At 36.6% G+C, this 72,089-nt stretch overlaps 1 long non-coding RNA gene across 4 annotated transcripts; it reads right to left on the reverse strand.

Annotated features, from left to right (window-relative positions):
- Positions 1-21,816: 21,816 nt before the first annotated feature.
- On the reverse strand, positions 21,817-31,926 carry LOC128807694 (uncharacterized). 4 transcript variants are annotated; one of them, XR_008437250.1, is made up of 5 exons: positions 31,881-31,926; positions 31,187-31,253; positions 24,941-25,007; positions 22,883-22,935; positions 21,817-21,894 (listed from the first exon to the last, which is right to left on the reverse strand). It is a non-coding gene; the product is annotated as an uncharacterized LOC128807694 (long non-coding RNA). The 4 variants fall into 4 exon arrangements; XR_008437249.1 differs by having other exon boundaries at positions 21,834-21,894; positions 22,740-22,935; XR_008437248.1 differs by lacking the exon at positions 24,941-25,007.
- Positions 31,927-72,089: the final 40,163 nt, after the last annotated feature.

Below are 72,089 nucleotides of genomic sequence, written 5' to 3' on the forward strand. Positions count from 1 at the left end.
TATTCCCACTTGTCTGGTACTTGCATCTCATGCAAGTAGACATCTACAGAAGTCATCAACAGTTTGAAAATATCTAGAAACAGATGTTGACATGTGTGTACAAATATGAATGTTAAAATCTCAACAATAAGGTTTCAAAGAGCAGCAGTGGCAAAGTGTCATCTTAACATTTTTAGTTGCTGTCCTTGAATCACATTTTGGTACTGTGCTCTCACCAGAGTACTTTCCAGTTGATTGCTTTCCCCCTGCCCCAAACACAGCATTCCATAAGATGTACCACTGAGAAATGAAATGGCAATATAAACCCTAATATGCTCACTCTTGGATAGAGTAGTGCTCTGGGTATACAAACATATCTTTCTAGCACAGATTTGAGGCTAATTAAATATCAGTTGTGTTGTAAAACATTCAAGATCATTCTGCCTTTAAGTGTTATCAAGACTTTTTAAAGCTCTCAAAGTGGCACTAAAGAAAGGAACTTACATGTTTAAGTACTGATCTCTTTTTCTAACTGAGGTCTCCAGGTTATTTAAATTTTAGAAAGAAGGTATTCCTTTTTGGAACACCATTTACAGCTGTTCATCTTTAATTGGCATACACTACTAAGATAAAAGTAGTAGAGTGGTCAAAAAGCACCAAAAGAGAAGTAGTAGTTGCTGAAGCCTTGATAAATGTTGAAAGCAGCGGATTGTTAGGAATTCTTAAAAAGCTTGTAGATCTTCATACATGCTGTAAAAGGAAGTATTTTGCTAAGACTCCAATGAATCTTTTGCAAAACATGTGGAATGAATATTGCTTGATAGTAATGCACACACATCAATTCTTTAGCATGATTATTTTCATGGAAGATTAATAGTTATGGATAAATGTATACCCTTGATATTGCTCATCACTTGTGATTTGTTTAATAAAAACATAAATCATTGTGAGTATAACAAAACAAATATTTAACACTAATTTTAAAGGGGTATTTTTCTATTGTGATATTACTAATGGGAATAAAGCCTGGGAAAATTTGTGCACTTCATATGGCCTATGAGGGGCTTGAAAATGCTTAAGAATGTTAAATTTTTTTTAATATATGCCTATATGCTAAGAAAAAAAATGAAACAAAACAAAACAAAAAACAAAACAAAGATGGATTCAATTGTTGAGAAATATTATAATTCTTTTCTGATTATTTTTAGAAGTTTTTAGTATTAGGACTTTTATGAACATGTATCTTATAAAACAGTGCTTGGACATATCAAAACATTGATTTTAAAATAGAATTCAGATTACTACAAAGGCATTATTGTAGCAGAACTTCTGAGAGACAGAGGACACGATTTGTATGTTTAGAGTGAAGGTTGAGCTACCCCAGCCTAGGCCTCAGATATGGGCCTCAGTGAGGCCTTGAAGCCTATGACGCAGTTAGAATTAGTCTGTGGCGCAGTTAGAAATTGTGTTAAGGTGTAACCACAGTGTAATTGAGCTTTCTGGGTGTGAATTAGTATAGGTCTGCAGTGTGAAACTTTAACCACCTTAAGACAAAGACAAACAATGTTTGCTTGCCAATGAGAGTGTGCTCACAATTGTAAACTATATTGAAGTGTATATAAACTGCCATCTTATAAACAATAAAGGGAGAACGTATGATTAACCACATTGGTTTGGATCTGCATTTGTCCTGTCCAGCTTTCCCAATTTTATATGAAGTCCCTGCTTCAAATTATATGACAATTTTACACTCTGCTCTGTCTGCTCATCTCTTTATATTTATTCAGCAGAAGAAGACCTTGGATATAATTTTCCATCAAAAGTCACAGTGTTTGTGAGACCAGAAAGTCAGTCTTCTAAAACAATTATAAATCATCAGAACAATTAATATTTTACTGGAAATTACTATGAGAGAAGCAATACAATTCAATAGCACTTTCTTAATTGCTTTGCATCTTTTACATTTTGAATTATGCTAAGCTTCCAAAACAGTAGAATTGTCTTCTGTAAAAGAGTAACATTCTATTACATGTCATTATAATCAGTGCCCTTTCCTTCTTTAACATCCTATCTCTTATTAGGCTAAAACACTCTTCAGTTTTGGTGCTTCTTATAGTAACATTGCTTTATGAGGTTTATCAGGGTTCAAAATCATAAAGGAAATCAATCTCAAATACTAGACTGAGATTTTGTAAAAACTTAATAACTTTCCTTTGGTTTTCTGTTTAAACAAAAGTAGTCAAAAAAACCCTTGCCACCCCAAAATCCTGAAAAAATACAAAGTTGGGATATGTTTATTTCACTATTTCCACACTTTTAGGGAGGACCATAAGTGAAAAACTGTACAGTACTTTATTAATTTTTTGTAGTATTTATGTGTAAAACATACTATGATGTATTAATTTGAAGAAAATTGCCTGTTCCGTATATCTATGTTTTCATAGGTACATGGTATGTCATCACAACATGGTGTGCTTTGCGTGCCATAGGCAGGTTGAAGCCATAGATGGATAGAAAATTTGAGTCACACATTGCAAAATTATACATGTTTTAATTTCTCTCCAATAAGAAGGTAATTCTATTTAGCAGCACTATGAACTTCATACTGCATTAAATCAGGATTTATCACATTATTACATTTATCACATACAGCAAAACTGAAATCAAACTCAGGTAAAGAGAACCGTTTGCATGGATGAGGGTTTTTCTCAAGATGTAATGCCAGAGAGATCTTATTTACCCCATCATGGCTGGTATTAGTCCATGTCCAATGTTAAATGCATTCAGTGTTCTAGTCCCTTTAGCACCTCCTCATTGACTTGACTGATACACTAGACATATGTATGCACAAAAGGAAAGGTAAAGCTCTTCTTCAGACAATCAACTATATTACTCTGCTCTCATCTTACAGTAGCTATGCTACTTTGCAGTCCAAACACCCTCAGGAAGTTACCATTTTGCCTCCCAATAAATAAATGAGCATATTATTTTTAACTCATTCTCATAGTCAAATTCATTTCTGGCCATGAGGTCACTAATTCTGAAGTCACTGTGGACAGAGACAAATATTGCTGCAGCTACTTTTACAGCTGAAGAAACTGAGCTTAAGGCTCAGCTTAAGGTGAACAACCTGAATTGCAGAGATATTGCTACTCAGATTTTCCATTAACTAAAACCAATGGAAAATTTAAATTTAAGCAACTTCTGAAAGGCCATAAGTGAGTTGCCTAAGGCTACAGAAACAATCATTATTTCAGGTGGGTTTAGAGCATCTTTTCTCACAGAAAGATAAAACCTCTATATAGATGAATAATCTATGGCTCATGTTCAGTATTTCTATTGGGAAATCTTGTAGCACTGAACAAAGGGTGTGTGCAAGTCTCACATTTTATAAACAAGAAAACAGAAAATCAAGAAAGGGCCAGTCATATGTCTTAGTTTACACACTGTCAAGGGAAATAGTAAGGTGATGATATTCAGCATGTTTATGCAGGGGCTATCTTCATAATAGGAATTTCCTTCCCTCCTCATAGGGTTTGGAATGAATTAAAAATTACATGAAATCTTTATTAAATATTTCCTTGTAAATCTATCATGTTACTTTAAACATTTCCCTAATGCAGTCATAGCCTATTAGTAACCAACCACCCTCATTAATTCAATAGAAAAAGTGTTTTATCGTATTGACATTGTTTTTATTGAATTAGTGGAAATTATTAATGGTAGTGCAATTCAATGGAAGAAGCTACTCAAATGTTAGTCAGACATCCCAGACTTGCAAAGGAACTTACTGTTAAAATAATATTTGTCATTGACAATAAAACAGCCCGAATGTTGACAATTCTTGTAGTTGTCCATAGTCAAGATGTGGTACTTGTTATCTTTATATATTGCAACATATTTCATAATATACACAGGAAAAAAGTGCAACAAAACATAAAGAAGTTCACCCATTGAAAATGTTCTTTTGTCCGTGCAAATGTTTAAAGATTTTTGGTGTCTACTCAAGAATAGAAGCTATATCTTGAATAAGAGCAGTGGAGCAGTGAAGCAGCTTTATTGAGCCACAGAACTGTTTGTTCCATTTTCAAGGGAGGTGTGATAAACAGCTTGTAGATACATATTTGTTTAGCAGTTATGTTTGGGGACATTGAGAATTTTCCCTTCTATTCACCATTAGCTAGGTCACTGAAGCATAGGTATTTTTGTGTATCAAGGATTAGGCTCTTCAGCTGAAATGTGAGATTTTTTTCCCTCAAACATGTTACAAATGTGTCGGCAAATACAGTAATAATTTTTCCCATAGATATTACAGAGAATATAAAATTTTCTTGATCAGAAATTAATTACAGCTCATTTGAATCCTGACAACATACATTTAATTAAATCTTTCTCCCATTTCACCCTCTCCCCCTAAAAAAAAGACTAGATACAAAATCAAAAATTAGCTTTATGCTAATGTTAGGCTTTAATATATATTAATATATTTCAAAACACTTAGAAATAAATAAATAAATATGATAAGTTAAAAATAAAGCACAAAACCAAAATGAAATAGAAAAAGAAAAGTTAACAGCAAATGTAGGTAAAACAAGAACCACTGTCCTTTTCATTTTTCTTTGTTACTCACAATTTCTTTGCGGTCATAAAAGGACTGTTTATGCCCTATTTGATTCTCACTTTCCAGTGGCTTTTATAAAATAACATCAACGAGTGTTGCATCAAACGTTACTTATTTTTGTACCAGGGTGACTAGAAAGCAGTTCCCCTGATTTGCACTATTATGTTTTCAATGGAAAATTTTATATTTTTTGCCCGCATTTTACATCCTTATTTTGGCAACACATTACCCTCCCACCTTTTTAATATCTTTAGTGCCATAAGAGCACTCAGTATTTTCTTCAAAAGCTAGCAGAAATAAATTTGATGACAAGAACGGTAAAAGCAAGCACAATGTCTAGAAAACACCTGGTGCTTGCCTTTTGCTGTTCCCAGTTACAATCCTGGATCTGTTCACTGCTGTCTGCTTTCCAGCTCTTTTACGTGTCTAGGGAATTAGACTTGTCAGATTTGTCTGAATCAAGCCGCTACCACACTAGTCTCATCCCCTGGGCCTTGTAGGTTTCTCTGAAAAGGATCCGTTCTCCTCACACTTTGCGAGCTGAGCAACCCACATTTCTAATGAGCTGCGTGACTGGAAAATCCCAACTGACATTATCAAAAGAAGATGACTCTTATGTCTGTCTAGTGATGGGTAAGCTCATCTAGTTAGAATGGGACAGTATTAAACTACAAGGCACTTGGGGCTTCTCTAAAAGTGACTGTGATCCTGAGGGCTTCTTTTTTGCTGTGTATAGTCATTCAGATCCATACAAAGAGATTCCAAAATACGATCTTTCTGATCTGATAGTTTTTCCAAACTCCAGAGACATGATACATGCAATGTTGGAAGTGAACCCAAAACTTCACTTCTTCCTCAGTTTCCCAAGCTCTGACTACAGTGATACAGTGTACTTAAGTGGTAACACTACTAAAAGGCCCAGATTTTTCCCCATGTTGCATGTAACTTTGTTCATCTTGCTCTCATTCAGGTGTTGATGAACCAAAGTCACTAACTGCAGCAGAGATTAAGGGTAGAACTGGTTGTTGGCAATGGCTTACCAGAACATGACGAAGGGCCATTTCCTAATTCACTTGAGATTCCTTCCTGCCATTTCATCAGGGCAGTTATTCACAGCTTTTTGGTAATAACTTGCATAAGTTTTGAAATCTAATTATGAATTTAAAAATGGAGCAGCAAAAGTTATTACATCTGGAACTAGAATAGTTGAATCATAGTTGCAGAGAAACCAGATAGCCTTTGCACAAGCAATGCAAAGTCCAGCCAGTGGAATCACTGTAAACATTTTACCTCCTTAAAAAAAAAAAAAAATAGAGCTTCATGCTGCATAACAAATTTCCAGACTTATACAGAGGGAAACCAGATGGACCAAAAATATTTCCTGAGCCAAAATAGATTAATATAAAAGAAAAAAGATTGATAAAGGAGTGTGACTGTACATTAAAAAAAAAAAAAAAAATTAGAAGTGTAATTTTCTGATATTCCAATGTACAAAGAACTTTTAAATCAAGCAAATACATAATTACATGCACAAGACTTCACGCAGTGAGCTGAAAAGTTCAGTATCTTATATTTGTGGTTTTGGTAACCTAGAAATATGTTTTCTTGATACTGACCAGTGATTTTCATAGTTCATCCCAAATCAGATCAGTCTTTTCTGAAACACCAGATGGTATCAATTACATAGTTACAAAACTTTGATAGAACCTTTACAATGTATTACTAATTCCCTCTTGTAAAAAAGTCCCACATTTTGTGATGTGTAATTTCACTGCTTTAAGCAAATTGGTTAAAAATTCTGTGAGCTGAGAAGACTTTAAAATTTCAGAATTCTATTAAATGCTTCCTATGTTTGTTTGTTTTTTTAATGGCATCAAATCTTCTACAGAGATTTTTTTCCCAGTCAATTTTGACCTTTGAACTGTTCTGCACATTTATTATTGTGTAAACAAAAGGCTAGGCAAAGTGGAAGACAAACAGTCTTATGCTACTTGCTTCAAAAATCTGCACATCTCTTTTTGAACCTGTATAATGCACCACAGATAACTATGAGACATAATGAAGCACAATATTCTGCTACTGTATGCCTTAGCTGGTATATCTATCTTGGGACTTCATTAGTATGTGACTTATGCAGTCAGTGAATGTACACCTCATATTGTTATAACTCTGAAAAACTAGGTATGAGCTGAATATTCTTCTTTCTTTTCTCATACTTGTTGGTGGGAACAGAGATAAATTCAAATTGGTCCTTGTCAATAGGATTAAAAAAAACTTCTAAAAATAGTTTCCTATGAGAGGTGTACACATAAGGTAACTAATATGATGTGACTTACACCCACTCAGTGACAATTTTCATAACCCTTACTAGACAAAACTGCATGGACAAGAAGAATAAGTTACTATATCATTAGGAGAAATTACCATATGCGCTCATGACTAGAATAAGTTACCCCTTCCCAGTCCCTCCCTCAAATTTCAAAAATGGGAGAAACACAAACCATTAACTTGAAGAATAGACTAACAGAGTGAGAATTAGAGACTAACAGAGTGATTTAGGTCAGAAGACATTTCTGGAGGTCTCAAATCCAGCCTTTCCTCCCCTCTGCTCCCAAACTCAAAGGGCAACTTAGATTACATAGCCAGACTTTGCCCAGTCATTTGAGTGTGTATAAGAATGCAGAATATCTGTGTAACTATGTTTGGCCCTTGATGATGATCTTTTTTTTTTTTAATATTTACAGAATTTCTCTTTTTTTTGCAACTGGTGAACTTAGCTTTTTTTGTCCTTACTCTGTGCATATGCAAGACTCCTCATCTCCTCTACAGCTTTCCTTTAAGTGACCGTAGAGAGCACTATGTCCACCTTCATTCTTTTATTGTTCAGGTTTACCTAAATAAGTGGGCTTTAGCTTCTGCACTGTGCGTTCCATCCCCCAATTCCCTTGTGGTATGTGAGGAGTTCACTTCAGTAAGTACACTCTGTCTTGCATTGGGGAGCCCAAGACCAGACTACAAATACAGCTAGCAGAATACCTATTTCAGAAAAAAATATTCTGATTCTGAAGATTTTTCTTCAGTAAATGAATCCAGTCCTTTTGATGCTGTTAGTTACATCCTATTACCACCAAACACTTTCTATTTAGTCTGGAAAGAATCTTAGCCTTTGTCCATCCACATATGTCTAGACTGAAGACTCAAGTGTCACACAAGTCTTCGCAGATACACTTCAAGGAGGAAATTATATGTCAAAATTATAAATATTTAAAGACAGACTTAGTCTATGCCAGATATTGGATTGGAAAGGGAGTTCTGTTACCATTACTATATCCTTTCACATTTTTCTTGAAAGCCCACCTATATAAAACCCAAAGTGAAGCTAATATTACTCAATCACTTGAATGTATCAGTGCTGGACCTATTTATGGTTTACAGTCCTAAATAAAGTCTTTGTAGTTAGATGTTTTATTTGCTTTCCATTCCTTTATCAAATAATCTTTCAATTTTGGTTTTAAAAGCTAACTGTGACAGGGAGGTGGGGAGAAAAACCACATCAATAAACTCTAATTTCAGACTCCTTTTCAAAAGAAACAGTAGTCTCCTTACACTCCACTGCCTTTACAGCCCTTACTCAGAGAACTGAGATTTCAGTCTGTGTGATTTATAATTGGAAAGCAGAAACTATAACATTCACCTGCTGTTCATATCCACAAATGAAATGATACAAGGCAGTTTCATCACTCAACATAATAATTGGCATAAGACAGCTCTGGTATGCAGTATTCAGATCCCTAAGGTCCACTAACAAGTTGTTATAACTATATGCAGCTGTAGAGGAGAAAAAGCAAAAAACAGCACAACATTTTTCATATCACAGTTGTTGTGATTAATTCTTGTGGGGGAAGTAGAGAAGTCTGTGTTGGGTTTTATCTTGATCTTATAGATATTACTGCAAAGTGAAGCTGACCCTACTGATATCAAGGTCTCAAACTAGCCTGCAAATGATACTAGAGAAGAAAGAACTAGAGAGAAGCAACAAGCTTTACAAAAGAGAAGAGACAAAATGATTGCAGGTAATCTCAGAAACATCTACCCCTCTGGAGTGTAAATTACACTACTGAACTTTGGTACTGCACCTACAAAGATCTAGGCTTCTTTCTTTGTTTTTAACCTACAAATATTTTAAAATAACCCAAAATTAAGTCATTGCCAATTCAGTGTAGCACTTCAGCATGTGTATGACTTGAAACAGCACTGAAGTCCATTCATGCCATGAATGGTCCATTCAGTCCATTTATTATTCCCTGTACAAAAAAAATGGCCCAAACACTAAGGAAACAAAACTTCAAGATCGTGGCTCTTGTCACTCAAAATGTTGAAAATTCTCATAAAATTTCACTGACTATGCTACATTTCTGTGACTTATTGTTCTTTGATAGGGTTTGTGGCTAAGAATGCCATAAAATAGTGTGTGCAAAAAATAAAGTACAGAAAAATACTTAGTCCCTTCTGAGATTTTCTTTTCTCCCAGTGCTACTGAAAAATACAGGATTAAAATAATCACATTTCAAAAAATGCTGAAATAGGAAAGAGTGGAGATTTTTCTGAATAATGAGATCCCTGGGTGAACTGTTAAAAAAAAAAAAGGAAAATGTAATGGTACAGGCAAGAGATATCTATATTTCTTCTCTTAAGATGGATGGGAGATGATGTAATGCAACTTGATTCCTCATTACCATCAGTATAGCTCTTAAGTACACAGTTGTTTCTAGGCAGGTGGGAATTTTTATGGAATTGTCTGTGACTACTCACATATTAAATATGTGAGTAATCTGCTGGTTTAAAAACTGGTAGCAATATATGGGGATTTCTCACAGTCGTGTTTGCAAACGTCAGTTAACATACTGCCTCTTCTCAAAGTTCTACAAGAGGAAACTTTTTGCCATTGGTCTTCAATTCCATCAAATGGGAAGGAAACAATTTTCTGCTCAGAGATTTCTGTTATGAAAGATAAAATACAAAGACTTCTTGCATATCAAATAACCATTTCTAAATATAGTGTAATTTGTAAATGGCTATAACAAAAATGCAAGCAGAAAAGATAGACATAGCAGTGATTCATGTAAAAGTAAATAATCACAATTTGGGGGAAAAACACCAATAATATTAAATGGGGAATTTCAAAGGAAACCTCCCCTAGACCACAATGCTTTTATTTGTAGTATAATGATAGGAGGAACATGCAAATAGGTAAACTCATAGATGAAGAGGAAATTAAGCTGGGCAAGTACTGTGTTATGAAATGAATCTTAATATGTAAAGGTATATGCATTCTTGTAAGTCTATGTAATGGTCTCTGTTAAAAATTTCAACATTTTTGTAAATTAATGGCATCTTTACTTATGCCTAGATATTTCTTTTGCTAAATACAGGAAAGTGCTGTCATTTCTAATATCAATCTGTAGTAAGACTGGATAAGTCTTGACCTTTTTTAGTCAACCAGTATACCTAAGGAAAACATGAGAGTAGACATAATGATGAAAAGACTTCCCTTTGTTGGAAGGAAATGTTAGCAGCTGGTTTTATTTTCTGTGTATCTAAATTTAGTCTTGCCTAGTGACTTGTTTTTGTAAAGCAAAAAATTTTTCTTGACCTTTCAAACCACTGTGACAAATGCGCTTTGTAATCAGACGTGGGTCAGTGACACAACAACAGGAAAGTGACAATCATTTATAAATCTCTTTTTCTTTAACACTTAACATATTAGTTATTAAAACTAGTTATTAGTTATATAAAACTAGTCTGAAACCTTAAATATTTTGGGTCTTAAATATTAAGTCTTAAATATTTTAGTCTTAAATATTTTTAAAAGCAGATGAATAATCAGACCTAGCTGTCTCAGTTTAAGAGAAAAAAAAAAACACTAAAAGTAATAACAAGGATTAATTTTTTAAACAAAAATAGATACGTTCTGGGTGACAAATGATGTTCTTTTTTTGTCTTTGTCTTTCAGTCTACATTACTATATTATGTTCAAAATATCTATTTTAGAGCTCCTGAAAATAGTTTGTTCTGTAGAAAGTTGGCATTTGCAATCTTTATCATGATTTATAACCCAGCTTGATGATACTCATAATGCTGAAAGTTGTTTTTACACAGATTACTCTGACTAACCCTACCTACACTGGGACTCTATCACCTTAAACTCTGCTAGACTCTAGACCAGAATTGGATTGCTTACACCATCTAATGCTGCAGGTATCTAAAAGTACTAGATATCATCTCATATGTTCAAAAGCTTCTCGTGATACCTAATTTAATTTGCTTTACTATACCCAGAGAGACCCTAATCTGTGATGGTAATAGCCCACTTCTTATGTGGAGCTTCAGCCTTTAGCCTGGGTAACTGTCAATATCCAAAGAGATGCACCTGAGCTGACAATGCTCATCTTCAGTATCAGAAAGTTTTGATGCCTTTGGGTAACTACTATTTATAAACCGACACCATACCATCCCTGCAGCTTAGGGAATTGAGGCATTCTGCTTAAAGATCACTTTTTCTTCTGCCAGATTTTTAGATATCCCACCCAAAACCAAATGCTTAATTTTAATATTTCATATACTAAGGCACCTAAATTGATTATAACAAATCTAGGTCTCTCTTTTATCCTTTATCTCAGGATGGCAATAACTGTTGTGTCCAGTAGATGGAGAGGGCTCTGAATTACTGGATTTTAGGAGGTTACTTCCAAAGCTGTGATACCAAGGAATGTACAAACAACAATTATATACTATGACCTCCAGAGAAAGTCTCATTGAATGAGATTCCCTTGTGTGCTACAGCAAAGTTGCTGAATTCTTGCTTTCTTTTCTTTCATTCAGTGAAGTCATTCTTTTTTAATCCCACCCCTAAAAAGATATATTTACCACAACACCTTCAGCAAAGACTGCAGAAAACATGAAGAAGAACTGTTGGATTAAATCTGCTGTTTTTCTCTGGTATCATTGCAATTACAGACTCTCAAAGTGGGGACTGACCAAGGATAAAACTTGTCTGTATGTGTAGCACTCTAGGCACATGACAAAATCATGGCAAACAAAAGATGTTGCAGTTTTCATGTCCATATTCTGGTTACCATAAGTTCAAGGTCACCCAGTTTAGGCACTGTCTTCTGTTTTTATTCAGACTTGGATAAATGTATGTTTTGGAAGTGAGATAATTTTCCAGTGTTTCCTGCCTAGGAAACAATGATCCCTGAATCTCCAAAGCCACACATTTACTGCTAAGTATCTACTGTTATGAATTTTGTTTGTTGCTTGCCATCTCATCATCCCCTGAAGAGCATTACAGCAGAACTCTGTCTTTTCCAGAACATCAACCATCTATCCCCAACATCCTTTCTTAGCAACTTAAAAGAAGCTGGGGTTTATTCTAAGTTGAGAGAACAAATACCAAAAGGCAATAGGTTTTCCTTCCTGTTATATATACATTTTAATGGAATAAGTTATAATTTTTTTTACAGAGTGAGGAGATAAAGTAACTTTCTGTGTACAAAAGTACCACAAAAGCTTCACAATCTCAGTTGCCAAATACTTTTCAAGGCTGAAGGGAAATCATAGATTTTCTCTTAGAAATGGTCTTAGCTGCTGACCTAGTGCTTGCTCCCACTCTTATGAAAATCACTGGAAGTTTTACAGACCTGCATGCAGGGCAGGAATATGCTGCACTGTATTCTGCCCAGTAGCCGTACAGCCTAGAATATGCAAATAGATGAGGAATTTGAAAAACTAATTTTTATTTTTCTTATTTTTTTAAATTTTGTTGTCTGACTTCAGCTTTTTAACATGGAGATCAAGATTTTCAACACAAAAATCTAACAAAAACCTGACATATTTCCAATTTCCCCACAATTTTCAATTGCTGTCTCCCTAAAAGCATAGATTAAATGGTTTTAGTCCTGGTCTATGGTGCATTTGCCCACAGAGATCTTTGTCCCTTCAAAGGCTGAGCATAAAAGCTGAAGTCATTCCTAGTGTTGAGTCAGTGATTTCAATAGAGTTGCTCTAAGAATACATTTGACCCACCATCTCATAACTGCAGTTTGGTAAAACGGTTTCCATTGTTTCTAATATCAGCACGACTATTGAAAAGTAAATTTAAGATAAGGAACTGTGAATACTAGTGATTTCTTTTGGTTGTTATCCCCGATAAATACTAAGCAATTCAAAGGAGATTTGCAAATCCATTTATTCATAATTTGATGATTGGGAGAAAACAGAATAATTATTAAAAACTTCCCCACTGCTAAATTATTCTTTACATTTTCATTCTGTTTATTTTTTACTGTAATTATTTTTGTCACTTCTCTTTATTCAGAAACACTCCCGCCTTTATCACAGCTTTTAAAGGTACAAAACAAACCAACCACTCAAGCAAAAAATAAATTCACAGCAAACTGTAAATTTCCTAATGGCAAGGGCATCTTTCACTTCTATCACTTAAACATAAGTGGGCTACAGCTAGTCTTTAGACCCCACTTGGTTGTCTTGATTTCCCTATGCAGACAGTGAACTCAGCAGGATAAATTAATTTCTGGAATAACATGGATTCCATAGGATTTATATAATTACTGGGGGGTTTTCAGCTCTTCTGAAGTAATTAAAATTCACTCTATTTGCTAGGAACTTTAGTTATGTACCTGTTGGGAAACTGTGCAAGAAACAGGCTTTATTAGAATGCTTTTCTCACCATCTGTGCTTCAACCTCTTGTTGCACTTCATAGAAGTGATTGCTTATTTTTTCCTTTAAAGGTTTTGTGTTTGTAGGTTTGCTATGAATCTAAAGGGGTTTTGGCAGCACAACCAGTTACTTTGCTACTCAGCTGGCCCTTACTACTGAATTAATTTACTGGTCTGAATCTGCTACTGTCCTTAAAGGAAATGCCATATCCTCATTATATCCTTCCATTATACTAAACATACTGCCATCATTTAGGTTATGGCAGGCTCTAATGACATTTAGTGACATTTCCCGTTACTATTAGAGCTAGTTATCTACTCATGGTCACAGTCTGCTTCTTTATGTCTCTAGGGTGGTTTTAATAAGATTCTGTGGGGACAATGGCTATATTAGCACCTCTACATAAGTCTTATGTGAACAGTGATGAAAATCTCCAGAATTTTTCCACTGTCCTGTGTATTTTTTGATTCATTTATGCAACATCTACCAGTATAATATTCTTTGGAGCCACTGGGTTACTTCTGCCATGAAAAACAAATTTAGCTGTCCTCTGTAATGTAGCATCCTTGAGAAAAATGTATTTTTTAAAAAATAGATGTCTTCTAAAATAGTAAAAGCCTCCCAGACTTATGGGAAAAGCAACAGCTCTTAAATTCAATAATGCCGGCCTGCTAGATCCTGATTACATGAAGTCATATTTGTCACTAAGTCATATTTGTTTACACATATTTATTGGCACAAGTTTCTCCAATTGGTTTGATTTGTTCAAAGAGACTATGCTTTTTGAAAGAAATTTGAAAGCTTAACAACCAAGCTCTGAATACCAGTTTTATTTTTGTTGGTTTGGTTTGGTTTCACTAAACAAATGAAGGATCAATTAGAAAGTCTTGGAATTTATTAAGCATGCTTTTCTCTAGACCTCAGATGCAAAACAACTGGGCTATATTTAACTAACCATAGCTTAGGACTGCCAGTGCTTTATCTCCCTCACATTCATTATCTGCCAACAATGGAAGGCACAATGGGTCCTGATGATAGGGCAATGGATTTGGTCTCAGGATACATGCTACTGTTCCTGCTCTTGCTAATGATCTGCTGTGTGATACAGAGTAAATTTCTCCACCTCTCTTTGTCCCAATATCTCTTTGTCATGAAGATAGCTACATAAAGCATTTTAAGATCTAAAGATCTTTGCATTATATGCTATTATCATTTATTATTTATTCTCTGCTCTTCTGTGTAGTTTTTAAAAGACATTCTCTGTGAACTGATGCACATTTTTTCTGAGGCAAGCAATCCACGCTTGTCTGAAGAGTCAGGCTGTGAGCACAATGAGAGGGTTTTTTTTCATCTTGTTTCCATAGAGTTCTTGTACAGATAAGTTTCTTACATAAAAATTATGAGCTGATGAGGTAGCCAAGTGTATGAGTTTTCAACAAGGATATGTAATCTTACAATTTATTTCTATGCATTTCTAGTGCATCATTATTCAAGGTAAAATATGGTGTGCTTGGCAAAGCTGAAGGCTGTTTGAAGTTCACTGACAGTAACTGGTAAAGAACTAACTGGTACATAGTGGAACCTATCATCTACCCATGGCTGCCACTCTAAATGCTGCAATGCTGAGGATTTTCTCTACCAGAAGCAGGCTGCAATGAGTCTTTGAAAAAAAAATATAAATTGGAAAAATAAACAAACCAAAACTTTTTTCTTTTTTCCAATGTTATCCATACTAGATTTTAGATTTTCTTTGTTTGCCAGCCCCAGCTGTTGTTTTTATTAGCTTTCCTCAAAAGCTGGCAATTATATCATGAGGCTCTGTCAGAGCTTTTTCTTTGACTCTTAACGCCCACACAGCTGTAGCAAATGTGATGGGCTCTAGTTGCATGACAGTTTAGTTAGCAACAGCAACAGTTCAAAACTTGGACGTGTACCAAGAAAAATTTTCACCTCCGTTCTGGTCCCTTTACTGTTTTAGATTGTTTTAAAGTACCTGGACTCAACTATGTGCCTCTAAACAGTCTTGTACTGGTTATGCTTGTGCTCCATCCCCCAGATCAGCAGGCTGGCACAATATAAAGCACAGCAAGCAGGACATATTACCTTGGCTTTGGCACAATGCTAGCTGTGGCTACAGATTTGCCCTGGTTTGGAAGGTGAGCTTGATTTATGGTCAGCATGAGCTTACATCTGTCTTCAAATGAGTTGTAAATGCTCCCCAGCCAGCCCTGAATTTCTCCTGCAAATGGTTGCAGACAGCCTTGCTGGTAAGGATCCTGGTGAAGGCAATTACCAAGGATGGAATAGGTAAAGGGTAAAGGACCAGCCTGCCACAACCCCAGCAGTGAAAAATTGTATCAAGTGCATCTGCATGCAGTCTGTCAAACAGAACAGCTCCAAATCAGGAGGGCAGAGGAGAAGCTTAACACAGAAATCACTTTGGCAGAGCTCCTACTCCTATTAGAATTCACCCTGCTGTACCTCATCTTTCTTCCTTCGGAAAACCACTACTAGCAGCAACAGGTCATTCTGTTCATAGGCATGCTGCAGTTTGGCTTTCTTTACTGCAATTATTATCTCTAGTGTCAGCTGTCATTTAATTCTAGCCATGCTGTTTGGTTGTGCTGAAATCTATCATTAAGATCTTTAAAGTACCAAGCATTTTCTTTATCCCAATTTCCTAAAAAAATTAAAAAGCAGCAAAGAAAATAAAAAATGTTATTGCTCTTTCATAATAGCTCCATCTCTAGCATTTCCTGGAAGTTTTTTTCTTGTAATTTAAGAGACAGTATTTAAAAAAAAAATTATAGAGAAAGGTTGGATGGGAAAAGGCTTGTAAGAGAACATAATGATTATACAAGTAGAAAGTAGATCAGGTATACAAAGATTTGATGTTACCAGAAAAATTGATTGCTTGTTCTGTAATAGAGACAAAATTATAAAAGTAATAGGTTAGAGAAAATAGTAAATACTAAATATGATATACTGCAGAAAGCATTTAATATCACTGGCAAATACAAGAGTATGAATAGACCTACAAGGCCAGGTACTGGAAATTACTCTTCATTGTATAGTGCTAATATGTCAGGGGTTTCATGGTCAATAGTTCCCATTAAAAATTAGCAAAATACCTGAGATAATGGCTGAGTCCTGTAGTACCAAATCGTGCCCTATGGACAGCGAAGGCACATCCATGGTCCCAAATATTATGATGAAATCTACCTAACAGGAAGATAATTAAGGGGGGGCAGAGGAGAAAACAAACCAAATCCAACAACCCAGAGGACAGCATGCATATGTTACAGTAACTTTATCTAATCCTCCAGCTGTGACATAAAGTCACACATGCAGACAGCAGGTATCTGATTAGACACTTCTGCTTAACTGCTGTTGTTTCATACTAAGACAGAATAAAGCAACTCACAATTCTCGCTATAGTAATAGCTTCTTGGTCCTAGTGTGAGGTCCTGACTCATCATGGGCTTTTTCCCTGCAGTTTCTGCTGTTGGTATGTGTAATTAATAAACATAATGTTAATGCATTTAGTTGCTATAGAAACCATTATTTCTTTAGTTTCCCGTGAGAATTCTGAGCAAATCTGCAGTAAGTTTGACCCAACTCTCATTCTCATAGTCTTGAATGAAATAAGTTATGACTCCTGGGAGTAACATTTGAATTTCTATCTATGATTAAAGTTCTATAAATGTACATAGCAATTTGTCCCCATAGACTGCTACCAAATGTATCCTCAAGACCTTATCAATTATATTACCCAGAGGAATTGTATTAGGCTTTCTTTCATTATATGAAAACAACTGTGTTGGTAATTTAAATGTGGTTTTCTTAAACTTAGTGTTAATTTGAAAATACTATAAAATGCAGTCAGTTTTTAGAATAAATAAGATAAAAATAAATTATAAGGACAAGTCAAGGTTGAATACAACTTATCTTCCCTGAAATGCAGAATACAACAATCCCAACAATAATGAAAATATTTTATTCTTGGAGTACCCTCCAATGCAGTGACTTTTAGAAACATCTGGTCAACATCAACATTGCAGCATTAAGAAGTTTTACAAGCAATTCTTGATATTTTAAAATATATGTGGTACACAAATGCATTTGTCAAAATTTGTACCATTCATAAACATAATGCAGCATGGTAGGGGAAATAGACAGAAAAGCTGATGGCTGTGAGAGTGACAGGGGAAGGCAGTTTAATGTATAAACCATCCCCACAAACTAGAACACCAGTGTGTCTCATTCCAAATTAGTGTCCCAACCTGCAGGATAGAGAGGTTTGCTCATACCCAATAAATACTTAGATGCACTGATAAAACTTTAAAACTACCAGACCAATCTAATGCTCACAGTGCCCAAATGAGTAGGCACAAGATCTGTGTTAGAGTACCAAAATACTGAACTACTGAGATACAGGAAGGAGAGTTGATTGGAAACTCTCCAATCCAAGAAATAATTTCTCCTTTTGCTGTTGCCACGCTCTGAAAGAAAATATAACACTGATTTTTTCTGCAGCATCTGATCACTGACAAGATCTTTGTCACTATCTCTTGTGAAAGATATGTGACAGAATCACAATTTCTGCATTTAGTTGAGATTTACATATGAGGTAATCACAGAACTGTTGAGTATGATAACAATAAAACACCCAAAGGCTCCTACAGAGTTAGCAGCAGTTAAGAAAGAGGCTGTACAGAGATGCCTGCCTCAGCTTGTATCCTGCTTCATGCCCTCTGTACATCTAAACCTAGATTTCTAAGCAGAATCCATGTCTGCCCCTATGTTTTGAAAACAGAAATTTTTATATTTATTGAAAAATAAGTACTGGTGTATGTACATGTAGAATCAAAGCCCATTATATTATGGCCGTGTAAATGTATTTAGGAGTGGTCATCGTCCTTTAAGTAAAAGAACTGATGGGTAATGTCCTCTTGGACAGCATTAACACACGTTAATAAAAAGGAGTCATAACAATAAAAAAGGAAAATGCCATCTTTCCAAAAGCTTTATCCTTTTTTCATTCCTCTGTCTTTTCTCTGAAATGACATCTTGACAGGGGAGACTATTTGGGTATTGCTCTTAATGGACTCTCAAATATGCTGTTATTAGGAAATGTAATGAAGTTCCTCCCCTGTGTTCAATTCACTTTTATTTGTTTATTTTAGGGATGCAGAAAGGGCTGAAATTTTTGCCCCTGTGAACTTTATGGAATAATGGATCATTTCCTCTAATTGTTTTCTTTTTTTTGTTGTTTACAAAAGGACAACTTCGGAGACTTTCTGTAAAGGCCGGGGGATGTCATTATGTCTATTGCTATTCATAATTGGATATCTCCATGTAATTTAAAACTATTAGTGATTAAAAATAAGAGTACAAGTAAACAAAACACTCTTATGAGATGCTAGGGTTGTTTTCATCTCTTCAGAGAAGAGTTGATATTTTTGGATGAAAAAATATTAACTTTCATTGTTTCTTCTGTGTATTGAATAACACAAGTGAGGGAAAAGGAAAAATAGGGGAAGAGGTAAAGACATGATCAATTTATATGGGAATAGTCAATATTTTAGAGACTCAGTGAACATCCCCAAATACAGAATTTTACAGCTTTATCCTTTTTTAAAAACTTTTTTTTTTACTAATCATATGACCTGATACTTTGGTTATTCTCAATTAGTTTAGATGCTTTCATTACTCTTTTGCATATATTTTAAAAAGTGAAGTAAATTCTGTGCACCCGTGCTCTATTGCAAAATAGCACAAAGAACCTTCCTAAGATTATCTTTGTCAGCAGAGGGAAAGAGATCTGAAATAAGGATGGTGTTGTTAAGATCTGATTATAAAATTATTACAGAGATTTCTGTGCCTGATTTAAGGTGCGAATGAGACCATATGCTGAAGTCGATAGCACAGATTTTATTTAACAGTAAATGAGGAGGAGAGAGAGAGAGATGGGGAAAGGGGCTGGAGTAGGGGGAGAGGAAAGAAAGAGAGTGAAAGAGAAACAGATTAAGTAGAAAAAAGATTTCACCAGTCCATAGATTCTGATGACATCCCAATGAGCTTCTTCTTCTGGTCTTGTCAGTGGCTGCAGACTATCCATGAAGTGGGGTAGGATGGGACTGGGAGAAGAGTCCACAAAACTCCTCTTTCATTGGGGTTCTGTTGTACAGTCTAGGTGGAAATGGCCACAGTACCACGGGATGATGTCTTATCCTGCCTTTTATCAGCCTTTTCCCTTATCTGGAATACCAGTTTGTCTCTTCAGGTACACACAGCCTTCTGCACCTGGGAGGCCACTGTGTGCATCACTAGTAAAGCACCCAACCAATTGCTTGAACCATTAGCACCGGTGTCCTAAAGCACCTGGGGTTTACTGCAGTGGTCAAGGTTAGCAGTTCAATCTCTTAGACTTGTGGATGCTTTCTTCTCTTTAACCTGGGATAGCTGAACAATAGAACCGCCTTATCTTATCTTAGGGTCCTTTTGAGGTCCAAATCAATAGGCATACACAGGGAGGGTGGGCTTCAATAGATGAGCTGCTGTTTCTTTGCTGTTTGCTACAGTAGACAGAAGTCTTTTGGTGATCTTAAAATGTTTAAACCATTAACCATTTCAGTCTCTGACAGGTGTTCATATATTGCAATGGCCAGCTAGGATGTGTATGTCATTTGCATACATTATGACAACAGTTGCTGATTTCAGCAAAATGAAATTTTCTATGTGTCTTTAAGAAACTTGGAGAGTTCTTTCCACCTTTCCTTTGGAAGAATAATACACTCTTTTAGATTTATATTTTGTTTTCCACTTTCTGTTCTTAAGACATTCAGTTACTACATATTAAAGCGATAATTTGATGAACTGAATACAATAGAAGTAGTAATGAACTGAAATTTTATCATATATCCTCAAAGATTTTCTGATCTGTATCTGGGAACATGAGGAACTAACACTGTACACAAGCAATGCTTATATCCCTTTAATCATAGGATGGTTTATTAATAAGGCTTATTTCCTTCTATATCTAAAATAGTTTACAGCTATTTTATACTTAACTCCTGTGCCTCACTGCAGTGTAGCTGTGCTGACAGAACAGTTACTGAAATTTCCCAATGCCCTCCTGCAGTGTTCTCACTAGAAAGACAAAATTACACTATCCATGTTTTTCAAAAAAGTCTTTAAAATCACATAAAAGTGTGTGTTGACTGGTCTGTGATGATGGCATTGTTCAACCGGAGAATATCTGGGAATGAGATCCCACATCAGTTATAGTTTACTCATTATTGAGCAGCATTAATAGAAGTATTCTTTGAAGATATTTGAATAGATCTTGAAGGAAAAAGTGCAAATCCCTAACTCTTTTAAGGATTCAGAGATAATTTTTTTAAATCTACAAGGTGACAGTTTTAAGACACAATTGCCTCCCAAGAATTTCATGCATAATAAGTACACAGTGACTTTAGGGGAAAGTCTGTGACCAGATAACTGCAAGTGAATAAGAAAATAGAAAACAAGGTTCCAAAATTAGGTAGGAATACAATTATAGAAAGTCCTTAAAATCAAGCTGGAAGGCTTCTATTTCCTGTACAAATAAGGGGAGTAGGTGAAATTGTTTAAATTAGGGCATGATGTAATGTATGTAAATATGAGTAGATGAGACCTGCAAGGATGATTACTCATTAAAATAAATAATTATTTCATCCAGCAAAGCAAGTTATATGAATCCAAACTCAATACCTATGAGATACAAACCAGTTATTAGTGAAAGAACACAAAGAAATTTTGTCTTTTACTAACAAGAATATGTGACTTTATTAAGTTCTTTCTAAGAAAACATTCTTTTTTAATGCTGCAATGAGACATGCCCCATTTCACATGCTCCCTTAAGCTAGAAGAATAAATAATGCAGAAACAAGCCAGTAATTAAGTGAACAGAAAAGAAAAGGCAAAGAAAAATCGTAAAGATTTCAGCAGGATACCAAATGAAAGTGTTTGGGGTCAGGTCTCTCCCAGTATGGCACCTTGAGTCATTGATCTGTTTTACTCTGTGAGGCACTTTGGTGTTGTCTCTGGTTGGACTTAATGAAGTAGTCGAACACTGTGATCAAGTGCAAGATAAGATTAACTCATAAATAGAAACCCAATATATTTTTTCTTTATTTTGACTGTCAACTAGATAATTTTTTTATCTTGCATTGTGGAGTAATTAATAAAATTAAACTACAGAAATATTTTTCCTTTTTTTGGTTAGCTTATTAATTATTCAAATAAATGAGGCCAAGAAATAGGTCAAGGTATATTTAACTCTGTGTAATACTGAGGACAAACCAGAATCCAGACATATCACTTGCCTTTGATTTTAGGTTCCTGACACAAATCACAGACCCTCTAGGATCCTAAGTGGAGAGAAATGTTATCCACACTGCAGTCTTGGAGTGAAGAGTTAAGTCTCTAGTTCTTTTATTGTCTTTCCTCCAACTTTCTCCTTCTTCCTCTTTTCCTTCTTTTCCTTATCTGTTTCTTTCTGGAATTCTTTCTGAAAATAAAAATTCTGTCTTTAAATGTTATCATTAACAAAAAAAAATTGCACCCAAATGTCTTGCTTTTCACCTCATTTTAAGCTGAATGACAGCTTACCCAAACTATCTTTGGGTCTTTTTCTATCACACCAAATATGTTGAAACAGATTAACATATTGTTAGCCTAAAATATTGAATTTCATAATCTGAAGACAAAAAAGATTTGAAAAGAAAATATAAAAAAAAATTTGATCATAAGAATTCCTTGATATTTACCTGTGAAAATATTCAAGGTAAAAAAAAAAAAAAAAAAAAAACAAAAAAAACAAAAAACTCAGTTTTCTGTCTTTTAAAATACTTCTTGGCTGTCCTTTTTCAGAGTATCATAAAATGTGTTAACTTTAATGTAATTGGAAAAATTACTTAAAGCATGCCACCTTAAGAAAATTCAATCTGGTGAATATCTTATGTGATGGTACTCAGCTAAAAATCATTCAATTTATTATTGTTTTAATTTCTCATCTATACTTCATCATTGGTCAATAAAGCAGGTAGATGGTCTTCAGATCCATTATCTTATTGACAAAACTATTTCTGTTATGTAAGAGTCTGGCTTTCTCAGGAATTACTTATGTTTATGTGCATACAACTTTAATTTTCCTGGAAATTACTGTTGCTTCCACAACTTTTCTTTGAATTTTTTTTTAAACACTAATTATGACAAGTCTTTCATTAGCTAGAAAGAAAGCCAATCCATTTTATGTTGCTATTATGCATTTTTTCCATTGAATGCGTATTTCTATGTTATTCAATGATACATCAGTCATTGGAGAGGTTATAACAATACAAATCAAATACATACCTTCCAGCATCTGTGTTTATTGGTGTAACATTGAATTCTTTAACACCTGGTTTCCATTCAGACACGTTTCTATACCTGTTCTTTTGCTGCAGTCATTTTCCTTATGAAAGTTAATCGAGTTCAGGAAAACTGCCAAGAATTACCTCTAAGTTTCATGGTCACCTTCCTGTGTGGTGTAACTGGAATGGCTCAAAGCCTATGGGACAATACAAACAATTTCGTTAGTATTCTTGGCTGTTTACCAAAACAGAACATTTCATTTGTATACAGAGAATTTCCCCAGTAACAAATTATTTTCAGCCATGGCTTTTCATCAACACCACAAAGAGAAATTAAATTGAATATATCTATGGCCATATATATTACCTCTCAAATTTAATATTTAGTAAGGCAAGTACTTAGTGACCAATATCCAAATTATTTTGACTAATGGACTAGATTTCCCTCTCCTTCATTGATTGCTCAACATACTGCTCCTATAAGCTGTGCCCTCACCAGCAATCATATTTGTTTGCAGACTTCAAGTCTTTGCTAGATAAATAGATGGGGAGAGAGACAGGGGAACATGAAGGTCTGAAATGATCTTTTTCAAGACTTTGGGCTTGTAAACAGTTCTAACATGTTTGTTTAAAGTTTTGCTCAATCTGCTCCAAGGCATTCTTCTCATGCATGACATGGTCTGGGACACAGTTCTGCATGAACAGTACTCTGTCTACACATATCTGAGGCCAACTCTTCAAACCTCAACAATGAGTATGTCACATGCAACAGAACTTGTAATTCTCTCTTCTGTTTTTTCCTCAAAATGACAATGATCTCATGACAGCTGGCCTGAAGGAGATATTACTACCTCATCCTTTGAAACGGTTTATAAGCTGAGGAGACAGAGCTTCCTTTGTCCCAGATACATATACACGCACACGCAGATATACAAACCATCAGGATTTGTTAATTCATGCTTCTGAACAGAATTGGAACTGAACCTAAAATTTAAGTCCAGCCTCTCAAATTTCAGAACAGAGATGAGCTACTGAAGGATTGGGTGTTTCAGCATTTGTACCAAGGCGACTTTATAAGTCCTGCAGAAGTATTTCTAATGTAAGCACTGCCTAATGTAAGCACTTCAGTGAACTAGATTTTTTTGTGAATACTTGAATTACATATAAAGATACAGTATTAAAGGAACTCTTGCTACAATTTGAGTTTAAGGTGAATGTCTTATGTTACATTGGATGATATCATGCATGCTTTTTGTTTTTTACAAGGTCAGGTGAGTGGAAATCAGGAAACAGGCCAGCATACATGTAATGCATACATGTAAGCAGTTTGTTGTTTAAATGAAATAAATGTTTGGGCAAAAGAATATTATACTCCATCTCCTTCATCTTGTGTGAAAAGTCAAGAGATCCAACTATTGACTTTTTTTGACGGGAAGTTGCGACCTTTTTTTTCTTTAAGACTAAAGACTGAAGTATGGTTGTGAAGAAGAACATATTGTTAACACAGATATTTAGACACAGTACTGAGAATGAAAAGCTTTTATAGCAGTTGGTCTGATATCTTGTCATTCTGTCACCTGAGAATGACAGCCTTATAGGTTGCAGCAAGAGTCAAGGAAATTTCACTTTGAAAAACATCAGCAGCCTTCGTACATCTGTTAATTAAAGCAATCTGCCAGTCTTCCTCTTAGGCATTCAATGAATCAATGTTAAGTTAACGTGACACATTTTCACTGCTTCTGTAATAGAATTGGAAGTAACACATTTATTTATCAGGTGGCACCGATCTACACTTCCCTGTCTGAGGACAGGTTTTGATTGTCACACTATCACTGTCTGGTCTAGGTGTAACATACTGAAGATTTTCAATCTGTTTCAGTGAAGTTATAAAATAGCATGTAGACCCTATGTTTCTCCTGGAACATTCATGCAGTATTTGAGCCTTGGATTTGGTTATCAGTATTATTCTTCTATATTTTAACAGAACTGGAGAGCAACAGTTGCTGGCAATAGATCTTCAACAAAAAAGATTTCTTTAATCTTATTTAGTCACAATGCAGGGCTTCATACAAATTTCTATTTCAGCTCTAAAGCAGATCTCATGATTCTGACATTTTGTTTTATTCTCAGCAATAATAGCTGGTATAAAAAAAGTACTACCTTTCCATGACTGATGACAAGGATTTAACTCAAGGGACTTACATTAAGTGCCTTTACTCCTGATTGTTAATCTTCAGAGACGTTTAACCAAGAAAAATTCAAGTTCAGTCTGTTTCCTCAAAAAATGCAAAGCATTGAATTAAGAAGAAAATTGCTGGAAAATATTAATATTGAATACAGTATATAAACAAAATATGATATAAACATTACATAAAAGAAACTCATAAAAATAGTTTTATAATAAATGGAACAGGATGACTGAAGATTGAAGTTTTAAGATACTGAGAAATATTTTGTGAAGGGCCTCAGTGTGGGCAATCTCTTCCCTCACCGTGGGATTTAACTGCCAAGATCATTAGTGGAATGGGATAGCAGTGTAACCTTGGACCAGACTATTGTGAAATTTAGCAAGGTTGTGGCAAAGAGCTATAAGAATTCTTGTGGAGTCCTAGCCCACTGGATTAGGAGATGTAATTATTCACAGCCCCTTCCCCTTGCCTCAGCTATGTTATTGCATCCCTGTTGCGATTTGTACAGCATCTGACAAAAGTCAATTATGGGGGCTCGTAGATGGCACAGGCCAACGCTGTATGATTAATAGGCTCCCCCAAACCAGTAACCCTTTGCAAACACAGGATAGGAAGGTGCTGCGACTAGTCGGCAATGACTTTTGGCAATTGCATTTCAGAATCTGCAGAAAAAAAGAAAAGTGTCTAGCAATCAATTTCACATTTCATTACAATGCACCTTACTGCAAAATAAATAAATAACAAGTACATATAGGATGGTGCTCTAGATTTACAGTTGAAAATTGATTGATTTTCTTTAATGTCTTGTCTAATATCTGTGTCTATTGTAAGGCATAACTCTGAAGCAGCAAGTTTTTAAAGTATTCAGCATGTCTGAATACTTTAAACAGCCTCTCTTGACTTAGAACAGCTCAGCTCCACCAGTACATCTTAGGTTGCTGCTTTTAAAGGAATACACATGGTGGCTTTTCTTGAAATGAAGTGATAAAAAATCCCACATGAGTAAATCTTCTCCAAAAAGTAGTCAGAAGTCTTTAGAAAAAGACCCTTTAGAATAAAACCCTTAAAAATTAAAACTAATACTTTTAAGATGTTTTGTCTTTATAAACTTGAAATATCATTTGCTTTCTATTGTAACGGAAGTGCCAGCACACTTTGGTTATTCTAACGTCTAGAGTAAATACTCTGTAATTACCATGGATTATTGTGTGTATGTGGCAAAGGATATCATACTTTTTGCACAAAAAATGATGGGACTTTTTTGCAAGGCCAATTTCTAAAAACGACATAAATGCTGACAGAACAAGGGGGAAAAAAACAAAGTCAGTTTCCAGCACCTTTTCAGAATGACCTCATATAGTGTAATCTTGGAAGCTCATAGACAATGAATCACAACTCCTAATATATTGCATGTGATGCTGAGAGATTAAACAGGAAAATAATCCTTATAAGAATGAAATCTCACAATGAAATACAAACACGCCCATGTGAAAATGTCTTAAAAGTTTTGGTTTAAAGCAGGAGCCAAATAATTCAAAACTAATTAAAAACTTAACAGACTTAATGGTGCTGGTACTGGCAACTTTATAGAATGACTTCACTTATCAGAGCACATAGTGAAATCAATCTTTGGAATACACCACAGATGTCCAACAACTCATTCTGGGTATTCAAGTCAGCACATTGTATGTAAAATTTGTAAAAATGTGATTTACTACCCTTGAATCCAATGGGATGACTCTACACATTCCTCCTTTTAAACAATGTCAGTAAAGAAATTAAAAGGCTCAGAGTGATAACATCATCTTGCTGAACACTGCATGTGCATTTGCAAATATTTTTAGCATTTCACTTGCACTCAGTAAGGCTGCTGAAATTTATTTCTTTCTGGTGTTCTATTTTAGTTCAAGTCTCAACTTTGTGTTTGCCAGAATCTGCAGAAGTACTGACCAGTTTTGCAAAAACTGAGGTTAATCACTGTTGCATGTGGTCCACATCGAGCAAAGCTAGTGATGTAAAAATATTTCGACTCTTAAATTTCTTGGCATTCAGAACAATAATCTGCTAATATTTCCTGATTTAGAAGTTATGTCTTAAAAAAACGGGTCTTCCTCTTCAATTGCCATTTGTTTAGAAGAAATATCCCAACACTAAAGGAAGTGAAAAAAATGGCAGAATGTAATAATTATATTTAAGTTTCAGCAGAAATCACACTCTATATCTGAGCCTGAAAAAATTAATTCTATAATTAATTTATTCCATGATTCAGATGAATAGTTTCAGATATTTTCTCCTTTGAATTGTAAAGGACTGAATAAAAAGAAAACATTTCTATTCTAACTTCTATTGTTCAAAGATTTGTGAGACAAATCACCCCTATTCATTGTTGTTGAGGTAAAATAAGCTTGTAGAAATAAATTTTGCCTGTTTAAAAGTGAAAAATCTATACAGAAGTACATTTATTGGTCAATAATTAATTACAATAATTAATTGGTCAATATATAATTACAGCACACTAATGTGATATATTAAATCTAAAGGAAATGCCAACACCTTAAAGTATCAGAATTCATAAGTAAAGGAGGCTGGTTTACCTAATGATGAATAACATCATGTGAACAGAACCTTGAAATATAGTGACCAATTGCGTAGATGACAAACCTATTTTATGGAGTGTGATGTTTTGTTGACATACTGACCTACATTATTTTCTCCAAAATGCTATTTCCTGTGCTGAAAAGGAAATAAAAGGTCTATTGTTCTAATCTTACACCTATATTACTTAGATAAGTCATGGCAATGACTTAATAGTTCCTGATCCTTTGGGGAGCTTAATGCTGATCCCTCTGGGCTCTCTGTAGCTATTTTCACATGACTATTGTTACAAGAACGTTATCTTTTTTCCCCCTTTCTTTTTCTACACAAATTATTATTAACTCTACAAAGGAGAGTGCTCTCCTGAAGACCTTCTGCAAGATAAATCCCTCCATTATTCTCCCAGAGTTTTTAACACAACAAGAGAGGTGTGAGACACACCTCTCCTGTTGTGTTAAAAACTATGAAGGATTCAGCAAACAGAATCAAGAAGGACATGTGATGAAATCCTAAGGACAATCACAAAGAGATCTGCTGAAAGAAGTCCATTGCAGGTCGGTTGCAACCAAAAAGAGTTAATTTCTCATCACCATCCTGTGACTCAGGGCTTGCTCTCAGACTGCTCGAGAGCTGGCTAACTGTAGAATATCAGGGATCAGCACAGCTCCAAATATAGAGATTCTTTAAAAACATGGGCATTCTGAGCCATCTCTTCACTCTGTTTATGGATATAGTTATGTCTGAGGACTTCATACTCATAGCATACCATCACTCTTGGCAACTCATTAAAATGAGACCTGCAAATAACTGAAAATGAGATTACACCTTTTTTGGCTCTAATTTAGTCCCTTGGGACACTTTTTGCTTCTCTTTTTGCTCATTATTCCTGCTGTTTACTTGCAATATTGCTCCAATAAGTTTATTAAGTTCATCTTGTTTACTTTCTTTTTTTTTCAGCGGCAACATTACTTCCCTAACTGAAATACTGAAGATTAAAAAAGAAAATATTCCTAGATATATGTCCACTTTCTGTAGATCTGTAGTCTGTAGATATCAATACCAGCAGCATTTCATATTTTTTTCCCTAATGAGTTCCAACCATCCTGGTGTCTGACCAAAATGGTAAAAGGCTGGAAATGTATCTTATTTTAGTAGAATCTTTCTACTTCTATTGAAAAAAAAAATGTTTTTTAAAAAAGCAATAATAATATAACATTTTCAAGGCAGCAACTCTAGCAGCATTGACCTAAAATGTTCATGCTGACTCACAAAATGTCAGTTCTTAGAGAAGGTAAAGTAAAAGCCAAAAAGTGGTATTGTTGTCTTGTGGACAGAAAAAGATTTGTGAATTTAACTTTCAGAAAAGAAGTTTTCAAAGTGTGAACTTCAGATGTTAATACTTTAATATGATAACATATATGATAAAATGATAACAAATATGATAACATATAAGGTATGGGATTCATCATAATAGCATTCAATTATTATCAGAAGTATTGAGTAGTACATTTTCAGAATAGAACGACATTGGTGTAATACAACTTAGACTATCTGCTGTATCAACTCTCGACTTTGTATTCACCAATATTTCCTTTAATGTTATCACACTAAGTAATGTTTATTTTTATAATGCGTAACAAAGAGAAAGATTTCAGAGTACTAATCATCTTCAGAGGCAAAGTGATTAAGTGATATGTTTTACTTTCTAGTCTGTGTTTGAGAAAAAAATTTGAGAATGCAGCAAAGTGCTTTTTAGTTTTATGCACTGAAGTGCCATGCAAAACTGTACTGCTTTATAAATATATCTTCATGATTTAGAGTATTATGCCGACATAAATCCATAGAAGAAAAGACATGAAGCAAGCAGTTTATTATTAGTGTACTAAGAGAAGGGTGCCTTCATGTTTATATTTTTAATTCCATGGTTATCAGACAGGCAGTTTCACTAGCAAAATGTTGACGGTCATTTTCTTCTTCCTCTTTCTTTTTACTTTAGTTTAGAATGTAATCTTTATTGGTGTCTTTTAAATTTTTTTAGTCAGACCAATTGACCTTATTACACACTTTTTGAATCAGGTTACTGAGTAAATGACATCATGCAGGACAAAAATTAACAATAGCAATATCCCATCAAAGGGCTGATATTTGCATTTAAAGTCTTTTGGAACACAAATCTGTATTATTAACTCTAAGTCAGCAGTCTTAAATCCAGTCTGAATTCCCTCTTTAATTACCTGGATAAATGCATTTGAGTCTTTTCGAGATATGAACATTCATTTTCAAATCAAAGAGATTTTTTCTTAGTCCTCAGGCAATCCGGCCTTTTGAAGTCTGTAGCCTTAAAATCAAGACTAACAATTAACTGTAGCAATATGTTATCAATGCTACAGAAAATACTAAATTCGAGAAAGGTTATTATGGCTACCTATCCCCGAGATACTAACTTAAACCTAGTCTTAAAAACTATTAAATACTATTGAATCATAATTTGATTAAGAATGTGTGATGATTATTCAGACTTTTCTTATTTTGCAGAGTTCAAGGGAAAGTAAAAGAACCATGCAAATCTTAGTGAAAGGCATTCAATGAATTTACCAGGGCTATCTTGCTCCTACATTTTTGGAAAGAGCCAATACAAACATTTCTCACTGTGTATCATTCGGTTAAGCTGTTACTATTGCTAAATACTGCTCATAACATACAAAGCTCAGTTGGTAATTAAAATTGCTGATGAAAACATAATTTTGCCTTTACTTATTTAAAAAAAAATTTTTTATATATAGCTTATCAGCAGGGTTTCATGAATTTAATGGGTATTTTTTGGAGCTGTGAACCTTTTGCTCAGGAAAAAGTTATACCAAACCAAAGACTGCCATCTTACTGTGAGTCAATTGCCCTACAAGTTAGAAAAATGCATGGTGCGTGTACATTATGACAATTTTTGCATCGTAATGCAGCCTCTCCTTCCCCAGTATGTGAAATATATGAATAGAGATGACTATATCAATCAATTAATTAGGACTAATTATTGCTTGTTGTACATGATGTAAAATACCATAATCACTTATTTTTTTCAATTATTGCAAGACTGGGATATCTCTGGGTAGCCTGAGATATATTTACAGCAGGAGATGGTGGATTGATGCATAGCGATGGTTTATTCCAGTCACTGATACAGGAATGAACATGTTCACATCTGCAAGACATTCATAGAATGACTTGACTTGGAAGGGGATTTAAAGATACTTTAGTTCCAACCCCCCTGCTGTAGGCAGGGACACTTTCTAGTAAACCAATTTGCTCAGGGCCCCATCCAACCTGGCCTTGAATACTTCCAGGGATGGGGAATCCACAGCTTCCCTAGGCAACCTTTTCCAGTGCCTTTCCACCCTCGCAGTAAAGAATTTCTTCCTAATAGATGATCTAAACCTACACTTCTTTAGCTTAAGGCCATTCCCTCTTTACCTATCACTACAAGCCCTTGTAAAAAGTCCCTCTCCAGCCTTCTTCTAGGCCAACTTTATTCTTCCATTATATTTGGGCAATCTTAATGAGATCTAACAAATAATATTTCAAGCTGTTTCTTGAGCAGTAAACAAAGAGAACTTCTGTGTAAAAATTGCCTTTTTTTTTTTTTACAAGTAAAAAGATGTTTTCAACTCACAGAAGCTGGTAACTGAAGTTTGCACATTTGACAATATGATATAAATGTTCCAGTCATTGAAACAAAGCTGAGGAAAATAAATTTCTAATTTCAGTCATTGCCTTTTTTTTTTATTCTCAAGAGAATTTTGATGACTCTTCTATAAAGTTTAAAATTAATAAGATACACATATTCCAGCCTGCCCTTTGAGGAAAGACTGAAAAATTTAGGGCTCTTCTCCCTAGAGAAGAGAAAGCTCAGGAATAACCTCATTTTATTAAGTATTTATTAATTTTTCCATTTATTAAGTATTCCAGTGCTTGAAGAGGACAAAGGTTGTCCTCTCACTTCTCAAGGAGCCACATTGAGAAGCTGAGGGCCAATGGGTGCCAGTTGCACTGTGAAGGGTTTCAACTTCATAAACGTGTCAGAGACTGAAATAGCTTGTGCCTCAAGCATTGATATAAAATTATAAACTGTATAAAGACCATCCCTCTCTAAAGGATGACTGACTAGAACTTTGGACTGAAAATCAGACTACTGATTAGATAAATGGAAAACCATTCTTCAATCCTAAAACCTAGGAAAAAAATAAACAAGGCTGAGGGAAATGCATCCAGAAGAGAACCAAACCCAGGATCCATGCTAAGAGTCATCTCTGGCTGGGTTTGGGGTGGCGAAGAGCACAGCCCACAGAAGCCAGGTTTACACAGACCTGTCCCCTGAAATGAGGGCGAGGGAGAGGAGGTTTCAAGTGTGACTGCGACGTGGGTTTTCGCTCTCCCCGGCTGCACGCAGCTCTTGGGAGCCCGGCTGTGGCGTAGCTTCCACGTGCTGCCGGGCTTTGCTGCCACGGGTTCCCGGACACGGCTCCGTGTCTCGGGCGCGTGGGCTGGCCAGCCTCTGTTACCGTGCGCTAGGGATTCGGTAAAGAGGTAAGGAATTTGTCCATTTACTCCGTGCTTGGCAGGAACGGTTTATTGGTCACGTATGGCGCGGTTCGATGGAAAGACGCGACCGCTCCCGGCACTCGCATGGGAGAAAATGGCGCCTGGCTGCCGGCGGGATACGGTTTTATGGAGGGGCGGGGCGAGAGGATCCACGGCCTGCCAGCCAATAGGGGCGGCTGCCGTGGCGGTGATGCCAGCAACAGCGACCAACCAGAGAACCCCACAGGGGCGGGCACCGAGCCTTGGGCTGACCGGGATCGTGTGGCTTGGGGTGGCCAGCACGGGGTTTCCCGGGGCCGGATGGCAGGGTGGTTACAGGAGCGGCACAGGGGTAAGAATCCGGCAACAGGCAACATGGGACCAGAAACCGGGGGGGGGGGACAACACGGGGGAAACGCGGGATTACAGAACTTGACTTACTTTAACATAAATTAAAAACCCTAATCTAAACCCAAACTCCAGGATGCAACATGTGACCTCTGGTCAGGGGCACTGAACACCCATCCTCCCTTTCACAAACTGTCCCAGCTGTGGAACCCCCAAACCCACAGGCCACATCCACAGGACATTCATGTGAGAGGCAGCTGAGGGGATGTCATAATCCATCAAAGATGTCCCAAAGTGCTCTCCAGAGGCCTTGCATCACAGGACCACACGTGATGTAACAGATCGAGTCTGTTGCAAGAGACAGAGAGTCTCCCCCTCCCGCCCAGGGGAGACGCACCTGGACATTACCACCTGGCCTGAGCATATATTAACCAATCAGATTTCATGCTTTTTGGGGGACCTTCACCATCAAGAAGACCAGAAGATGAGGATCAACAGGATGACATCAGGATCTATGGAGTGGTGATACTTTCTACCTAGTCTGTCTCCACCTCCACCTCACTCTCTCCATCCTCACATCCCCCAGGCTACTCTTTCCTTATTTCTTCCTCTCCCCTTTTCTTTCCCTCATAGTTACTATAAAATCCATACTATTGTCACTGGCATATGGTCTCATTTGTCTCATTTGCACCTTAATTTGGGCTGAAGAATTCCTCAATAATTTTAATAACTGGACCACAACAAGAAGAAAGAAACTTTTTACAATGAGAATGTTCATCAACAGGTACATGGTAGAGTGTTCATCACCGGAGGTTTTCCAGATGCAACTTGACAAGGTCCTAAAAGTGGATTCCTTCCAACAGAATATTCCATGGTTTTGTGATCTAGGCTTCCTTTCCAACAAAAGGTTGGATGAGACAATTTTTCAAGGTCATTCTTAACCTGCACTGTTCTATGATTCCAAAAATTAAGACGAACATGCTTGCAGTTCCTTCCAGGCCTTTTTGTGGATGGGTGTCACATTGGGCAAGCTCCAGTCATCTGAGATGTCCTTGGTTAGCCAGGACAGATGATAAATGAAAGAGATCATCTTGGCGAGCTCTTGTGCCAGCTCCCTCAGTGACCTTGGACAAATCCCATCCAGTTCCATAGACTTCTGAGCATCTAGTTGTCACAGCAGGTCACTGACTGCTTCCTCCTGGATTGCAGGGAGTCTGTTCTGCTCCCTGTCCCTGACTACCAGCCCAGGGGGCCAGCTGCCTTGAGGATAACCAGTCTTACTGTCAAAGACTGAGGCAAAGAAGGCATTAAATACTCCAGCCTTTTCCACATCCTTAGTGACAATGTTGCACCCAATGAAGTAATTAAGATTTTCCTTGGCTCTCCTTTTGTTGTTGATGCATTTATAAAAACACTTTTTACAGTGTTTTTACAGTTTTTCACAGCAGTGGAGACAAGTAATTTTATATATTTACTCAACATTATTAGTATTTCCCAGAATACTTTTTGTCAAGTTGTTATTTTTTTTTTGTTTGAAACACTTTAGAAGCTGATTAAATATGCCAAATATTTATTTAATATTACAGGTGAGGTCTTTTAAGCAAGTTAGAATTAAATATTTACCAGAAGTGCTGGTCTTTTTCCAGTTGCTAGAGAAGTAGTCTAGAAAACCAACTAATTCTACATGCCAAACTTGCTCATGGCTAAAATTTGGCAGGTGAATTCCCAGCAGCAAGAATCATTTAACTTCTCTTTTCAGGTTTCTTCATGGATATATTTTTATTTGTTTGTACTTTCCCCTCATTGACCTAAGTTTGCCTTACAACTTTTTGTCAGCTGTTGAGCTCTTTAATAAAAGCCATTTCTTTTGTAGTGCTACAAAAATGACTTGTCAAATTATGAAGTCTTGTAAAGATTTGCAGCAGATCAAAAAGGAAAGCAGTCTTTAGATCAGTAAAATGTGATCCAACAGATGACACATCATAAATAGGAATTTTCATAAACTATGTTCTACTCTCAAGTTTGTACAGAACTTGAAGCCTGACTGTCAGTATATTTAGGCCAAATCCTATATATGTATAAAATTATTTTTAATCTTCATTTTGAAGGATCAGTACTTTTTTTTTAACTTTTGAAAAGAACATTCATGCTGATTAATTACCTCAAAGAACCCATGCTTATCCAACAAATACTAGTTTCCAAAAGATATCCACTTCAGTGCAACTGTTGGGTATTTTAATGGCAATCTCAATATGTGGGCCTTTCTGGAATTTTATTAGTTTGCCATTAAGAAATATATATCATTCTTCAGCTCTGATGACAGTTATAAAAAAGTAAAACAATCAATTATGTGCTTCAAATTTGGTTTAAAATTGACACCATTGTATGGGCTAAACTATTGCAGTGTAAGTTTGGCCTGCATGAGTTAAAAGATTTTGGTGCCCAAATTTTTACTGCTAATTGTCTAATCTCTTTAAAAATAGTTCACCAAAAGATATTTACCCATATTATCTGTTTTCTTTTGGGATTTACTTTCATACTAGAAATATTTCTTGCATCTTTTTTCAGTTTTTATTGTGAGGGTTTTAATATCCATGGATTGCTATGGATGAAAAGAGTTGGATCAATCTATTAGCCTCCAAAATACTTAAGAAGTCATGTGAGGTTCAAATCAGGAGGGAGAAAAAAGACAACAAAAATGAAACATATGCAGGACAGCTGCTAGTCTTTCTCTCTACACTATAGTTAACTAGTTCAACTAAGATGTGAAAATTATTTGTGTATTTACTTAGCTCATCAATGATTGGGAAGATAGTAAGATTGTTCTATCATTGAATATTTAGGGATATCGACACTTGATTATCCTGGCAGCCAAAATAGGCTATAAAAATTTTTGATTCCAGTATATCAAAGTATACAGTCCAAGAACAAAAGAAACTAAGTTCCTATTTTGGAATAAATGTTTATTATATATGTTTTCCTTTAGGAAAAAAATGGACAAATCATTACATGTTGAGGTCCTCTCCTAAATTCTGATATGCACACACTCCACTGTGAAGTAATATACAAAATCTCCAGAAGTTCATGTTTCGGCTTACATTTAATAATGCATTATCCCTGAATAACACAAAAATGTCCAAATGTTATCCAGTATCTAACCAAACAGCATGCAAATTATAATTTCAAAATGGCTTAATTTTATAGTTGATATTATCTACATATAATCTAATAATAACGGGAGGGGAGGGAACATTATCAGTTAAAATCTATTTTGTCAGTTTAGTAGCAAAATTGTGCAAAACTTTCTTAAATCATGACCATAGTTTTCTGAATCACACCCTAATCCTGCCAGCAGAATGTGTCTTTTCCTGCAGTTCTGGATTTAGCATCATCAGATGCCAACTTCACGTTCTTTTATTCTGCGATAAATGAGATTTCCAATATGTACTGACAATTCTTTTATAATAAAAACAAAGCTAAATAAACTAAATAAATAATGGGCTCCTGTGTTATGCTTGTCATGCTTAATTTATTCAAATCCTGAAATTTAAACTAATTTTCTGATTTTTCGTATCCATCTGTCAGTTCACCCATCCATTTTTTTACCATTCACTTCCATGATATTTGAGCAGCCAGAATAAATTGCAAAGAAAATTGATGTAAACCAGTTCTGAGGTGTGCCTAATTTTAGATGATTTAACTTCCTGAATCCTTAAGGTTACATTTTTTTAGTAGGACTATTAACAGCTCTCTGAGATTCACATTTTCAACACAATTTCGTACAATGACATCATGCAGGCACTTACATATTTATAGAACAAGATTCAGTTCTATTTGAATAAAGATACACTTGCCTTCTTGGACTCCTCTTAATTTAATCAAATTGTGAATAATCTTATGTTTAAAAATAATAAGATCTCTTACAGGCTTAGAAAGGCTAAATGAAGAATATTTTACAAATATATGCAACAGCCAACATAGATGCTGAAAGAATGCAGATAATTTTTCCTGCTGAAACTGACTCTTGCCATCTAGCTCTTTTTATCTAGAACTTCTTGCAAGACTTGAAATTTTTAATTATAAATATATTCTGGAAAAATAGATCCATCAACCATATCATTGACAAACCTGGGACGGCTGACATATGAAGACAGGAGGATAACCAACTGTCAAAGTTGTCTCAATTGTTCTCAATTTTCTCCCTGTGTATAATTTTATACATCATCTCCCAATGAATCATTAATCATTGCCTATTGATTTCTCCCTTTCCACATCTTTATTTTTAAGACATCTCTATTCAAGCCACTGATTGTACAAAATAACAATCTAACTGTACAGAGAGTATGGTTCAAGACAGCCCAAGAAGAACAAAATAAAGGAAGGGGAAAAAACTACATAAATCCCACCAGGAATCTGGTAAGGGAAAGTCACTACCTGAATGTCCAGGTGGACGCAGATTGGGGTAGGTCTAAGGTAAAAAGCTGAAGCAGTCCAAAAAACATTTGTCTTGTCACAGTGCCCATTCACAATTGCATCATTAGTGTTAATCAGAACCTGTGCTTTGTCATATTGCTATTAGAAGTGCACATCTGGAATCTAGAGAGCAACAGACTATATAAAAATGAAAACTGAGCTTTGGCTCTTATTTATGTCCAGTGTATGAGAAAAACTGGCAAGAGTTTTTAATCTAGAAAGGTTCTTTTTCAGAAAAACAGATTTCCTTTTTCTCCTTCTTGCTTCATGCTAGGCAGCATCATCCATTAACTACAGATCCCTATGGCAGGACTGCATTCACTGTCAGTGGAGGAAGATATGCCTGTCTCCCTACTTCCTCAGAGAGGAGGGTAACTAATTGTTTGCTGCTTCACACACAGCTCCACAGCTCACACATGTACTGACAGAGGTCTTGTTCCTCATTACCCTTCTCTCATCCATACATTCTCCCAGTAACACTTTAGTCCTTAAGTACCAGCTAAAGAGGGAATTTAGCAATCAGTCATATTGCAAATGTAGTTTTGGGAAATGCTGCCTTTCAAGGTATTTTTGAATTATACTTTTTCATTTGGGGAACAGAATTAGATGCAGTTGCTACTGAATAATCTCATCTTACTGCTTCCTGATTTATAGACTTTTATTATTGTTTTGTATGGATCAAATGAGACTAAATTCTAAAATTTATGGATGCCATATTTATAGTACAGATCAGTGAACAAGCGTCAGGAAGCATCAGTTTTATAGGGGAATTAAGTGAGGTTGTTATAGCAAAATTTACTGTTTAGTCCGTGAAAGCTCAGACTTGAAAGGTTAGGCCACAAAGTAATAAAGATAGAACATCACAATCATAATCTCAGTAAGCGGTATAACACGACTATAAAATAAAAATGGACAGAAAGTGACAGAAATATATAGGCATGGCTAATATAATTTCCAGTTCTATTAACTTTGTCTATGACTCTGGAATGTTACCACTGAATTATAGGCTGTCAGAAGTAGATTTTCAGGTTTCCTTCTTTCTTTTCTTTTTCTCCTTCCTTTCTTTCCCATACATTTCCTGGGAACTACTTTGAAAACATTCTAATATATATTGTCTTTGCAAAACAGAAGAGATAGATCCTATAGACCATGGAAACAAGAGTCACTCTGGCCAAACAAGCAGAAAATACGGCCTCACAGCTTACCAGCAAAATTTATTGTGCCACCAAATAGCCTGCCTATTGCTCTTTATTCATCATAAGACTACAGTTCTCTAACAGAATGTAAATAGATGTAAAGCAGTGATCAGGTCACAAGAGCACTTGGCAGCAAGGAAACCCAATGTAACAATAAATACTGGTATATAAAATCAAGTCCTGGATTTTTAAAACCACCCATCTGCCAAGCCAGCTTAATCCAGTGCTGTATAACATTGACTCCTTCTTTAAGGATATGCAGTGTGTTAAGCATCAATAAAATTAATGGTGTTCTCAGGGGACATACCTGCACTACAGTTGCCTATAGCTGCATTTACACTGAATTGTTGATGCACCCTGAAGACACTACAACACCACATTCCCCAGCCACAAATATTGTATATCTGTTTGAGCATCCAGTGGAGCATGGCAGTGCCCCAGATGGCACAGCAAGATTTGTCATCTGGAGGGCATCACACCTCACACAATGTGTGGACAGTGCATGCACCTGGACACCACCAGCTCAGAAACCTCCAACCTGGCCCCAGTGCCTGCCAAGGAGCATTGCCTGCTGCTAGGTCACTATACCAGGCTGAGTGCCCAGCATGCCTGAGTGGTGCCTCTCCACCTGGAAACTCCATGATGGGTGTGGAATGGACCATGACTACAAAACACCTGCCTCAACAGTCAGGGATCCCCTGCCAGGGGCATCTCATGGCCCATTGAGGACAGACTCCACACTTTTCCATGAGAAATGGTAGGTTGCAAGAAATTAAGCCAGGTGTAAGGTCTGCATGAGAAGACTCCTCTGTGGTGCCAATGCAGAGATGCAGAGTCAACACACCTGACCATACCACAGCACCTGCTGTCAGCATAACTTGGAAAGAATTTTAATGTAGTAGTTATGCTAATAGTAAACTAAAAATAATAGAGGTAATTTCATACCACAATTGGTTTTAAGTGCAAATATACATACACAACATAATATAAAAGAAAGCTGAAAAGCATGAATAGCACCAGCTCTACTATTTTGGTCAATTACCTCTTACACACCTATCATGGCTTTCACTTGCACATGCTACATTTCAGCCTTACTACTTTTGGATCTTCAAAATTTTCGGGTAACTTTGCATCAATCCAAGTTTTCTGATTAACCAATTGCTTCCCTCGGCTGGAGCAGATATCATGGCAATGAGCACGTTGGTGACACACAGAGACCTGAACTGCCAAAGGCTGATTACCCCGTCTCACTGACACACCCTAGGCTGCCCAGTTCTGAGGCACATCAAGTCTAGAAGACAGTCTGACAGAATTGCAACTTTGTTGTGTTCCTCTCAAAATATCCTCGAATCATAGATAGATTAAAATACTTCCTATGGAAATATTCAACATACACCACCTTAATGTTCCAAAAAACATGAAGATTTATATTGTCTCAGACTGCATATTAACAAACTTACTTTTTATGTTGAATAAAATATTAATGTTTATATTGATAGAACTGAGTACCTTCCTAATACAGAGAGAAGACTGAAATTACTCACTATGTCTTACATCCTATAAAATTCAAGAAGGCTATGATAAAAAAATAATTTAATACAATAAAGTAACAGGTCTCTAAATTCCAAGAAGTATTACTGATCCCAATATTACAAACATAAAACATTAAAGTAATTTCTGTATGTTTTATCTGTGATAGAAAACTGTATTTCCTCTTTGTTTTATTGCCATCATGATTGTCACTTCTGTAAGCTATGAGATAATATGCTGACTAACTAGAAAAGCAAGTTTTCATAAAATTTCCCATATAAGTACTGTCTGAAAAGGGTATGAGGTGTATGTGGTGTTAGTCAAATTCTGTTGAAGTAACTTAAATGTCATTTAAGCTACAGGAGGAACATTTAGAAACATGATTTAATATTAAAAAAAAAAACAAACAACTATCTGTCTCTTTTATCTTCTCTCAGGACTGCACAGAATGGAAAATTTCTCTGTTATCAGCTGAGGAACTGCTGCAGGAGCAAGTGCACGCTCAGACCATGTGGCATGCCTGAGGAGCCATGAGTTTTCATTATAAAATTCCTTTAGCTATGCTTATTCACAGCACCTACCAACACCCTGTATCACCTCATCAGCACTTAACTCTAACATGAGCATCTGGGAAAAGAAAAAAAGACCTGGATTCTAGGTTAAACCAGCACAGCATAAGTGTGCCTACCTAGTACTCTCTGCTCCTAGATTTATCCCAGCATGTTAGCTGCTGACAGGTGATACTTTAAGTTTGTTCAGAGATCATGAGGTATGTGCTATTTGTGGTTAGAAAACCTGCAAAAATGTACTTGTTTTGCCTTTATGCATTTGCTGTTACAAAATGTCAAAAGGCAATCTGTCATATACTACAGTAACAATTAGTTGTGTGAAAAATTATCCCTTCAGAGAGAAATATCAAAAAGCAACTTTATAATTAAACAAGGAAGACTACTTCCATTTTGTATTAAATTTAATATGTTTATAAAGTAAAATGTAAAAAAATATTTACAGAAAATATTTATATTTTATACTGTTAATTTGTGCAGTTGTGAGTTAAATTGTCAAGATAAATAGACCCATGGCAAACATTCAGCATTCCTGTTCAACTTCAGATACTTTTTCTTCAATGCAAAAGCAAGGAGACATTTAATCATTATCCCCAAGAGACAAATAAGCTTCACATCTGTCATCATAATAAAAATCAGACAAATTTATTCTAATATAATCATATCTTTTCATGCTGGTCTTCAGCTGACATTAAAGATAAGCTGGGAGGAAAAGATGGATGGGTAGAGGAAAACAGAAATGGGGAAAAATCAAATTACAGAAAACAGGAAAGAAATTACCTAAAAATGCCAAAAACAGAGAGGGGTAGCATAAACCTTCATCATATCTGCAGAGATGGTTGAAAATTACACCACAACTGTTTATATGCACATGCACATAAACTCTTCTGAATTTAAATTATATCTTTGCCAGAAGCATTCACTGTTGCACTGTCCTAAATATTGGCAGATTTTATTAAAACAGAGACTATAAGACACTTCTAAATATTGTTGGAAATTGGTTTACTAAATCCTCCAGACTATGTCAAGATATGCTTTTCTTTCTTTCTATTCATTAACAGAATTTTTAATAGAAATAAAATTTGCTTTTCTCATATTTTTAACACAATTATTTTAATTAGACATATTTTGGTGTGCCCAACGTTTTATTTTAACAAAACACAAGCACAAAGTGTTGTAGAATGAATAATGGGCAAGAGAGAAATAGCAAACAATATACAGCAGGATCTTACTCTCTCCTGACTTGTGACACAGACAGTGATTCATGATGTAAATGTTACTGATAAAAAAGGCTTGCTAGTTTGCTTAGATGTACTGGCTTATTTTGCTGCTTTAAATTATTTCAAAGAACTTTTGCCCCAGGAGGTAAATAAAAATCTCATCAGGAAATCTACTTTTTTCCCCTGCCCTCTTTCCCCTGAGTTATCCTTGCAAGACCTTTCTGGGGGAAAAAAAAGGGAAATAGATTCTTTAATTGACTAAATTAATTATTTCTATTTCATTGGTTGGTGATCTTTGCAACTCTCCTGCATAGGATGAAGGAGGTTTTCATGCAACAGTGCAAGGAAAATATCATGCAACAGCTTATTGGAACTCACTAATTCACAAGCAAACTAAAGTTTAAGTAGTCAAGTTGAAGCTCAGTTGGACTGGAAAATTGCACTTTCTGGGGCAGTTTCACTCATACACACTCTGCCTTCAGGATGCTGCAGGTTCACAGATGGGCCGGCATGGAGCCAATACCTTCTCCATGAACGTTGTCCAATGCAGAGGCCCTCACAGCCTTGGTACATCCACTTCCCACTCAGCTCAGCCCCTAGGGGTAAGTATATTATGCCAAAAGCATGGGCAGTGTATTTCACTCTAAACTCCTCACAGATGTTGTAGCTTTCAAGCTGGTGTAAATAGAGCTAAAGCAAGCTCAGGCCTCCTCACAGAAACATGGAGCCATCCTGAACTAGGGACTATCCCTCATCTGACACTGTCTACCTCAAACCTGAATTTATTTTTTAGAGTCACAGCTTATAAGAAAAGTGTAAAGGAGAACCCATGACCAGATAGGTCTGAGAGGAAAGCCCACATGAACTCCTAGACCCTAGGCAAAGAAACATTGGTTCAAGAGTGTGAATCAGCTCATAACATCCATGTCTGTACTGGTAGAAGAAACTATCTGGTGAAACCTGGTGAAAGTATGAAATGGTAGTATAGAAGGATGAGGGTAGAGGGGAAAGCTTTTTTATCTACAGGTCTTATTTGTAAATTATTCCTGTTAAAGAGTGAGTGAGTGAGTGAGTGAGTGAGTGAGTGAGTGAGTGGCTGACTGAGGTGCATACTCTGAAAGGACAGAGAAGGCCTTTTCATGAAGAGACCCCTTACTTACTCAGGACATGCCTTACTTCTCTCCTTACTCACTCTATGTTATTTTAATGGTATGAGGCTTTATACAGGTAGAGCTTTTGAACTCAGAGTGTCATTGCTCTTCTTTGGGTTGAACTTAGGCAAATCCCTTCCTAAGTGTTTGCAGATGTAAAGTTATCTTTCACAAGCAACTAACACCTGTAGTGAAATTTTTATCTCTTTTTAGGAAAATGACAACCCCTTCTTCTCAAAATAATTATCTCAGAAAAAACCTTACTCATATCAAAAGAGAACCACTAACCAGTACACACTGGTCAGAATCTGCCACACTGTCTTCTCACAGGGAAAACCTTCTTACCCAGAACAATCCCACAGAGTAACACTTTGCAGTCTTCTGTAGCAGAACACACTCTCTTTGACAACTGAATGCAGTAAAATGAACAGATGGATCATAAATTAGGAAGATTAGAATACCCAGTCCTATCTTTTCTCAAGTTTGACCCAAGAACTGTAACAGGAGAAATTTTGCATTTTCTGCTTCTCTTTATTCTCCATGCCAGCAATATTTTTAAAAAACTACATAAAAGCATTAGTTACAAGCACTGCTTTCTCTTTACAGTTGTTTTGAAGTCCAGAATACCACTACTGTGTGGTGTACTTGATTAATTCTTTTCTGTCTCATCACTTAAACATGATTGTTTCAGATAAGCAGCATTTATGGCAAGAGAATTAAAACCCAGAAACTGTTCACTGAGTTTAGATGCAAGCTCATCTCTCAGATACACCAATTACAATCTTATTTCAGCATCCAACAGTATTGCAGCTACCAGCAGTAGATGATGAGCAATAGTTTTGTGTGTTCTCTCTGTGTGAAGAGCTTAGGCCAGCTATTCTGTCATGGGGTGGGTGTGGGTGGGGAAGAAATTTTTAATGTTCATGGGCAGCCTGGGGCATACATAGGAGCTCCCTAAAAGCTACTGAAGCTACTTCAGTCTTCCAAAAGGGAAACGCAAAATTACCCCACTATGAAAATCTAATCATCATCCAAGCAAAGTTTTAAATCAGCAAAGAGAAAAATTACTCTCTAATCCAACACAAGTAACCATTTCTTTTTCCCACCTTCTTGTCATCTCAGTCTCCCTACTATCTGGGCACTGCCTCATTCATTTTCATGAGTTGCCAACTTCCTTTTATTGAGGACTGTTTCTAGACATATTATCTGCTGTGAGACAGAAAGGCTACAGAACCCGTTAGATCTTGCTACTGCAAAACAAGACCCATGTGAGAAGAGCATTAAAGCTGGCCAAAGGAAACAAAATATTTGGATACAGCCTGGTGGATGAGAAGAGGGATACACTCACTTGTGCCAGTTGCTGAAAGGTCTGTGCATTAACTACAGTGATATGAGCCGGAGGATCGCATCTGGCAGTGCTGCTGGGAGTATTCTCCTCCAGTGTACATTGTAATGGGCATTTGTAATGTTTAATTACATTGACAAGGCATGCACAGAAGGAACAAGTACACAAGCAGACACACAGCACTGAAATGGAAAATTTAATCATTAAAGCAGAAAACATTATTTTGAAGCAGCTATGGACAGAGATGAATGAGGCTGCTACAAGCCTCAGAAACATACCACCTTAGCTAATGACAAAAATCACAGCTAGAAAGGTTAGATGGAAGAAGAAAACATATTTGTTATTCTGTTTCATGCTAGACAGTGTTTTTTCAGGGTTAATCATTCAGTCATATTTGGTCAGAATATTCAAAACAGTATGTCGTTCATTTTGAACTTTCAGACTGGATGTCCCAGATTGGAAGCTAACCTGTGGTAACAAAAACCATCTCAGGTGAGCTATTTCTTCTCCCTAATGATTCCAATAAGAATTTGGGGGTTTGGTTTGCCATGTTTTATTTTTCTCAAGTGCTGGAAAGAGCATCCTGTCTAAAAAAATTATCTGCGGGACTAGGACATTATTGGAGGAGTGATACGGAAGGAGATGACTTACATGAGTCTGCAGAAGGAATGAAAGATGCTCAGTGAATTGTAACAGCCCTTCATCACTTGCCCACATACCAATTGTTGGAGCTGATGCACTTATAAAGTTCATTCTCCTTCTAGAGATAGAATGTGCAAAAGACTGTGTGATAAGTAGTCACAATAAAATAACAAATGCCAACTCATGATTTCAGGGCTGGTTCAGCCTGCTACATGAAATTTTGTATCAGATAGGCAAAAGAGGGATATGGTAAAAGAAAAACAAAAATGCAAAATAGATTGCTGAAATTTAAAGACGTGCAATAAACAGACTTGCAGACTTCTTGTCAGAACACCACATAATACTGGAATAAACTGAGATACCTCTGGAAGGTACACTTATTGTAATATTCCCAAAAAGTGTTAGATTTATTGATGTTTATGAGAGTGGAATGTCACTTGTCAGGCAGTGTTAATTGGAGAGTGATCAAAGGGGTGCTGATGTCTCAGTTTAATTGCTATTTTTCCAGACCACCATTTCCTATGATTTTAGGAATGGGCATATCTGTATTTGAATGTTCCTCACCATATCAGGCATCCTGAGTGGACTAGGCCAGCAAAATAAAACATTTTATGAGATTTAGCTGATTTTTGCATAATGCCACCTGTTGGAACTGGGTTCCCATTATTACCTTTCCTTCCTGATTTGTTTTCTTTCTTCACCTTATTTCTCCACTTTTCTATCAACTTAATTATATTTTCTGGCTAACAAAATTCTGGTTTAGCTTGCCAAGGAAACTGTAATATTGCCAATAACTACATTGTCTTAAGCATTCTGATCTTGCCACAGTTTTGGCAAATGTTAGAGTAAATGACAGGACTGTCTATCAGGCCCCCAATGATACAATTATAAACTAATCCCAAAGGCTGGTCACAGTTTTCAATAGAAATGACTAATCCAAGAGCGGCAGCCAAATCATCAAGCTCTCTGCCATGGTGTCACTTGCAATGCCATCTACTCCTCAAAGCTCTTGCTCGTACATTGGCAGAACACCTGTGTTTCCTACTTGGACAGTCTCCTGGTACCTGTCTCCTTTCCTTCACAAGCTGCCCAGCTGGTAAATGCCCATATTGCTCATTTCCTCAAACTGGTTATCTTTGCATAGTCCAGCTGCCTTGAATTCCTGGACACTTAATTTTTTGAGCTAATGAGCTTCCAGAGAGACCAGCTTTTTGGGTACCCAGTATTCTTTATCACAAGGCAAACTAAAAATTGAAAGGTTCTATAGGAAACAGGATAAAAACTTAGTTGGTGGACCCAGATAATACAGAGACAGGTGATTGCCCTGTAAAAGAGGAAAGCAAGGGCCATGAAAATATTTTCCATGGCTTTCATTCCTTTCCCACTATTACATTTTGCTTTGTATATATGAATTTTCTGATGAGATTTATGTTCTGTTACCAGCCTGGCAACAGTGTATTTGTACTCAGATCATCCACAGAGATAACCTTATCCATAAAGGAGAAAGAAGTGATACATACAGTCATGAAAAAAACAAAACAAAACAAAACAAAAAAACTTGCTAAGAAGGAATTTGGTTCAGCATGACCAGCAATGTGATGCATTATGACATTTTTTTTAATTTTACATGCTGAAGTTTGCACTATTCACAAATTATTATATTTTATAACCTAAATTTATAACCTAAATTTATTAAATTTATTACCTAAATTTATTAAATTTATAACCTAAATTTAAATTAACTTATATCTAACAAGAAAAAGACCTTTGCAATATGTTTTTTACAAATTTAAAATTAATTTCCTTCTCACCTGTATATTCTATTTGCAATTTTAAATTGAAATATAGCTCAACCATGCCCATTTTTGACATCTGTTCTAATAGAATAAGTAAAGGAGTAGATTATTAACCTCTGTAAGGTCCTATATTGATCAGCTATGGGACACCTTACAGCAGATTTCACAAAGAGTATCTGATAGACAGAGAACTAAATCACTCCCAGCCATGGACTCCACTTAGGTTTGGTGCCATGTTTGATCCTCCTGACACATTTCTTAGTTCTGATTCTCTTTTATTCTCTCCAAGGTCTGCCAGCTCACTTCACTGTTCCATGAGCATGCTCTCATAGGCTTCTTGTGACAAATCAAGCATTTTTTCCCAGAAAATTCTATCTTTTAGTGGTTTGGTCTCCAATTCCAGTCCTAGCCTTTCCCTTATTTCTTACAGTCCCTCCAACCATCCCACTTGCAATCAGCTTTTTATTCAGTCTTTTGTCAATCATTTTAGCCAGTCTTACACTCTACATTTCTTTGCTTTCCTTCTGCTGAAATCAGTCCCACTTTGAAATTAGCCTCACTCCCAATCTGTAGCAGCCAGAGGCCCTGCAAGGCCTCCCTGGTGGTCACTTGCCTAAGATAAGAAATGCCTAGTCATGATGACAGGACCAAAGAAGCCCCTCTTCTGCATTCGGACCCTTATTATCTCTCTGTAAGACTATAGGTCATATTCACCTGGACCCTTACTACTGGAAAATTTCCAACACCCCTGTACCCTTATAAACCCCCATTTCTGCCCAATTCGGTGGAAGAGCTGTCACTGAACCCCTTCACTGGAGCTGCCAATAAAGACAACACTGTGGAACCTCATACAGCTTTCTCCTCTCTCTCTCCCCACGCGTCTGCCCGTGGCACTTAGCAAGCAAAGAGCTGAAATCACTGAAGAGCTGAATTCACCAAAGAGCTGATCTCTCTTGAGAGCTGAGCTGCTTGCTAAGATTGCCTGTGGCTGGGAGTTTGCCTGAGGGACCTGGACAGGTTGTGCTTATCAGCCCAGCGTTATTCGGGACACCTACAACAGCTGGGGTCGGATAGACCCCGGGAACCCCAGGCCATAATACCAATCCCTAGTTTTTCTCACCTTTCTTTCCCAATTCCTTGGCTCAGTCCATTTCTCTGCCCACTTTGCTTCTCCATATGCTTTAGCTCTTCACCAATTTTGCATACCATGCATCTTTAATTTCCTATCCCTTTTCATTCTTTCTCCTATATTCTAGTCAGTCTTGGTCTTACAGTCCAGCACTAACCTCATAAGTCATCTCCTGTCTGTCTCTGGGTATCTGATTCCAACCCAGATTCTCTCACTATTCATTTTCCCTTTTTTGGCTTCCAGTATTTCAGACAGACAAAGGAGAAAACGTCCTACAACTGCATTTCTATAACCAGTCATTCCTCGTATTCCTTTGGTCCTCTGGCTCAAGAAGTAGCCCATAAAGCCCTAATGTGTTGTGTTCTGCTACCAGCTCCTGACACCAAATGTAAGTATTTGCAAACAATTCTGACTGCATATCAGAGGAGTCATTTGCAGACCTGGAGGTCTTAGACTGGGCAGATTACTATAGGTTTTCTACCCTAAACACTCAAAACTATCATGTTCTGAACTGAGCTTGGCCTCTACTGTAGATCTCAAGGAAATCCTCAAAAGAGGGCTACACAGAGTCATGATAAATACAGCTAGAAACCATAGTCTGTCTTAAATTCACTGCCAGTTGTATTTTCCGAAAATCAGTCCTGCACATTAGTGCCTAGTTATTAGGATGGAAGGCAACAAAGACAAATCAGAGAGATAAAGACAGACTGAAAACTAGGTTTAATGTGTCCATAGTTAAATGTCTTCCTCAGTTGGAAAAAAAAAAGAAGCTAATTATGGGAAAAGCATCCTTACAGCAAACAAAAAAATATATTCTGCATCCAATATTTCTTGCAAAAGCAGTTAGTCTGACACTGAAGAAATGGCATTTTTCCCTATCTAATTTTCTATGCAATCAAGGTCCTTGTCACATTTCCTAGGAGAAAGCACCAATATTTTCACATGATTAACCACACTGTTTTTTTATAGCAAGAATGACAGGAAGTTTTATTAGTTTTATGAAGGTGGATTTACACTTATTTGGGTGGTATCTTATTTTCTTATGTGCTACTTGTGGTAGTATCTGCATTCAAATAATCTATTTAGAACAGTTGAATTAATTAAAACACACTAACAATAAAAAGCAACCTCTCAAATCCCCATGGAACCTGTGCAAAATTGCAACAGTTGAATTTATTTTGTTTGCAAGTATCAGTAGTCAGGTGCGTTCCTTCAAACACCTGTCAGATATACTGGAGCTGTTTACCTGATTTCAGAACATTTATTTCAGAGTTCACAAATACTCTGTGTGTGTGTGTGTGTTTGTTTGTTTGTTTGTTTATATATATATACATGAAATTCATGCATATATATGTATATGAATTATATCAAATCTCCTTGTCTCTTGACTGATTTTGGGTTTTTTTTAAATAGCATGTAATCACTTAAAAAAATATGGTTCTGCTTATTTCAGCTGTACATTTCACAGTGAAAACAACACCAGCTAATCTCCAGATGGATAATTGATATATTTCCTAATGATGAGATGTTTGAAGACATTACTGCAGTGTTGTGTATAGGCCTAGACATTTTGGTTTTTTCATAAAGGTTAAATACTCCTGTGCTAAACCTACCACAACTCCTCATTACAAGAACTTGTTTAGATCTGTGCACATTTTATTTTATGCATATATTTGGGAGCCTGAGGGATGTGAGAATCAGTTAACTTGAAAAGTCTGGAGAGATTTCTGTCAGCCAGAAGTCTGACATCCTTACCTGATGTCACAGTCCAAGGGGACATCCTGAAATCAGAGGTTTCAGCAGCAAACATCAATAACCAACTTTTCAAGAATATATCACTAATAAAGTAAGGACAAAAAAGGTACTACTACTCAGGATCAGGGATGATATCTGTCTAATCCAGTATTATGCTGTTACTGGCACTAGGTAAGACTCCACATGAGGGAGACATAAAATTATATGCTCTCACTATCAGTATGCCATTCTCACAAAATTGTGGATGTCTTGTGACTCTCTTCTGCTCTTCAGCACAGGGCTTTAGTTTCCTTCTCATACTTTTCTTTAAAATTATGATAAAAGACTAATGACTTTCAAACTGTAAATCACATTCAGTAGTCACACCTATAAAATAAGCACAAATGTTAAAGGAAAGGCATTATTTACAGATTTTAAATGTATTATGCAAGAGGAAAAATATTAATGTGCCCACCTCCCTTCTGCCAAACATTGGTAGCCATAGATTTGCAGATTTTGTACATTTTGTTTCAGGAGAACTATGCAGATTGTACTTTTCCCTTCTCCCCTACCTTATACATTACAGTTTTGAGATGTAGAGAACTCTGTGTCATGCACCAGGGAATTCATCTTTCAGTGGAAGCACTCATCTCTCACTGACATCGTCCAAGCGCAGGAAGCATGAAGGAGGTGAGTCTTTCACCAGCCTTTTCAGCAAAGGATAGTTTCAGCTTGGCTGAACATTTTGTAGGTCTCTCATTACTGGTATTACAGGCTCCTTCTGCAAGCCTTTAATTATCATATAGTAATTCAGAGGCAATTACAAAATCTACTAGTCAAGATTTAAATGGAAAATATGTTAAAACCCAAGATGAAGAACAAATTAGGAATAAGTTATATACAGCTTTTGTCAAAGCCACATCACCTCTGCTCCAAAACCAAAGCTGTCCCAGGACAGCTTTTCCTTGAGACTGTGGTGAGTAATGTGTGAGGCAGGCATGGGCACAGTGGAGTGGTAAGCAGAGCAGAGATGTGTGTGGGTGCAGTGTAGTACAGCAGGGACTAACCTTACTGATGCTGCATCCATCTTCAATTGCAGAGCTGTTATGAAATCAGTGTATTGTCCACCACCACCAGATCACCGGTCTGGTAACAGTGGGGTTTAGTTTCTTCTTAGAAAGGCTTTCTGACTTCATAGCTTCCTATCTCGATTATCACTTTTTTCATCTCATCTTATTTTCATCTCATCAGTTGGATCTCAATTTTCAGGAACTGATTTTGAAATTCTTAGTGATATCAGTAGTCAAAAGTAAGTTAATAGAAAGAATTCAGTTGGACAAAAACATTCCATGAAATATGTGTAGCTGGGAGAACAGGCATCAGCATAGATTTAAATTACTTTAATAAAGATATATTGGAATGTTGTATGTAGAAGTCTGTATACCCCATGGAGATTTAGGAATTTTATCTACTCTTTGTCCCCTCCAACTGTTTTGCTTATACATAACTCTTCAGCATAAGATGACATGCTCAAATTCGCACTGCAGCTTTAATATCACTTGTGTGTTTATTTTAGATCTGGTTCAGCCATATCTCTGAATAGATCCCAGACTGGATGGTAATATGTATATTGTAGCAGTGTTTTCAGTACACACATACACACACACCTGTTTTCTGCTGAGACTGAGTGGAGAAACAGGAGATATTCTCTCTCAGGGGAATTCTCAACTGATGACTTGCAGCTGAATTACAACACTTATAACAACAACAGATTGTGATACAAAGTGGATGCCTCCAAATTTGTCCCTGTAACATGCTTTTTTTTTCTTTTTTTTTTTTTCTTCTGTTTTTCTTTTTCCCTTTATTTTACATCTTAGATAACATATTTGGTTGCAGTTTCATTAAAAGCCACAGTTTCACCTTTTCTTTTTGTGTCTTTCATATAAACATCTCCATTTACTTGAAATCATTACCACAATGTTCTTGTTACAAATAAGATATTTAGATAACCATGTACCCTGCCTTGTGGTTACCTTTATTACATTAGACATGCATACCATGTACATTTTCCACCATAAATTAATATGTTAAAGAAGGCATTATATTTTCTCCCATTTTCATTGTAAAACTAAATTCAGAGTTAATGGTCCCAATCAACATGGAGTGATTAAAGCAATCCTTAAGTATTAACAACAACAACAACAACAACAACAACAACAACAACAACAACAATAATAATAATAATAATAATAATAATAATAATAATAATAATAATAATAATAATAATAATAATAATAATGTAATGCAGTAAGAAAATAATACAATAGCTCCTAGATTTGGAACTGAGACCATCCCCCATAACTTTGTATATGTACTTGCACTTATCAGGAAGTTTTCATACTAAGTGCTAACTCCTGTACAGAAGGAATTTTGACAGTAAAGGTTTCTCAGGCTTAGGAAGGAATTGATCAAACCCGAGTGAAAACCAGAGCTCTGAATAGCCAGTATTATAGTGATTATGATGTTCATTTGGAATACGTTCAAATCTTTGGTCCATCAGCTCAGACTAGGATCCAAATAAGCCTCCTTAAAACTGTTACTCAGGTACAGTTCTCTGCTTTTAAAAGTTCTTATTTCACTCTAACTTTGAAAATTAAGGTTTTGGGAGGAAAAAAACCAAAGGAAGGAAGACCTATTTTTTTTTTTTTACATTGTTGTGTTATGTGAGGTGGTCATTTATAAATGCAGGAGGGGTGATGACTAGCTCAGTTGGTCAAGCATGGTGCTAATAATGCCAGTGACATGGGTTCAGTCCCTGTACACGCCGTTTAAGGGCTGGACTCAATTATCCTTGTGGGTCCCTTCCAACTCAGAAGATTCTGTGATTGCATGACAGTGCCTCATGGGTAGAATGACCACTGAAGCAGGTTCCATTTGGAAGAAAGTAATGGGATTGAGTCTGTTTACAAAACCCAGTGCTAAAAAATGAACTAATTCCCATGTCAACCTGTCCTGCATGGCCAAATTTCACCTTGAGATACTCCAGTGCAGATGAATTGAATGCAGATAGGTTACATTCATATCATTAATAAAGGGTTGACATATGCAATAAAAATCTGTATGAAAAAAGGTCCTCTACACTGTACAATTACTTGATTTAATGAGGTTTTTATTATATCAATCCTATAGAATAAAGCAGTAATTTTCCTGTTGCATCAATATTTCTTTACCAGTTTAATTTATAATGATATAAATCTTCCAAAAGTTACTACAAATAAATAATTACTAGGATTTTTTCCCCAGTATAAGGGAGCTCATCATCCTTTTACAGGGTCAGGTTTGTGCAAGTAGTACCCTAGAAAATGTTGTTGAGATGTAATAAATATTGCTCCCTCAATATCCACAAGGGTTCTTCAGTTTTGCTGCTTCTTTTTACCAATTATTGTCATAACAGAAATATTGCTAAAACATGATTTTCTAAGTACTTCATTGGAGTGATTATTGCAGAAAGTAGAGATCTTCAAGCCCATTCAAATTCTCAATAAAAACATAAACAGAGGCCTGTTAAATGCCTATTTTGTCTCATATTGTTGCACACTTCTGAATAAAAAAGATTTTTGACTTTTTTTTCCCCTTCCCTAAGTCTGATATCCTAAATACCAAACTGGATATATGCAACCTTTGTAGATACAACACATTGCTCTTTCACGATCTTATTTCTGACTTTTGCAAGATATTGATTTTATGTCATAATGTGATGATGAGCTCCTTCTCTAGGTGGCTAGATGTACTAGAAAATGGTCTAGTGTTTATGCAATGGCTTCTTTTTTCTTGGCCTGAAAATTTTATTTATGTCTGTACAATTAAATCAACTCTATTCCTTCATCTCTACCTCCTGTTACTGTGGATACAGAGAGAATAGGATTGTGCATTCTCATTTGAAGTTGTAACTAACACAACAATAGCATTTTGCACCTCTGCTTTTCTGTGCTTTCTTCAGTCATACTTTGGCATCTCTGCACATTCTGAAGGTCAAGTGCAGGCTTTGCAGGACTGAGCATTTAATAGCCTACAGAATAGGTGTAATAAGGTAGCAGATCCAGAGTAGAGGAAAATTAAATACTCCTGAGTTATTTTATTAAAATTTTAGTCCTTCAGAGCTTATAGTTGTAGGTAGGGATGGAATTTCAAAAATGCAATTTCAGAGTACTTTTATGGAGTTTGTCGCTTGACTGCTGAAAGCTGTAATCGTCACTATAAAAGTGTGGGAAGCAGTGCCAGCATAGCATATCCTACAACAGCATAATAAGTCATGTTTTACAAATAAACTCTACTAGAATCAGACAGGTTAATCCAGTCCTACCCAATAACACTGCAAGCTCTGCATGTATCCAGTAAATTTTTTTAATGTGCATTTAATAAACATCATATTTTGTGATGAAGTGGAATATCTTATTCATTGGATCTCAATTCTATAGAATCATATGGGAAGACACTGACTGATTCCTTAAACAGAAAGAAATTATTTAATAAAATACAGCCTGTGCTCTTTAGCTAAGTACACCACAAACAATGCTTTTCCCCCTAAGCTCTCTTCACTTCAGGATGCTGTGAAATAACTCATGGAAGTCTTTGACAGCTGAAAGTTCAAAACCTCACAGAAGGTGCCAAATGAATTGTTGGAGTCAGTTTCTTGATGCAAGTGGCAGAATCTTGTTCTTTTCTGCCTCTATCACATGGAAGAACACAATTTCAGCATTTTATAATTTAATTGTAACACTTCCTTTGAAGGTGATGGATTTGTGGAAGCTGGTTTTCAAAGACTTATTTAGACAGAAACTGGTCCCCTTCAGACACAAAGAATTCTTGCATTTCAGGAGAAAAGGGCAAAAAGGACATGCACAATTAGATGGGAAAATCAAGATTAATGAGTATGACAAAATCCCTCCTGATCCATAAGGCTTGTGTTTGCTTCCTACTAACTTTCTCTAAGAACAACTCCTCTTGTCCTATCCAAAAGATATTGCTTGAATCTGCATGCTTTTCACAACTTAATAAGGTAGGGGAGATGGGTGCAGAGCAAGAATGTACTGATTTTATCTTTCTTAAGTGTTTAAAAATTCTCAAATTTTCCAGAATATTTACAAAATCATGCAAGGAAAGAAGTATGTTTCACAGCAGTGAGTTTTCTTTGGGCTAAGATCAAAGACTTTGAATTTGCATGTGTTAAAATATGCATTGTTTGAATGTACAGCACTTGCTACAACAGCTGCCCTTGACCACTTTTGTTTTCAAAACCCATTGCTGGAAGATTTGGCATTTTTAAATATTTTACTTTTTCTCTAGGACATTGATAAGGAGAATGGGTGGCATTGGGCCAGGACAAATAACCTGCATTAACCCATAAGGAAGAAAATTTTCATTTGGTTGAGAAGGTTTTCCATTGGCCATAGTCTTTAACCCATTTAGTTCTTTAGTTCATTTAGTACATACCACACTGATTTTGTATAGCCTTATTTTAAAAATTAATCATATTGTTCCAGAGCCATATTTTATCTTTTCAGCAGTATGTGCTTAATAATGGTAGCAGGAAGAATTGAGATAATTATTTTTTTTATGCAATTCTTTAGTTAAAGAGTCCGATTTTTGCAAATAAGTATTAACACATTATCATACTTCCTAAAACTTCTTTCTTCTCCAGCAGCATTTAGGAAGCCTGTGTCAAATCATTTGCTGTCCTATAAACATCAAATATATTTTTGCCTAAATAAAAAGAAAATTAAAAAAAGTACAAAAGGAGAAAACATATGAATAGCAATTTTCTGGAGAAATTCCAAATAAGAGCTGTCTAGTCAGATAATGGCTCAAAGTCTCACTTCAGTTCAGTATAACATCCACTGCTCTGATGCTCATCCAGTGAGCATCCCAGATTGTCAGAAGCAGTTTTCTGCTGCTGGTCTGTTGCCCATACAGGGTGTTCAGTTCTCCATTGGAGATCCTAAAGGAAAACGGAGCCCTTGGGCAGGTCCAGGCATCTCTGAACTATTCTGTCTGCTACAACAGAACCTCTGCTTTCACTCCCAGTTCAAATGATTCTACTAGAGAATTGAAGGTCTCTCTCATACGACCTTATATTCTTCAGAGTACCCATGGCTTTACTGTAAGCATAGTGATATCCACCACTTACTTATTCAAACCTACCTCCAGGGAAATGAATAAATCTCAGCAGACAGAACTATTGGTAAACATAACTGCAATGTATGGTAGTAAAGTCAGCTAGAAGTGATTTTTGTGCCCTAGCAAGAGAAGAGGATTAAATTCTTTTAACGTTTAAAACTAACTTTTTGTCTGGATTTCTTTCACATGGAGAAAAATCTACATTTTGCATTCTTAAACTAGATTCAAAAGTTCTCTGGTGTCAGAAACTTACTGGCCATGAGCAAGTTTATAAATTATGATCAGACTCTTTTTTATGTTTTGCTCAGGCTATGGACAGACATACTTTTGCACGGCAACTATTCATCTTGACAGTTTTATCCTACAGTCAGACAAAGGAAAATTTATTGTCTTTCAGGGAAGAAATTAAAAAGCAAGTTCATGTGCTTATCACCTTAATTTTACTGAATACATTAAGCTTCTAAACTCTGTAACATTCACTATAGAATGGAAGGGGTGGGAGGCTTCCAAGCTAATTTCATGCTTGTAATTCTCATTCTATTTTTTTCCAAACATATTTGCAAAATCTAAATATTTACCTTGAACACATACATTCCAGTACATATATCAGTAATGTTTTATATAAAGAAGTAATGTCCCCAGACCAGTTTTATCTAATATGATCCAGTGGATTTTTATTTCTCCAAGATACAGTTTTCATATGCTACCCTCCTATCAGATTTTTTTTAGACCGTAATTTAAAAAAAAAGTCACAAAGAATATGAACACCTTAAGTATCTATAGCTAATTACATCATCAGGATCTTAATATGAAAATCAACCCAAAACAAAAAAATTAAGCATATAATGTCAAACAACTAAACAGTCGCAATGTAAACACTGACACCTTCTCATTCATTTTTTTCTTAGACACTGAATAAGTTCTACAGTAAAGGAAACCTGACTTGAAAGGCATTATCCAGATTTCATTTATACAAGCTAAGCACACTCCTTTCAGACACAATGTTAATAACAGCATTTTTCAGAGAAGTACAATTTTAGCATCTAGTGTGAAGAGAATGTTGTATTAGATATTCTCACCATCATTGCAGCCTCCATCAACCCACTGTCTATAGTGTCTCATGCTCCCACCCAAATACACTACTCTACAATGTAAAACTAATACATGCAGGAAAGTATTTCCTCCACAATGTGATATGGGATCTGTTTTCAACCTTAAACTTATACTGTGGTTTTGGCCAGTACAGTTGACTGTCTCCCCAATAAAATACAATACCAGTATTCAAAGTTTCCTAACAAGAGAAGAGAAAATGCTCAACTAAGGATATATTTTTTACATGGAAGTGATTTATTAAAATTTTTGTACAGATAGTGCATGTTATATAAGGCCTCAGAATTTGTGACATATGCTACTAATGCAGCATATGTTGTACTAGGGCTACTTGAGGAGATGATATACCAGCATCATAATGTTTACTGATTAATAGCAATACGTTATGCCTGCTTACTTGCCCTTTCTTACCCTCACAGGAATTCCATCACAGATTTCTACATTGATTCTGCTGCTACACAGTTTCTGCACTAATTGGGCCATACTTAGCTGTTGTACCAGCTCCTGAAATGCCATGCTGTATGACATCATTATTATATGGTAGGTACTACATGCCAGCTCTATGAAAATCTTTCAGAAAAGTTTATTAATAAACAACGAGCATGATACCACATACCAGAGCCTTGGTATCCGCCAAAGTAGTTTCCAGAATGACACATTGACAAAATACCGACAGATATTGCATTTGTTCACAACACTGAGCTGCAGGAAGGAAAGCATCTAAGAAGAAAATTCAGAGGTACTGTGAACAGCTTAAGAAGAAAAAAAAAAAAAAATCAAATGTCTCCACTTTCTCATGGAGCTTACAGAAAGAGCAACCTTGTGCCCCACGTCTCAGATAAAGCCATCCACCTCACCACACAGATTTCATGGTATATTCTGAGTTGGAAGAGTTCCAAAAGGATCAAGTCCAGCTCTAAAGTCAATAGTCCATAAGAGTATCAAACCCACAGCCCAGGTGTCATTAGCACCATGTTCCCACCAGCTGGGCTAATGTTAGGCCCGGACCTCATTCTCAGAAAGGAAGTGACAGTGATTTCAATGATATGTGTTAGACAATGCCATTTAGCCACCAAATGGACCATCTTTGCCTGTAAACCGACATACTTTCCTATTTCATGGTTTGCCCTTTTCCCCTTTCTCAGTTATCCAGTTCTCCACTATTTGCTTATGAGTTCCCCTCCATCTTGGTAGATTTGAGAATATTTCTATTGGTACAAAATCAAACAAATTATGGAGTGGGAAGAAAAGAAAACACAAATGAGAAATATCTGGCTGAGCAGCTAATGGGAAAAAAAATGAGAGGAGTCAAGAGAGAAAAAGAGCATTCAGTAAGAAAAAGAAGTATAGATAAAGAGCTGAGTAGAAGGAAGAAAAGGAAAGGGGACTGAAAAATAACTGGAAAGAATAAGATAAATAAACAAATTATAGAAAGGGAAGAATGAAAAGATGTGAAGAGAGACAACAGCTCCATGTCAGATATTCAACTGAAAAGAACTGAAATGAAGTGTTGTGATATAAAATATCAAAGACAAATATATAAATATTATATTTTATAATTTATATAAAATCTCAAAGACAAAAACTTATGGAAGTACAGTGAAAAAACAAGTAGGATGACAATGAAAAACACTTACTAAAATGAGAGCTACATTTTGCTATGGCATGAGTAGACACAAGAAGGTTTGAAATATAAATAGCATTGAGAGAAGAAAGGAAGTTTTAATCCTGCATTCACAAATATCTATTCACATTACTAAAATACTGCCAGTTATCTAACACAAATGTGTAGTACGGGCAGGAGCACGTGCATCAAACTTCAGTGGAGCATGAATAAAATAAAAGTGATTGCAGCCACTGTAGTCTTATTATCACTTCATTTTCTTCAGCTCTTGGGTGAGAGAGCAGAATTACTGTGTATGTTATTGTAGTGCCTACACTCATCCTGCTATGTGACTACATTCTTATTGTTTAAAGCAGCTTTATGATGAGTGACATATTTATAGTGTTTTCTGTATTAGGTTTTTTATTAAGTGGGACACTAAAGTAACAAGAAAAATCAATATCAAATGAGCCTCCATTTTTAATGGTTTACTGCATCTACTCTATTTTCTAACTGCTATTTTTTTTTAACGGGAGATTGAGATTCATGAAATCTTTTGTGAAATTAACATCTTACCAGAGAGAGTTGTCCTTGAATTAAATCCAACTATAATAAATCCCATCATGCTTTACCTTCATTCCTCTACATCTGGACCCTGAATAGCCCCCTGTATACATAATATCTGTTCCTGCACTGCACCTATTTCCCATCTTCCCAAGCACTTAGTTCTGTGCTATCTCATTTTCATGATCTGTGCTGTTCAAGTGATCCATTTTCAGATAAAATATTAGTGCAGGTACTGTTCCTTCACAGGTGCTTTTTCTCAACAGCTGCTGCAGACTTGGACAAATAATCCAGAATGTTCCAGCATACTGCAAAGTCATATATATTATCTGTCCATACTGTCAGAAATGAATTAATATTGCAGCTACTTAGATGTGAAACTGTTTTTTTTTTTTTTTTTTTTTAATAGTCTGTTTTCCAGCTCCACAGTGTGTCCTTGCTTGTATGAATTCATGCATCAGGGTGATCAGGGTGGAACCATTCTGTGTAGTGGATGGCAGAGCAGAAGCTGCAGGAGCACACAGTCTCACAGATTCACCATTCATCAACTGGCAGTGCTGGTGCACGCCACTTATGGCAATTAAGAAGAAACACACTGCCATCCAAACAAACAAAGGCCAATGGTATCAACAGAACCTGTATCTCTGGGAGGATGTGGTCACAGAATTGCTGGAAAAGTTCATCTGCCTCCCAGGTTAGGACAGACATGTCCAAATCCAAATGAAATGTGTTATAATCATCACTTTAAAGTTATCATAGTGGATTTTCCTAGCTGCATGAAGTAACCAGTGTGATGCCAATCAGTGAAATACCCAACAGCACTGTAGTAAATGTTTATAATTCAGTGACTGCTGCAGTTTGTTCAAATGTGACCAAGTTGGCTGAAATAGTAGCTAGCATTTAGATAACACAGATGTGAACACCTTGAGGACATTTATGAACATGTGCCATGTTTTTCTGGAACAGCCCACAAAAAAGCCCAACATCAATTACAGAGGTAACTAATACTTTGTAGCTGTGCAGTAACTAGGTAAGATATTTCCATAGAAACTGTTACCAATGCTCTTGTCTATCAGAACAGAAATCCCAAGCGAACTATCCCTTGAACTATTCCATTATTTTTTTCACAGAAAGACATATCTTGCTCAGGAGAGCCTAGGTCTTATCTAACATGTATGCAAAGTACTTGACCTGGGATTGCCTGGGAACAAATCCAGAACCAGATACTTCAGCAGAACAGGGGTTCACCTGAAGAGATGTCTGTGCCTTCCTCACATTCTCCATGCTTCTTTTTCAATTAGGTTCTGTCTTGACAATCCACAGTCAGGCAGAAGAAGATTTGCTGAAACAGTTGGCAGTTGGAGGCTGGAGGTAGCCTGAGCATTTGGCAAGCTGAAAGCAAGGTAAGGGCAGCTTACAAAGTCATTTGTGTGACAGTGTGGCCAACACCATCTGTACTTCTGTGACCTGCTGTGCCCCAGCACAGTTTCTGGGTCAAAATTTACACCAAAACTGAAAAAAGCCACAATCACTTCTAGTTTAGACACATCACACAGACAACAGCTCACCAATCATTTCTGGGGCAGACACAATCAAGTGGACTGAATGTGCACTGCCAATGTAACTGGAGCAGTATAAGACGGAATTTGTTGTAGCATTACTGCCCAAATTTTTACATTCTGGTAAAAAACAAAATAAATCCTCACACTTTCTTCTCTCCACAATTCTTGTACTTTAAAAGACAATAACAGGTAATAGAGGAGCCAGTGCAGAAAGATGTGTGCTGCTGGACCTTATGGTGACAAACAAGGAAGTGATGTGAGCACTGGGGGAAGCCTTGACTACAGCAACCACAAGATCAAGGAGGTTGGTACCTGCAAGGAGCCGAGCAATGAAAAGGTTACACACCTGAGCTTCAGGACAGCTAACTTTGCCCTCTTCAGAAATCTTCTTGGAATAATCATACGGGAATATGCCCTAGAGAATGGATGAGAAATGTAGCAAAAGAGGCAGGAGACCTGCATGGATGAACAAGAAACCCCTATTAAAACTCACACATAAGCAGGAGATACGTGAGGTGTAGGGGACATGACACCTGGGATGAATATAGGGAAGTTATCAGAGTATACAGAAATGAAATGAGAAAGGCCGAGGCCCATTTGGAACTAAATATGACTAAGCATGTCAAGGACAACAAGAAAAACTTTTTCAATTAATTTGAATATAAATCAATTCTAATGTAATTTAAATTAATAACAAAAGGAATACTAAGGAAAATGTGGACCCACCATTGAATAGAACAGGAAACTACAGCAGAACCTTCAAAGAAAGCTGAGATACTGAACACCTTCTTTCTTTCAGTCTTCACTGACAAGGCTAGCCCTCAGGAATCCCTGACCCAGAAGACGACGGAGAAGGTCATGGAGGAAGGGTGACTTTCCATTGTTTGAGGAGGTTCAAGCTAGAGATGATTTAGTCAAATTTGACATCCACAGGTCCATGGGCTCTGGTGGGATTTGCCAAAGAGTGCCAAGGGAACTGGCACACATCATTGTTATGGCACTCTCATCTTTGAAAGACCAAGGCAGTCAGGAGAGAGGCCAGGGGACTGGAAGAAAGTAAATATTACCCCTGTCCTCAAAAAGGGAGAGAAGGAGGAACAGGCCAGCCAGCCTCACCTGGAAGAGCATGTTCTGGAGGCCATTTTAATAATGTAGAAGACAAAAAGGCGATAAGTAGTCAGGATGCATTCACCAAAGGGAAGTCATGCTTAACCAGCCTGATTACTTTCTATGATGGGACAACTGGCTGGAGACTTGAGGGAAGAGCAGTGGGTGTTGCCTACCTGGATTTCAGAAAGGCTTTCAGCAAAGTTTCCCATGACATCCTCATAGGTGAGCTCAGGGAGGGTGAGCTGAATGAGTGGATAGTGAGGTGGATTGAGAACTGGCAGAGTTCAGAGGGTTGTTATCAGTGGCACAGGTTGAAGACCTGTCATTAGTGGTGTTCCCCAAGGTTCAATATTGAGCCCAGTATTGTTTAACCTATTACATGCCATATGGACACAATCCTGAGCAACGTGCTGTAGGATGACTCTGCTTGAGCAGGGAGGTCGGACTGGGTAGCCTTACCCATTCTATGATTCTGTAAAAAAACTAGCATGAAATATGTCCTTTGGTAGTTAAAACACAATTTGCTACAGTTTTTAAGGTATCAGGACCTATTTACAAAAGTTGTACATTCATATTCACCTTTGAATTATTTTAAATTTAAATGAAACTATACTGTAATAAGTTTCATTTTAATTGCATCATACATCAAAACCTCACTAACCTGCATTCCACTTATGTATGAACCGTCCAAAACTCCCTTCAATTTCTTCCAGTGTCTACTTTAAAGACTTTCTGTCTATAGGTTGTGTTCCAGTATGCATACGAGCACTATCATGCTCATTGCTGGAAGATCTCAGCAATGGATATGGATGATGATGAGGAAGAATAACAGGTCAGGCTCACCTGTATATTTTCCAGAATGGTCTCTTGTTTTTCTGCAGGTGTCCTCTTGACTGTAAACTTTGTGGAGCAGAAATAATTTTTAGCATAATAACACATCAGATATTCCACTAGCTCTTAATAAAAGAAAAACAAAAAATGCAGATAATTATAGCCAAATAACAACCCGTAAAAGGAATTAATGAAACTTTTGTGGATTAACTACCCTCTGGTTTTCATTATTTATTCACTTTGATGATAATTTGCAAAATTCTGTAATTCACCATAGCTCTCCCTATCATTAATGCAAATTAACAAGTTTCTACTGTAATGCAGTTATTACTATCTTTTCTTGCATGTATGCACACATTTCTTTAATTAAAATATGCTGTATTTTTAAAAATCAGATTAACAGGTACAAAGGAAACTGAAAACATGAACAATTCAGATAAAAGCTAGGAGCATTGAGAATGACAGAGGTCTTTTTTATGTATTTAATAAAAATTAGACAAATGTAAGAGAAAAATTTTAATGAGATGGTTTCAGTGGAGGTCTTTCAGAAGCACTGCATGTATATTGTATCCATTGAGGATTACTAGCAAACCACGAATCCATTTGTAGACATTATACAGTTATATATTACAAAAAGTAAGTTGTAGAAGTGAAAAACAAAAAATTAAATAAATAACACTTCATAAATTTTAACATCAAAGAAATAATATTTTTCCTTCTTATCAGTCAAGTTTCCCTTTTCTTATAACATACATGAATTTTATTCATTAATGCCAAAGGCTACTGTGTAGTTTCTCAATAACAGAATTTTAATACAAGAAGTGTTCTAAGCCAAAATTCTACATTCAATAGAAACTTAATAACCATGAAGATGGCCAGTCAAAATATTGAAAAGTTTTTTTTTTTGCACCTTTGTTTATATGTTCAATATTTTTCATTTCCAATGACTTAATAAATTTCATAAATTCATAGCTTAAGAGATGATTTTGCTTTTATATACAAATGAGGATTGTCATGTCACAGCGTTTGACAGGTATACAATTTTCTGATTGAACAGGAATATCAAGCTTACCTATCCTATAATTAATTTGTATTGGCTTGACTTTTCATCTCTTTTCCAATATTTGGGAAGGCATACAAAAGTTGTGATGTCTTACTGTTTTCACAGTTGGATTAGTTACACTACCACTCCCATCAAGATTAACTGAAGAGAATGGCAGTATGTACGTCATGTAAGAAATTTCCCTCCTTGGGTGTCTTCTGCTGTCATGTTACCTTGCTTTCAAGCTCATGCTCAAGTCCAAACCTCCCAGCTGTCCAGAATGAATGTGTGTTGGCTCACACCTTTTTGCAACTGCAGAACAAAGCATCTGTATCCTCACACAGGTATGAGGTCAGGGGCCAGCAGCACAGACTGTCTTGTGTTTAAGTCCCAATTCTGCAGACTCAAAGCAACAAGCAGGTGACTGGGACAGCAGGACTTGCTCATACACCTACAGACTTGGCCAACCTGTATTAGCAGGATCTTGTTACTGTGAATTTTCCAAGTGGTATGTGATGTGCCAGCAACATCTGTATTTTTTCTTAATTCATGGGTTTTTGCATTGTTTCTGAAAAAAAAAAAAAAAAAAAAAAAAAAGAGCACCTTCACCTTGTTGAAGTTTTTGGGATGGCAGTATGGTCAGTTCCCTGAGGAGGAAGAAGAGCAGAATGCTGTAGTCAGACAAGGAAGATTTTACTGGCAACACAAAATACTTCCCAGAAGGAGATGGTAAGTGCTTATTAAAGAGGAGAGAAGGGGGAGGAATAAAAGGTGAGAAAGCTGAAGATGAACACTATTTTTAGGATAAAAAAAGCAATTCTCTGGGATGAATCTGACCCCAGAAAATGAGAGTCCCTGTATGACAGGACTTACCACAAGATGGAGCAGAGCCAGGAGGCTGAAAAAAAAGTGGAAAAACCATTGGTTGAATGAAAAGAGGGAGAGAAAAAAAAGGAGTGGTTGACTATTGGAGAAGGAATAGTAGGATATGAATGAGGAAACTGCAGTGTGTAATAGCGTTTATAGCAGTGGAAGTCCAGCCTGTAGAGTTGAGGCTTGTGTGTATGATGGGTCTTGCTGCAAGTTTATGTGTATTAATATAAACTCTCTTTCCTCTTCCTGTCTGCAGAAAGGACAAGCCAAGTGGGTTTACACTAATGCATTATTTACTCTGTATTTGCACCTGCAGAGTCCTGCAGAGTTCCTCACCAGCAGGTAGTGTGTAGGCACAGCTGTCACACTGCGACACGAAATAACTCACAGAAGCAGGCTTGATGTAAAAGGAAAGAAAAAGAACCCAAACAAGCAAACTTTAGTTTCTGACTCCACTATATATACAATAGCAAAAATGTCTGTGGATTGGAGGGTGAAACTGCCACCTCTCCAACCACATTAGTCAAACCAACAGTCTATCAATTCTCTCCACCCAAAAAGAAAAATGCAAAGCAATCATTATTTACATGAACAGTGTGTGAGAAAACTCAGTTGAAATATGTAAATATCAGAAGGCATAGGAACTTTTAGAAGAACTTTAAAACTCTCAAAAGAACAGGGCGACACACAGCTGCATGTATCTTCACAGATGCAGAACCTTTCCAGTGAGCATCACTATACAAACGTGATGTGTAGGCCTGAGTTGCCAGGGAAAGCATAACAAATGAATGTTCTTTTGCCATACAATCATGGATAGTGGTAGCATGTGATGTACATGTGATGATGGGTACAGATGACCCAGATAGGAGCTGCCAGCTAGAAAGATCTATCAAAGTGTGTGTCCCAGCTAGGTAGCTGCTGCTGAGGTTGTATTTGGCTTAGAAAGATGGGGTCAGTTCAGACATTGACAATACAACCTAAGGCACCAGGTGACTTCAGGACTAAAAATGGCTGCTTCTCCTAGCAGAAACCTTTAAAAAAATGTTATCTTTTGTATAACTTGTGAGAAAAATGAGTTTTACCAGAGTAGAAGTAGAGCTCATTGCGGGGATTGCTGGACTCCAAGACGGTTTGGGTGGGTGGTAACGAAGGATCTCTGAGGCCCGGTCTTTAGAGCATAGGGTTTATTATAAAGGATGAAGGGCCCTGCTTAGAGTTGCTAGCCGCAACTCGTGGCAGGCCCGGGGAGAGCGGGGGAGAGAGAGAGATGGTGCCAGGTGGGTGTCCCAGCAGGAAGGTCCGAGAGAGAGAGCGTCCGGTCCCTCGGCCACACCTTATCAGGGGGCTTCAAGGTGGGCTGGGACAGGACTTGGGCCAATGGGGTTACAGACATCGGATACTTCAGGGGAGGGTTACAGGTATGGGATGAACCATACATTGGGGGGTGAGACAGGACATTCCATTTGACCTTAGGATCTATCAGAAAGGGCGGATTGCATTATTGTTTTCGGGATGCTCAGTAATGAAGGTTTGGTATTTCAAACCTCGTTTTCATCTCGATATCTGTATTCTCTGATTCTTTTGCCAGGCCCTCATATTTATAGGGCCTTGCTATTTCATCTTCCCCAACAGCTCATGTTATAAAAAAAATCTTGGCATGTAATAATCTGAGTTGAGGTAAAGTCTGAAAAACTAAAATGTACAAACCTATCTTCTGTCTTGTGGTGAATAAAAGGTAGTAGAGGAAGAGACAAGTTTTTCCCAAAAGAAAAAGAGGGTTTTTTATTTCAGTTCAATGAGGAGTAAAAGTTCCGAGGCATTGCTCTGTGCTAGCTCCTGAGTATTTCATGTGTGAGGCCAGGAAAGTACCACATAATAGCAAGCTTGCACAGACAGCACCAACAGCATGCAAGCCTGGAGATTCTACTCCAGTCTTTTGCACCCTCATACATAAAATGACCAGACAGACCAGCCTAAGGGATTAGATATCATGAGGTCAGTGTGTTACCCAGTGCTATGTTGAATATGGGTGGACTAAAGTAGAAAAAGAAACCACAGGAATTAGAGATGAGCGTGAGCTATGGGGAAATAAAGCCAGTAGCTTGGAGGTGAAGTAATTTTGTTATTTGTTGAAAGGGTTGTAGTTCTTTGTCATAGAGTTTGTGTAAATGACAAAAGCAAAAGAAATTTTGTGGGACAGATAATACCAGTAATGAAAGAGTCAAAGAGAGGAAAATCTTTTGGTAGTGAAAACAATATTACTATTTGTCAATTACCATATTCCTAACTTTGAGGATAACTAACAACTTAATTCTGGATGTAATAAATATTGAACGTATTCCTACCATCTGCAGACTTGAGCTGAAATTTTCCTGTTCTGCAGTGTTTTCTGAACAATTTTCCTCACCTTGGAAGAAAAGAGAGAATCTCCTAGGCTAGGAAAGGTGTTAAAATCTCATTGAAAAAAGAGTCAGTGTTAGAGTAGCAAGGACCCCTAACCTGGAGCTCACAAATGAAGGCAAAGAGGTGAAAGGCTCCTACTTTTTTCAAGGTTTGTGCTTGTTACTCGTGTGTACCTTGCAGAGTTTCTCAGCTGATATCAATCAGCAGTGCCTGCCATTGGGATAAGTGAAGCTGAACTAATATACTCCCACAGTGAATTAGCTTCACAGTGTCTTAAATGTACTAGATTGGGAATGAATGTGGTATTACATTTGAATTCCAAAGGAGTGCCACATGATTTTTTTTTTTCTTATCTGACAGTTGGAAAGTTGGAGACATTGTATGTGAAAAAAAATAACATTACACTTATTTTGAGCACTTGACAGACATGGCTGGAAGTCTGATATGATTAATACCTCAATAATAGGGCTTCAGTAAATTAGTCCCAACAGATTCACAACCTAGAGAAAATGCCAAGATACTAATAATAGTTAAGGGACTTTTATTAGCTAGCAAATTCCATTTTTAGCTTTGTTTTACTTAGAAGACTTTAAAATGCATTAAACTCAAAAGAATTAAGGAGATTTAAACACAAGTGAGTGGAGGGGAAATGGTTGCAGGGACCTGTGAATGCCATCTCTGAGCAGAAATAGCCTGAGATACCTATTTTAATATCCACTTCCTTAGCAACACCTTGAGAATTTTTCCTTAAGATAAGTATTCAGATATGGGTTTTTTGTTTGTTTGTTTGTTTGTTTTGTTTTGTTTTGTTTGTTTGTTTGTTTTTTGGTTTTTTTTTGGTTTTTTTTTTTGTTTTTTGTTTTTTTGTTTTTCTCTTCTAGGGCATCTGTGGAAGAGGTGCTGCTGCACCCAGCAGGGAAAAGCAAATATCAAGTTGAAATGCAAATAAGCTCAGCTACAAAGTAGGGTAAAAAAGCATCAAAGAGTTCTTCTTCTTGTGTTTTCTTTCATTCCTAAAGCAGAAGGAACATTCAGGTCCTTTTCCTTCCCCTCACTAGACTTAAGGAGAAGGGATGTCTTCTTAGTGACAGAAACCCAAACTTATAGAAAGACCTTTTCTGTAGATGCCTCCTTTCTGCATCAGACAGCAAGCGGAGTGAAGTTCAACTTACACTACAGTATCATTTCAGGAATTATCCTTAGCCAAACAATACAGTTTCAGTCCAGGAATAATTAATTATTGGATATGTTATGTTTTACTTGTTTTACAGCATCTTTATGGATAGGGGTGTCAGCTGAGCTGGTAAGAAACTGCAGTAGATCCAGCAGTGAGGTCAAGCCTTGTTCTGGTGACCTGCCAAGTACCACTAGCAGGTAGCTCAGCCATGATAGCTTACCTGGTTATTTGTACTGGAGGATCAGAGGCAGTAGCACAGGTGCTGACCACTCCATATTTTTATGTGGTTTTGCTCTGTAATCTGGTGTGGCTTTACAAAATGGGTTATTCAGGCTCATATGATTAAAGCAGAGAGGTTCACACAGCTATAAGAACCTTATTGAATTGGGCACTGTGCATGCATGTTATTAGAAACAGTTCCTGGCTAATAAATCTTTAGTCTAATTACAGAGAGAAAATGAGAAGAAAGAAGTATTTTACAGGAATTTTGAGAATAAAAAAAAAAAAAAAAAACTAAACCAATTAGGGGAAAATACAGGTGTTGAAGTGAAGGCAGGTAATGTCATTGAAACAGAATAGCAGAGTGCAGCAGCACCGAATTTGGTGGAACCACAGATGATGAAGCCCTGCAGGAATGTGGAGAGGGAGGGATGTGGTCACAAGGACAGGCTAAGGTGCCTTTCAATGTAAAGCCTTTCATGGCTGGTAAAGGGACAAGTAGGACCATCCAGCAAGTAGAACAAGTAGGACCATCCCTGGTAAAAGAGGAATTAATGAGATTTAGGCTAAGGGAGAGATTGAAATACGCATCAGTAAAAAATTAAATGATAGATGTTAAAGTGTAAAAGAATAAGTTTTATATCAAATTGGGGAATGTAAACAACACAAATCCCAACTTATGATATGGAATAAAGGGGGAAAAATTGCATCAGTCAGTATGGAGGTGGAAATTAAGACTGCAGGCTTCCTTTGGATATGTTTAGATCAAACTTCTAATGCTGGAAAAAGCAAAAGTCTGTCCCATCACTTTACAAGTAATACTAAAATATGTGGATTTTTCTTTTAAATTACCTTCCTTCAGAAATTAATTTTTATAAACTACAATTTTATTAAGAAAGTTGATTAATCTACCTAATAATTGTGAGCTTGCTTATTCATTTTCCAGCTTATTTTGCTTCCCATGTCTATTTGAGCAATAATTTCATTTGAAAGCTATCACCAAAGCATACTCCTGGCTGCTGTTCTTTATCTGCTGATGAATTGATCCTGTGGATATCAACTCCAAAGTGAGAGATGTTTAAGATCTCTTAAATAGACAAAAGTGATCCGATATGAAAAGTGGTGATTTTACACTTTAAAAGTATCAAAGTGTAGCTTTTTCACATTTTGATTGCTATTTGAATTATTTCACTTCTTTTTTTCCCTGAATTTATTTAAGCCTAGGATTTGAGCTGATAAATCAATGCACTCCCCCACTAATGCTCTTAATGGGCACCCTCTTTGAAAGTTAAACATTCTAGTAAATCGCTCACAGTCTTGAAAGGCTAAACACAGATTTGAAATCTTTCTCATGTTGGGTAAGGCTGTCTTGAGCTTTCAACATAATTGCAAAAATTACAAAGGCTTGAAACTAAAAATGTGTTATAATAACAACCAGTTTCATTGCTATAATCATAATGATTGTTTTGATGATCCAAATACCCACCATTGTGTTGATGGAGATTTTCAATTCCTACATGCATTATTTTTGAAGCCTTGTAGGCCATCTCCTTTTCAAAGTTTCAGAAATATTCTTTGTTACATAACAGATGAACAAACAGCACAATGTTCATCTACAGCTCCTTCCTTGTCTACTCACTGTGAGTAGCAATATCTTGCTCTCATTATCAGAAAACTTCTTTTTTAATGCTCAGTTAAATCAAGTGAGCATGAGCTAAATATTTAATGCATATAGACTACCTAAGAAAAATCTTTGTTTTAATCTTACTCCTGTTCATAGCTGTAAGGAGAGATCTTATTTAAATTTACAATATGAATGTAATAGGACATGTATTTTTAGTAAATCTCCAATTGTTTTCCTGTCACACTGCTAAGCCTATTCAATTACCTATCTTCTCTGAAAATGCCAGATGTCCCAAACTCTTTGATGTCCACTGACAGCAATTGCTAGTAAAGCAATTCACCCAGTGATCATGAAGACAGTCCATACAGCCACTAGCAATAACACTGAGCACTGCTTCACTGCCCTGTAACACACTTTCCAGCCTAATATTTAGTTCTCAAATATCTCACACATTTCAATACCTCCTTTCTCCTCTTGCCACTGAAAAATACAAAATAAATCTCCAACCAGTTTGCTATGTTAGAAAGCCAGCATTACATTATTAACAGTGCTGGAAGCATGGGGATTGCTCATAAAGCAATGCATACTCAGCAACCTAACAGAACAACTTATATTCTTAAAAATAATTAATATTCATCACATTTGTATTTCATATTGATTACATTGCCTCTGTACATGCATTTAGGCTAATTATTTCCATGGACTTATTTGGATATGGTTCTGGATCTTCTAATGAATCTCTTCTCCTTGAGTGTCTCAAAGATGTGATCAGGTCATAATGTACTTTCCTTATCATTCTTTGCTCTTACAACCAATCCTTGTTCTCAAAACTAAAACATCTGTTAGTGCATATTAATCACTGATGCAGGTAAATAAGGAAGCATTTCCTGGCACAAGAATATTCATCACAGATATAGAGATCAAACACCATTGCACTGAAATCAAAAGAATTTTCCAACACCTTCCCCTGCTGCTGCATCGACTTCTTTTAAAAAAAGGGACTTATGATCTGGTTATTAGAATTATTAGAGAAATTCCTCTGCCCAAATTAAGGTGCAAAGGAGACCATTTCTCAATGGCAATAGTATGGTTTTTATTTAACAGTAAATGTGAGATGAGAGAGAGAAAAAAATAGAAAAAGGGCGAGTGGCCAAAGGAAAGAGTAACAGAGTAACAGATTAAGTAGAAAATATCACCACTCTATGGATCCCCATGGCATCCTGTTTGTTGATCTTCTTCTGGTCTTCTTGGTGGTGAGAGTCCTGCAAAGCATAGAGTCCAATGGATTAATATATGTTTGGACACATGGGAATGCCCAGGTACCTCCCCTGGGAGAGCAAGTTTGACACAGTCTCTTTCAACAGACTCTGGATCTGTTGCATCACTTTGCATCATCTGCAGCCATCATCAGCCAGGTGGAAGGTGTGAGGAATCAGTCTCAGGGGTGGTTTGAGGGTCTCTGATGTTTTGTGACACCTCCTCAGCTGCCTAACATGTGAATTTCCTGTGTATGTGGCCTTCCCAAGGTGGGAGGTTTACACCGGAGCCAGTTTGTGTCAGGGAGGGTGGGTGGTTGCTGCCTGTGACTAGAGGTTATGCCACACACCCAAAACTCTCTCCTCGGTTGGGGCGCAGCAGATGAGTCTGTGGGCTGTGGCCTTCCCTACTCTGAACCCTGCCAGAGATGATTTTCAGGACAGCTACTGGGTTTGGCTTTCCTTGTGGATACATTTTTCTCTCTCAGCCTGTTTATTTCTCCCTAGACCTGAGAAAATTGGATCTGGTGTCAGCTTTATCTTATCTCAAGATCCTTTAGGCAGATTAACTCACAGTCCAAAGTTACGGTCAGGGGGTATATTTAAGCCCACAGGTAAATGTGGGCTTAGGTGATCACAGCTTCTTTATATATTTTTGCCATAATGGGCAAAAGTTCTTCATAACAGTGTTTAAGCCATTAACCATAACATTTCAGTCTCTCACACTTGTTCCATAATGCTCTTCTGAAGAACAACAAACTCCTGGCATATCGAGTCCTTTTCAGAATTGTGGTGCTCCAAAGGGACACCTGCTGTCATGGATCAGACAGAAATCTGGGAGGCTGGAGTCTCCCACACCTAATTTTGACATTAATTAATATTTTCCTTATGTTCATCTGTGAGTATCTCAATTTACCACAATTTAAAGGTAAAGAGCTGTGGCCTTGTAAACATGTTAATATTGTAAAAAGGAGCTGTTCTTAAAAGAAAATCAGAAAGAGTTAAAGGCATCTTCTGCAGTAAAACTACCACGCAACAGGTCACAGGGGCACTACTTGAATTGCTCAAAATGCTCTAAAAGTTTAAGTACCACATACAGCACATTGCTATTAGGCTAAAAACACACTGTAGTAAATGATGAAACAAACATTGTTTCTTAATTTATGAGGATTAGGGGAGCATTTTTTTTTCACTTACAAAAATAATAATAATCATATTAACTCAGAAGATTACGGCTAAACAGAAGATATATTTAGAAATAATGTATGCAATTTCTTCATTGTGTATTTCAAATCCATGGAGAAAAACTACCAA

The sequence above is a fragment of the Vidua macroura genome, chromosome 5 (assembly GCF_024509145.1).
Source record: "Vidua macroura isolate BioBank_ID:100142 chromosome 5, ASM2450914v1, whole genome shotgun sequence".
Taxonomy (NCBI): Eukaryota; Metazoa; Chordata; class Aves; order Passeriformes; family Viduidae; genus Vidua; species Vidua macroura.